The 72,089-nt window shown below is 41.7% G+C and overlaps 2 protein-coding genes and 1 long non-coding RNA gene across 6 annotated transcripts; 2 read left to right on the forward strand and 1 right to left on the reverse strand.

Annotated features, from left to right (window-relative positions):
* The first annotated feature begins 3,554 nt into the window (after positions 1-3,554).
* gpn3 (GPN-loop GTPase 3) lies at positions 3,555-13,994 on the forward strand. Of its 2 annotated transcripts, none has more exons than XM_079522301.1 (8): positions 3,555-3,794; positions 7,564-7,672; positions 8,776-8,943; positions 9,226-9,350; positions 9,579-9,694; positions 10,204-10,300; positions 12,076-12,204; positions 13,405-13,994. In XM_079522301.1, the coding sequence occupies exons 1-8, from the start codon at positions 3,747-3,749 to the stop codon at positions 13,465-13,467; spliced, it is 855 nt and encodes a 284-aa protein (XP_079378427.1). In that variant the 5' UTR covers positions 3,555-3,746; the 3' UTR covers positions 13,468-13,994. The 2 variants fall into 2 exon arrangements, with proteins under 2 accessions (XP_079378427.1, XP_079378428.1); XM_079522302.1 differs by lacking the exon at positions 3,555-3,794 and adding an exon at positions 3,888-3,933.
* A 536-nt stretch (positions 13,995-14,530) lies between these two features.
* Positions 14,531-45,209, forward strand: LOC306938986 (cell adhesion molecule CEACAM20). Of its 3 annotated transcripts, none has more exons than XM_079523409.1 (11): positions 14,531-14,641; positions 14,961-15,305; positions 19,998-20,165; positions 20,687-20,809; positions 23,140-23,418; positions 26,270-26,542; positions 28,579-28,833; positions 30,545-30,662; positions 35,747-35,783; positions 38,249-38,287; positions 43,242-45,209. In XM_079523409.1, the coding sequence occupies exons 1-9, from the start codon at positions 14,593-14,595 to the stop codon at positions 35,778-35,780; spliced, it is 1,644 nt and encodes a 547-aa protein (XP_079379535.1). In that variant the 5' UTR covers positions 14,531-14,592; the 3' UTR covers positions 35,781-35,783; positions 38,249-38,287; positions 43,242-45,209. The 3 variants fall into 3 exon arrangements, with proteins under 3 accessions (XP_079379535.1, XP_079379534.1, XP_079379536.1); XM_079523408.1 differs by having other exon boundaries at positions 19,998-20,161; positions 20,677-20,809; XM_079523410.1 differs by lacking the exon at positions 35,747-35,783 and having other exon boundaries at positions 19,998-20,161; positions 20,677-20,809.
* A 154-nt stretch (positions 45,210-45,363) lies between these two features.
* On the reverse strand, positions 45,364-46,743 carry LOC306938987. Its single transcript, XR_013791812.1, has 2 exons — positions 46,160-46,743; positions 45,364-45,667 (listed from the first exon to the last, which is right to left on the reverse strand). It is a non-coding gene; the product is annotated as an uncharacterized lncRNA (long non-coding RNA).
* Positions 46,744-72,089: the final 25,346 nt, after the last annotated feature.

Consider the following 72,089-nt stretch of genomic DNA (forward strand, 5'->3'; position numbering starts at 1 on the left):
TCTTAATGTAGCTGCTGTTGTCATGACAACGTAATGGGGCAGGAGTTATAACCTCCCTCTTGTTTGACCAACCAATCACTGAGCCAGGAAAATTTAATATTCAACAGTTCAGAGACCAGCTGTGTGCCAGCGGGGTACCCCAACCCCTCCCCTATACAGACTCATAAGACATTGTATTCACATTGTGTTCAACCGACGGTATTCAGAATTCATGACATTAAGTGCTAATATTGAATATCGATGAAACGTTGTAATTGCTTCACAGTGGCCCATGATGTCACGTGGGATGGGTCAGAATGTCCATTTAAACGTATTTCCAGCAACTCCACGTCCCTGTGAGAAAAACAAACAAAAAAAGAAACAATGTATATTTTGTTTAAAAGAATGACGGTTTTAGTTTTTGCACACACAAAGTGTCCCATATATTTGGAGAAGGGTGCGATGACAGATGCTGTTAATAGAGAGAGACATTAAAATTGTAATACACAGTTCTAGTTTATGGCAAGAATGTTGGTCTAAGTGTGAGCTGTGAGCTGTGAGCTGTGTGCGTGCGTGCGCAAGAGAAAGAGAATGTGTGTATTTGTGCGCGCTAGCATGTGCACATCATGTGAGCAGACTTGTTTGTGTGTGTGTTGTGTGTGTGTGTGTGTGTGTGTGTGTGTGTGTGTGTGTGTGTGTGTGTGTGTGTGTGTGTGTGTGTGTGTGTGTGTGTGTGTGTGTGTGTGTGTGTGTGTGTGCGCCTATACGTGTGTATGAGAGAATGCATTTGTGTTGTGTTTGCATGTGTGCACATGCATGCGCGTGTGTGCGCGCAGCAGGAGGGTAAAAAGAATGAATACTGTATCTCATTTTGTCATTATTTCCAGTCAATTTTTTTTCCCTCCTCACTCTTTCTTATTCTCTCTCAGACTTCAACGCCAATGCTCAGTGGATTACACACCACAACATGAGACATGGATAAATATTCTGAGGATTATTGTTATCATTCTTGCTATTGAAGTGTGGGGTACTGTAGGAGGGCCACAGCCCCTCTTCTGTTCAATATATAGACGCATTTGGAATAAAAAAAGAAATCATTGTACCAAACACCTTTTGTTGTTGTTTTCTTCTTGTAGCAGCTGTAACTTGTAGCAGTCGTGATAGCAGTTCAGTCAGAACTCACATAATATAATTGAACAAATATGTATTATGAGAATACAAGTGTGCATATAATATTTTATCTTAGCGTTCGGCTCCGCTAAATTTTTCTCCCTGCTCGGCACAATTAGACAACCATCATTAAACATTAAGAGCACTAGAGCAGGGAGATAGATATGCAATAACAACCCCGCCATGGGGAACAGAAATAGCAGAGCCCACCGGTGGTGCTGGGGTGGCGGTGGGAGCAAACAGCGCATAACAACAAGCAATCCATATGCATAAGGAAGAATGCAGTCTTAGGTAAGCTAAAATTGTGCAATACTGTGATAGTATACTAGCTGCACTAGTGAATAATTAGCATCAGGAGGGACATCCTTGGTCCTATGGTCACATCAAATTATTCCTTTCAAATTATAGGAGCCCTGCAACTCCAGGAGTGTCACACTCATTAAAATATCCAGGCTTTTGTTGAGAAATATTTCACCTGCATTTTCTTCCTACTTTCTCAAATGGAATATAAATCAACACTTTTTTTTAGGTTGATTGCATACATCTGATGTCTCGTGTCTAAATGAGTAGGCTACCTGATTAGAATGCTACAGTATAATGAAAGCAATATGTACCCTTGGGGCCTGGGCCCCTGGGAATGGAAACAATATGTACCCTTGGGGCCTGGGCCCCTGGGAATGGAAACAATATGTACCCTTGGGGCCTGGGCCCCTGGGAATGGAAATAGGAACCCCTAACCTTTAAACATTGATTAGAAATAGAATGGCCTGTAAAAATGCAAAAATTGTCATGTGGCGCCACTCAGTGGCCAATAGTACTATTGGCCACTCAGTGGCCAATAGTAGAAGATTTCAGTTGCACAAAATGACCTAGGCTAATCTGAGTTCCCAGAAGTTTTATTCCTGTACTGGGCAGCTCCCAGTGGCCACACATAAAAGACTGTGGTTTAGGGGCTGGAAAGTAAGTACTTTTAGTTAAGTACTGTACTTGAGTACAATTTTCAGGTAGTAATTGTACTTTACTTGAGTATTTACATTTTCTATAGCCTACTTCTATCCCACTATTTTTTATATTTTTGTACATTATATGCATATATCAACCCAAATGAATTAGGGTGTATTCAATTCTATTCAATCTTTATTTCAGACTCAAGGACCATCTTCTCACATAACAAGTACTAGTAGGCTACTATTATCTAGGACAAGATACAAACTATTGATGTGACGCCTTGGCAATGTTGGCATACATCAGCTATAGTTCTGCTCCATCCTGTATCCTTCACGTTCAGCTTTCAAGATTTTGAGACAAACGTTCTTTTGGCATGGTGTAAAAGCCTGTCCATACAGAGTCTGAGTCTGTACACTGTGTACAGAGTCTGTATTACAGACAGCTCGCCAAGATGTTACTGTAATAATAAAATTTGAATTTTGAAAAAGTTCCCTTCGAGATTCCAAGGACATTGTTGGAGATGAATATAGAAGAGCTGCAGTGGGAGGAGAGGCAGAGGTGAACATAATCGTTAGAGGAGAGCGAGAGCTGTGGCAGGCCAGAACAGGTGCTAGATGAAATGAGATTGAAGGATCGTTGCCAGGTCACTGGCTGACACAATAACACTCTTATCCTACCCCACTATTGCACTCGCTGCAAAGACTCGCCTAGCAGACTCTTTGACTTTCTGATCATTTCTAACCTATAGGCTACAGGCTGCAAACAGGTCCAGGAATATCATATCAAAAGGCAAAAAAAACCTATATGCTACAGTTTGTCACCAATGTGGGAAGAAATACCTGGACCCAGGAGTCAAAAGTCGCGTTGTTCATATGCTTTGCAAAAAAGTAAATAAAAATAATTGTAAAAAGTAATTGTATAACAAATACCTCGATGCCCTCAGAGTGCTTAATTATTTCTTCCCTTTATAGCTGGCTGCACCAGAGCCATATACCAGCGCTGCACCGTCCATAATTGGGGGCCAGCAGCAGGACAATGAGGACATAATATGTCCTCATTGTCCTGCTGAGGTTTTTTGCCTTTATAGTAGGGTACCTAGGCTGTTCCACTGTAGCTGAGGCAGAGCTTCCTCTCTTTGTTTTTGAACAACTCCTTTTGATCAAATTAAGTAGCCTATTGGAACGAAGACCTGCATAAATATTACTGGGGGAGCTATGCAGGAGCTATGCTGTAGTGTAAATTATTTCACACTCGCGACAGTGGATGGCGCTGTGGGCTGCGTAAGTAGTTTCTCAACTGAGGAAAAACAAAGGATGATGACGGCAACAACAAGCGACGAAGAAGAAGCAGAGACGTTGCCATGTCCGCTTATTATAAGCGCCTTCGGGCTTCTTTTTTTGTAAAGTTGCGCTTCTTTTTGGGCTTGTTTTCATAGACCTAGTTGCTTGTTTCACTCACGCAATTTGGCAACACTGGCAGATACGCAGATGTAGCGCGCGGGCGCATGTTGTCAACACAACAGCATGTGTGAATGTTGTAGAATAAGGTATACACACACCGTTTGACAACAGAAACATGCTTGAATGTGTAGAATATAAAGTCTGACCGGGGTACAAACTACAAACCTGAGCGAGGAGAGGAGAGTCAAAATGCCTCGCTACTGCCAACTAGTGATGGGACCAGCTGGCAGTGGAAAGGTAACATTCATTGTGTCACACCGACATTTGTTAAATTATGTTACTTAGGTTCTGTTTTGACTAATTTGCCAAATTCACGAGTTCTACACAACACAACTGCATAGATTTGAGAGCACGAGAAGTGAGGTGAGAAGCTCTGGTGAGTGTTTTATTGATGGAAAGATTCTTCTGGAAATTACAGTACAGGTAATTTAATATAAATGTTGGTTTGTTTTAGCCGCAATTTGCAACTCTAGATTTTTGTATAATGGGATGAATCTAGAGTTGCAATACCCTCCATTGACTCCCCACTCATCATTTTGCGTTTGCGATCTGCTTGTCTTAAACGACGTTAAACTCACCAACATTGCAGCTGTAGTCCAAGCTTGAATTATTCTCTTTCAATCTGCAAAGCTTGTTTTTTATAAAAATCCCCCGTAGACATGTTATGAGCTACTTTCTGTCAAGAAATTCTGTGCAAGTGATTCTTTTTCTAAGTGCTGGAGTTTGGAAGCGCTCGTCGTATGTCACTGAACGTCCCTGCATGCATCTGTTTCGCATTTGCACATAATGCAGGAGGCAGCAGCGCGACCCCTTAATAAAAACGAGCGCTTCCAAACTCCAACATTTCTTCTTCTTGACAGAAAGTAGCTCATAACATGTCTACGGGGGATTTTTATGAAAAACAAGCTTTGCAGATTGAAAGAGAATAATTCAAGCTTGGACTGCAGCTGCAATGTTGGTGAGTTTAACGTCGTTTAAGACAAGCAGATCGCAAACGCAAAATGATGAGTGGGGAGTCAATGGAGGGTATTGCAACTCTAGATTCATCCCATTATAAAACTAGAAAAAGTGCCCTTCCGGGCACAGGTCTCCACCAGGAGGATAGGAGTGTGTGTGATGTTTGGCAAAATGTTTAGGAGGATGTTTTTTTTTATTTGTTTTTGCAACAATTTTCTTCATTTTGTTGAGGAAATGCAGAGCCAGATCACTCATAGCATCTCTAAGGATAGAATTCTGGATGAGCAGGACATGTGCAGCATTTTGTACAAAACGGGCCACTCCTGAAAACTTTGGAAGGCAATCTTAGCCAATCAGTGTACAATCTGAGAAATCCAACAGACTCGTCTTGATCACATGACTACAGAGATCATGTGTACCGTTTGCCATTTCTTCATACGCCTTTGATGGCAATTGGATGATTTGAGGCATTTTGTTCCAAAAATGTGTTTTGCAAAAATCAACCTGTTGGTGGCGCTATAACAGGCCAATGTGAAAAGGGTGGGATATATTCCTCAGCCTAGTAAGAAAATGTGTGAAAGATTTCACGTAAATTGCATGCTGCGTTCATGATTTGAGGCTTTTGTTCAAAACGGGGCAATCTTGCAAACTGTGAAAGCCAATTATAACCAATTAGGATGGAATATGAAATATGGGACAGATCCAACTTGAGCACATGACCATAGAGATACTGTGTAACGATTTGTGAGATTTTTGAACAGAATCTGGAGGAGTAATATCAAAAAATGTGTTTTACAAAAGTCGGCCTCCTGGTGGCGCTATAAAAGGCAGATGCGGAAAATGCAGGTCAAAGGTTTGTCCTCGGCCTCTGGGGAGTGTGCATGCAACATTTCACGCAGATCGGTGCAGTTTTAGGTAAAAATGTGAAAAGCTGCCTCATGGTGGCGCTATAACAGGCCGTTCTGGAAAATGTGGGGCAGAGGTTCATCGTTGGCATCCAGGGAGTGTGTGTGCAAAGTTTGGCATCGACCGGGTTAACGGTGCCGGAGATTAGCTGTTCACAGACGGACGGAAGGACGGAAGGACGGAAGGAAGGACGGACACACACACGGACGGAGTGCAAAACATACTCTCTCCCCATGCCTTCGGCCTGGTGGAGACAAAAATCTAGAGTTGCAAATTGCGGCTAGGTTTGTTTGTGACGCTCACGCGTTAACGTTAACGGGAAGCTAATATTGTTTCTGTAGGCGGCACGTGGGGACCTGAGTGAGAAGAAGTCCGCACTTCAATGTTAAATTGGCTATTTTTTCTTAATATGTAAAAATAGAGAAAGAAAGAATAAATATATGCTTTGGACAATGGTCTGAAATAAGGTAAAGTTACATTTGAACATGTGACATAAGGCCTAGCCTTATGTTACAACAATTTCTAGAAATTGTGCCAAATTGTGGATACTAACCATTATGGGCTTAATTTTACATTGAAGGTTACATTTGGTCTGATAAGTACAGTGCATGTTCAAATCATGTAGGCCTACTTAACATTATTTCAGACCATTTAAAACAATAATAATAAAAATTAAATTAAATTTTGGGAAATTTGCCAATTTCACATAGTCTACAGTCTAGTCGCAATTTGCAACACTAGATTATTTTTAATGGGTTGATAATTTTGTGTGTTTGAGTTTGGAAGCACTTGTATATCACTCGACAGCCCTGCTAGCCCTAGAATGTCTCTGATGTTACATACATTGGCAAGTATTTCACTATAGAGGGTATGCGCGTGACATCATCATCAAACCAGGAAGTTATGCAGGAACGCCTACTGAGTGGCAAAACTACTTTCCTGGCCTTGACAGCCCATACATCCAAACAGAAAAGTCCTATCTGACTGCATTAAACAACATTAAACAATGTTAAACTCACTTTGCATGTTGCTTTGCCACTCGATGTGCCATTCACTTTAAGCATGCGCATACCCTCTATACAGAGCCGGTTTGTGGCAGCATAAATGTGGTCGGTGCTCCGTGTGTACTCGCTCAATAAATAATTCCAAAGACTTGGGAGTCCTCTACTTTCATATCCATGTGATAGTTCTGGCATAAAACGTACTTTGCCCCACACATTTGTGTTACCCTGGTCAATTGGTAATGATGATGTTTGTGATGAGCAGTGGAAGTTTTGGTAATTTCAGTCTAGCTGCCATTCCGAGCCCCTCAGCCCGGAGTGAATGTCTTCTTGTGAAAAAGTGGAGATATTTGACTAAACACATGTTTTATGCCAGAACTTCCACATGGATATGAAAGGACTATATCTGGCTCCAAGTCTTTGGAATTATTTAATGGGTGAGTACAAACGGAGCGCCGATCACATTTATGTCACGCCGCTAACTGGAAGCTGACACGGGTGTTCTATGGCTCTGTATTGTGATGTGAAATACTTGCCAAGTTGCCAATGTATGTAACATCAGAGACATTCTAGGGCCACAGCCCTGCTTACCACCTGAAATTGCACATAATGCAGAGGGCAGCAGGAGTTTGCGTTACTGAAAACGAGTACTTCCAAAAAATAACACTTGGAAGAATTATCACCTGCACAGAATGTCTTGACAGAAAGTAGCTCATAACATGTCTACGGTGGAATTTTATGAAACAAACACTTTGCAGATAGAAAGAGGATAATTCAAGCTTTTTGTACAGCTGCAATGTTGCCATTATGTTGGTGAGTTTAACGTTGTTTAATACAATCGGATAGGACTTTTCTGTTTGGATGTATGGGCTGTTTTCTGGCTGGTGTTACAACTCTGTGTGTCGCCAAGGGCGATCTTATCATCATACATCATCATACATCACATTCCGTGATCAGCCAATCAATTCATCACATTCCGTGCTACAAACACACAAAGCTGTGCATAGGCCCCTCAAAAAACTAGTGTACTTGCAAATTGTGACTAGGGTGCCCACTTTTCCTGTATCCGTTGAAACTCTCTGTAACTTATACCACACATGACTTGATGATATGCTAATTGTGTTTTTGCCTTGTCATTTCAGAGTACCTACTGTTCCACTATGATCCAACATGCAGAGGCAATCAACCGTTCTGTTCAGGTGGTGAATCTGGACCCTGCAGCAGAACACTTTGACTACCCAGTCATGGCAGGTCAGGACTGTCTGCCAGCTACATTGGCAGCCTTTCTTCCATTCCGACTTTATCCTGAAAATGGCAATAGGCTCTATGCACACAGAATAACTCTTCCTACTTCAGTGCCTCTTCCTACTTCCTTCTGGAGGGTGTCTGACTCATGGTGTCTGACTCATGGTGTGTCTGACTGTTGGTATGTCTAACTAAACACATGCACATGGGGGTCCTTGAAATTAAGAAGTTTGAGAACCACTGTACACTAAATGGAACAGAGCCTTCATTAGTATCATCGACACCCGTGAAGGACGTATGTAAGGGTGCCTGGAAGTAGGAAGAGTTAGGGCCGATTCATACTCCTATTTTACCGCTGTTTCGGCGCTGTAGTGCCGAAATGATTTCGGCTCGTCAGAAATTTTCAGTAGCACCGAAGAGCCGACTTTAGGGCGGTACCCGCCCCCCCGAACCTCAAATGACGTCACATTGTAGGCTCTACAGAGCCGAACCGACTTTTATTCGGCTCTAAAATAGGAGTATGAATCGGCCCTTATTCTGTGCATATACTCATACTGTACCGGTGTACCCTATTGGAGAAAGAGCATTACCATTTTCATCATCACCCATGTTCAGCAGAAGGATAGTTTCTAAGGATATTTAAGCTCCTGTTGTTTATTAGTTATTGTCAGAAGATAATTCAGGGGTGCTCAATATTTATTAAACCATGCGTCTCCAGGCTGTAAACACTAACCAAACTTTTCTCCTCACTTGCCCTTTCCGTGCTCTCACTTTAATGCAGTTTTAGAACTCAGGAATTTTATTCTGGGAGCAATCCTACAGCAAAGGTAGCAAATCTACAAGCTCACAATGTGTTGTTGTTGTGACACATTGTAAGCTTGTAGATTTTTGATGAATACATTTGGTGTGTAGAGAATAAATAGGAGGGGATCAGGTATTTGGTTTGGGGATCCTGGTCAACTAAGTATAGGGTTTAAGTGTTGTGAGGCATAATGTTGTAATCAATGAGGTGAGGTACTAGCCTGTCAAACCAGGGCCCTTGGAATGTTTCCTGTTCGGTGCCAATGACCACTGACGATTGTTCTGATGGATTTTCTGTCTTAATTAAGACATCCGTGAGCTGATCCAGGTGGACGACGTAATGGAGGACGACACCCTGAGGTTTGGTCCTAACGGAGGCTTGGTCTTCTGCATGGAATACTTTGCCCAAAACTTTGACTGGCTGGAGGAGAACCTTGGTCATGTGGAAGATGACTACATACTGTTTGACTGCCCTGGTAAGGTCCCAGCTGTGACAAACATACTTAACCGCCACCAGGGGGCGCCAAAAGTCCCAGACCGCCACCATTATATATATTTTTATTTAAAAAACACGAAAAACACATCCTTGGCAGTCCAGGACATGAAAAAGAAGTTAACTAAGTCCTTGGCAGCCATTGAGTTAACCAAAAAAGGTTCTGTTTAAAACATATAGAGCCCTCCGATTGCAACCTTTCAGTTAAATATTGTGATTGTGAAATTTGTCATATGTTTACAAAATGTCTGGGGTCATGTTGCAGGTCAGATAGAGCTGTACACCCACCTACCAGTGATGAGACAGCTAGTGGAACAGCTGCAGCAGTGGGAGTTCAGGGTGTGTGGTGTCTTTCTGGTCGACTCCCAGTTCATGGTGGAGACTTTTAAGGTAATCGTCCAGTCCCCAATCTGCTTGTGTTCATTGTGCTTTAAAAACATTTACGGTCTGACTTTTTTTTTTTTTTTTTTACATACACTTTATTTCATTGTAACTGCAGTATGTAAAGTGCATGTACGATGCACGATATAGAGTATAGATATTTATTGACTGATTTAAATACATTAATACCATTCTCAAAGTGATCATTTTATCTGAATCCTCTCTCCGGATCTGTAGTTTATCGCAGGAGTCATGGCTGCCCTCAGTGCCATGGTAATACTGGAGATTCCCCAAGTTAACATTATGACCAAGATGGACCTGCTCAGCCCCAAGTCCAAGAAGGAAATTGAAAAGTACATTTGGTTTATTTATTTTGCCGTCTTGTCTTGTGTTGTGATGCTTTAATACTTTGTATGCCTATAGCATAATACTTTATATGCATATTTAGACAAATCCAAGGAGGGCTGCCCTGGCCGCAATCATAGCCGTGGTGTCAAAGTAAGCACAGCTTGACACCGCAGCTATGATTTCATACAGTTGGCCTATGGAAATTATACAGAAACTTGATTTATAGCTCCCTCGTGCTGTTGATATTGAGTTCATTTCACAATTTCAAAACATTTTCATATAAATGCTTTTGTAATTCCTCACGACTATCGTGATAAACCTTAAATCATTGAATCTTTTCTCTGCCGTTCGTTCAAACGTTTGTTTTTGTTTTCTTACAGTGCTGTAAACTTTGTGATACATACATTTAGGGAACCCATTCTCAAATTAGAAATATACATACAGTACATATGTCCACAATAAAGCAATGTTTTTGCATTCAACATTTTGAATGTTGTGTTCTTTTTTTTACCAGATACCTGGATCCAGACATGTACTCCATGATGGAGGACAACTCTGATACACTAAGAAGTGAGAAGTTCAGGAAGCTAACTACAGCCATCTGTGGTCTAGTAGGTTTTACACTGCACCTCACCTTGTGGTACACTGTACCCCTCTCTCAATAGATCAGATTGATTTAAATGATGATGACGTGTGAATTTGCATTGGCCTCACAATTCGATTAGATTCACCCGATTGTAATTCTACAATGCATCTCAATTTTCTATTTTTTTCTACATTACTGCTCATGGCTACACTTTCATCAGTTATTACAAGGTGTTAAGTACATATTGTTAACTCCTTTTTATTTATAATTTGCTATAATGAGATGTGCATAAAATCTCTCCTTCAACATTAAATTACATTTTGTAAACCAAAATAAATGATATAGCCCCAGCCACTAGTGGTGTGCGGGCCGGCCCGCAGGTCCCGCGGGGCGGGCGGATGGGTCAAGATTTTCAGCGCAATTATCGCGCAGCGGGCGCGGCGGGTCACCCCCCCCCCCCCCCCTTTCCCCAAAAAAGGAGAAAATCAGCATTCCGGTAACTGCTCTCCTACTCCTCCTGCTGAAATCATCAGCTTGTTCTGTTGCTCATCTTGTGCTTATGAAAGGGGGCTTAGCCCCTTCCTTTTTGACCGTCGGAGAAAAGTGTCCTCTCCATCCTGAACTGCATGTTAAAACAATTCCCCTCTCGGCTCTCGCCCCTCTGAGGCTTTAAGTCTGAACCTGGCCGGCGTCATTAGCGCATCTGAATTAAATCTTTCTTAATTGAGCGTGTGACCGTGCAGGCGTGCACAGTGCGCACACACAGAATTATAGGATCAGTACAAGCTCCCAATGCGTCGCATGCTTGTAGGGCGGCTATTTTGGGTGTGCGGTACCACCGCCGTGCAACGAAGTTGAAGGATAGGCACAATCGAAACTAAAATGAGAACATGCAGAGATTAATTCATTTCGAGTGGAGAGCTACACTGAATGCTGAGTGAAGTGAACCGTTCCAAAACAGATAGGTGGCGGCCTATGTCATGTCACGTATGTGTAAGTGTTGGGCAACTTGGGCTTAAGTTTTATATGTTCATCCGAGGGACCGTCACCTCTCTCTCTCTGGCAATCAAGCAAATGCGATTATGCATGCGATGCGAAAACGGGCAGGTTATTGATTAATATATTGTTTTGCGGGGCAGGTTGGTGCGGGCTGGCTCCTGTGGCGGGACGGGACGGGCGCGTTATGCAAAAAAGCCGGCCCGTGCAACACTACCAGCCACCCTATTGTGAAAATCTTCAGTCCTCATAAGCAAGACAAATGACTCTGCAGTGTGCTGCACATAACTGCTTTAACTAAGACAAGGGCACTTCACAAACTAACGTTTAATACAATCAAATAGGACTTTTTACAGTTTATTAAAAGTTTAACTCATGCCCATACCCGAGTCTACGTGCACGTCCATGTCTGCCCTGGCAAATACATATTCCCCCAATATCTTTAAAATCGAGTAAAATAAAGTTCAACTGGCATTGTGACATAGAATCCACTACTATATATATTTTTTTGTTTTAAAGAAGACAAAAATATCAACATGCTCACTTTTTCTGAGACACTCTTGTGTTCGTAGTGATGTAACAATATTCCCACCGTCTGACACTAAGGAAACACTGAATAAACTGGTATGTTATCGAGCTAGACAGCGTTTTAAAGTTGCTTGCAAATATTCCAAATTATCCAGATAATGGGATCTCTCACCATGATAACATTTTCTTGAGTGTTGAGTCAAAGTCCAAACTCATAATACATCATGCAGGGAGTCCGTCCTCTTCATTGAAATTGTGTGCTTGCGTTGTGTCTAGATTGATGACTACAGCATGGTGAGATTCCTGCCATTTGATCGTACAGATGAGGAAGGAATCAATATAGTGCTGCAACACATTGATTTCTCTATACAGTATGGAGAAGATCTGGAGGTCAAAGAACCAAAGGTAAATATAATGCCTGACTTATACTTCGTCATACTTGGTGAACCATGCCAACGCCCCAAAATAGCCTATCTACAAACGAGCTCACAACGCATTCTGAGCTTGTAGATCAGCTGTTTTAGGGTATAAAGTATACCCTAAAGTATAAATTGAGCATAAGGGTACGGTTACATTTCCGCGTCCGAAGCATTGTAGCCAATGCAAGCCTGTTGCTTTGCAGGTTGTTGGCAGTGCCTGTGAGACTCAGAGCCAGCGCCCAGCTCTTGTGCTGATTTTCTTGTGTGTAGTTCATTTCACTTAAAGGGGCATTCCACTCATTTTCAACATCCAACGCCCAAAATAGCCTATCTACAAACAAGCTCACAACGCATTCTGAGCTTGTAGATCAACTGTTTTAGGGTATAAAGTATACCCTAAAGTATAAATTGAGCATAAGGGTACGGTTAAATTTCCGCGTCCGAAGCATTGTAGCCAATGCAAGCCTGTTGCTTTGCAGGTTGTTGGCAGTGCCTGTGAGACTCAGAGCCAGCGCCCAGCTCTTGTGCTGATTTTCTTGTGTGTAGTTCATTTCACTTAAAGGGGCATTCCACTCATTTTCAACATTTTACTATGTCATTAATATACCTTAGAGCTGTTGTGTGGAAATAATAAAAAAGTCCCCCCATTCTGTGTTTCCTAGAATTGGAGGTCTGAAAAAAATCATTAACATGGTGAATCACATCTTGATGATGTCATCAAGATGTGTTTCACCATGTTAATGATTTCTTTCATAATTACAGTTCTAGGAAACACAGAATGGGGGGGGCTTTTTTATTATTATCACACAACAGCTCTAAGGTATATTAATGACATAGTAAAATGTTGAAAATGGGTGGTTTTCCCCTTTAAGTTGTCATGGTTAGCTCACTAAAAGAAAAGTACAAGTGAAATGGCTGCTAAGTGGGGTGAGCCTTTCGAGCTTCTTTCATATTGGTCGATGCCTGATAAAGGTGAACTCCACACGTCGCTGACGTCAGGTGCAATGGACACACTTCAAAGCTGTCAATGCACCACAACTGTCCTTGCTCCCATCTGATGCATATGTGTGACATGACAGTGCTTGATAAGTGCAAACTTATCAACACTTATCAAATTATATTATGTATTTACTATTTAACCCTTATAGAGCACTAATTTGCTTTCATACCTTGTCTGTTCCTATAGGAGGTTGAGCCAGAGGAAGGTTACGAAAATTATGATGAATTATTTCAAGACAAGACAACATAAGAAAAGTGAACTGTTGATCATACCGACAACCATATGCAGAGTCATCCTAAGTGCGTCAAATGCAAATGGCTGTTTTTACCTGCAACAATCAAAGAGAAGAGACATTTAAGGTTGAGGTGGAACCTTATCACTGAACAAGTGATGTCAAGGGGGAAAATGCACATTCATAGCCGACTTCTGAATGCTGGGAATGACTTGTTTTAAGACGTTATTTTTGTTTGGTCTGTTAAGATATTTGTACTTTGGCTTATTAGCAGTTACCCAATATAACACATCTTTACGCATGTTTTCGCGTTGCCGATTATTTGTGTTGCATCTTTTGCGTGTAGAGTGTAGCTCAAAGTATTTTATGATATTGAGAGCAATAAACGATACGGAAACAATGGTGATCATCTCAAAGGAGAGAAATGTAGAAATGTTTGATAAATAGCAGCTCACCAAAAGTGCAAAGTGTGTTTGTTTATGTTTGCATTTGTGTGTTGTGAATGCTGAGTCCGGAGTGAATGTAATAAATTCTACTGACATTACATGAGTTGCTTGTTTGATTTTAGCTTCTAGTTTCACTAGAATTATTGTGGAATTCATAATGCAATGTATTTCTCAACCTTTTTGTTTTCTGTACATTTCCACCAGAGGTCAGTAGTGTCTTGTTGAACAATTACCAATCATTTCAATTTACACTTAGGCTGTACAAGATATCCCAACTTGGTTATTGTACTTACTGTAATAGTGAAGATCTTTTTTGTGTGAATCCCTGACAATTTTACAATGAAATGCGTGATTCTAACTATGGCTTACACTTACAGTTTGTGCCAAGGCAATAACTCTTCACTATGTAAGTTTTGTTATTATACAGATATATGCATGTTCCTTAAATTAACTTGGAGTTGTACATTTGTGAATGGCTGGGTAAGTATACGCAAAACAACCTTTAACCCACATGGAATGTGAGTAAATCCTTCTGAAATGACTCACACCCCATCGCACAGTTCTTTGTGAAGAAGAGGCGGTCTGATAAGCTCTCACCTTGACTGGGTGTGTACCAAGACTACTGCACTTTTTAAAAGCAACAGGTAGGAGTATTGTTCACTGTCGCCTTGCTGGATAGACTTGAATCGTTTCAGGATGGATGTGTTTAATTTGAAGTCATTTGTGTTATTCTTATCCGTATTTGGTAAGTTTTTATTTTATTTGAACACATAGGTTACATATACTACATACAGTATGGAGCAAATGTATTGCTATAAAGTTTTTGTGACGCAATTATATAATGGAAAATGTGTTTAATATTTACGCCATCTCTAGGCTATGCATTCCGTTTATATAATAACCTATTAAACCTATAATAAAAGTATTCGTAAAATAGCTTTGCTATTTTATTATTACCATAATCAACCGCATAATTGACCTGCACTTTTAGACTATTTGATTTGTGAAATCCAAAGCGTATAGCCAACAATAACTTAACAGGTGCTGGTGGCGGTGCTTTATAGGATGCTGTGCGGGGCAGGACCTTCTCCCACACGACGGGCCACTTGACGGTGTTGTTGGGAAGAATGTCACCATCAAGCCCGATTTGGAACCCGGGGAAACCTTCTTGACCATGGCCTGGACGTTTAACGGAGGGGACGAACTGGTTCCAATTGTTACCTTGGTGAGCGGCGGCGGTGGCGTGGAGAATATCGCTGAAGATTACAAGGGACGCGTGTTCATCAATAAGACCAACGGCATTCTGACGTTGGGCCCACTGAAAACCACAGACAATGGAGATTATGCAGTGCAAATGGTTAACAAGAAAGGAGAAACGCAGACAGGTGAAACCAAACTCCAAGTTCTGGGTGAGTTGCTGTGTTTTATTTTAAGTTGAATAACTTAAACAAAAATAATAATAATAAAACAAATTGCTAATTGTAGGAAGATAAAGTTAGTCCTAGAAAAAAAGGCTACATTTACAATAATACTACATGGTCATAGACAATGTAAAGAAAATGAAAAAATAATTGATTCTCAAAATGGACATAACCTATATCCTACAACATGAAGGCCATTTACAGTAGGTGTTTTCACTGTACCTCTTCAGGGTGTGGCCCTGGCTATAGCTACCCCTTGCCTGCCTGAATTGGAATGATGTCACCTGTAGGCCGCATAAGTTGCAGCTTTTGTGTGTGAATTTAGATAATTTATTAGAATGTAGAAGAGCCAAACGTGCTGGCAGATATTTCAGATTTCTGAGCTGTCTGTATCCAGTGCCAAGACATGAAGCAACCCACTTTCTGTATATCCATCCATGCTAATTGAACTGGAAAATGTGTGTGTGCATGCCTGTGTATACAGAGGTGTCAGGGTGTATACATCATTCCAATTCATAGAAAGTTATATTCTTAAAAATGATATAACTAATGGTTGTGTACAGTATATATAATCACCTCTTAGGACAATATGATTTAAAAACATCCATTCATGTCATCCACCCTGCACAATCCATTCATGTTCAGGTTTGTTGGTTTGAATGTGAACAAACCCCAACAAATCATATCAGGGGAGTGTTGCGATGTCAATTAGGAATGACCCTGGCTGCGTTACCTGTTTACTATAGACTGCTGACTACAACTAATGAGTCGAGACATTACAGTAGAATATGAGGTTGGGAACAAAAGTCACAAGACTAAAGAGGGGGGAAATGGATATTTGTCTCATCAGCAGCAATGGGGAATAAGAAGGAACTGCATGGTGAATCATTGGTGCGGTTTGGGCCATACTCTTTTCATGTGTCACATCAGTAACAAAGTTCTGCACAGTGATGGTAAAGAAACGGAACTTGCTTGGCAAGACACTTTCAGACAAACCTCAGACTGGCGGTTAACTGAGAAAAAGAAAGAAGGAACTGAAACTCATTCTGAACGTCAATCTGCATCATACTGTCCATACACAAACATCTGTAAGCTGTCATCATTGTAAAAGTCTTTGCATTGTTTTTCATGTCCACAGTGCCACACCTATTTCATAATTGATATTGCCTTTATTATTTATATATAACTATCATCTGGTACATCAAGCTGCCTCCCGCTACAGAAACAGGAGATAGGCTCCTGCCCTATGGGCCTCATGGCTCGGCAAGGCTACTTACTTATCATCTGGTGAATGTTTGTAGATCTTTGACACAGTCCTGAAATACATCTAAGTGCCCCAAAAGCTTGCCTGTGTTATACAGAAGGTCCAGTGACTGTGGGCAACCAGAGAGGACGGTAAATAAAGCCTTTTGTGAGCAGAGATGCTTGAGACTGATCATCTTGAATGAGCCTTCCAGGTTGCCTGTTTTTCCTGTTCATAAAATGTGCCACACTTTATGTGGTGTCTTTTTGGTTCAGCTTCTGAAATTCAGAGACAGGCTCTGGAACAGTGGGTCTCAATGTTTTGATCTTTGGGCATCTGGGCCTGGCAGGCCCATTCAGGGATCCATCGCTGTTTGTCACCCGCTTTGGGGTTCTGACCTATATGAGAACTATTGTGCGATGGGAGACATAAGCCTAAAGCCTATATAAAGGACATTAACTCGTACAGTACCATAAATTAAATAATACATTCACTCACATCTGAAGTGGCCCCTGTTACTCTTGTCAGTTAAGGACTGATCACATACAGTATACAGATTAGTCAAGTCTTGGATGGAAATCAGCTTATGACCTTATAGTTTCTTATTCTGTCCAACGTGACTAATAGGCCAGTCAATCTAAACAAAAAAAGGGCCTGACCAAAAATAAATTAGTAATAGTAATTGTTCAAGGTTTTTTATGATCCTTAGGGTCATCCAAATAACATATTCAAAATTGAGAATTATAGAAATTTTGGATCATGGTAAATTCAGGGGTTGAAAGTTGGAGTACCATTAAAAACCTATAGGCAAAACAAAATCTAATTTTAATGATGCTTTAAGAAGCATGTAATGTGTCAAACTAGGCGGTTTTCATGATGCTGAACCCAATGCCAATGCACATGTTCCCACATGTGCTGACCTCATCACATCATTTTCTTTTGGGTCAAATGTTAGATTGACTGGCCTATAATGTCCTTCAGTTATTATCATCACTATACCAAGAGGTTATTGATACCACGTCCTAATGTCTTCTAGATTAGATGTACTGTAAATTGACCGTGAGCTGTAGGGCCATTTCATGCAAAGGCTGCTGAAATTTCGTGACCGTTATTCAATCTGGGGGGAAAAAACGCTGGTCACGACACGTACATCAGGGTCAGACACACAGTCAGCCCTATAACCGCATCAGTACTGTACTACAGAACTCTGACTGTGTTAACCATTGTTAACCATTATGTATACAAGGAAGGTTTACTTTGCACGTATGCTCTGACTGTAGGTGTGACATGTTCATCTGAGAGTTTTCATTGAATTGCTTTATTTTCTACCTTATTACTGCTCTTTAACCTTCTTTTTTCCTTGTGTCTGTTTCCATTCTTCCTTTCTTTCTTGTGTGTTTTATTTTTGTTAACCTCCTGTCAGTCTTTATTACACCAGTAACCACTTAAACCCTATACTTCGTTGAAAAGGTTTTTTTATTTCCCTCTCTCTCTTTCCACCATGCGCATTGCGCATGCTCCATTCTTTTTACTGTTGTAAGCCACCTGCAGTTATGTCAACCACCTTTCACAACAGCTCCTCATAGTAGCCACTCCTTCACTCACTATTCATTTCTCTCTCTCGCTCTCTCTCTCTCTCTCTCTCTCTCTCTCTCTCTCTCTCTCTCTCTCTCTCTCGCACGCTCTCTCTCTCTCTCTTTCAGTCCCAGGGCTGAGTTGACAGACACTGCTCTGCTTGCATAGCAAATAACCTCACCCTCCCTCTCTTCACTCACCTCAGGGTTTATAAGAGCACTTAGAATAATTCACCCTGTTTGAATGTGTTAGGCCTACTTAAAACTAAAAAATGTGTTTGAATTTTGAGTAAGTGCTTCATTTAACTTTATAGGTGTGCACAACTCCTCTAATCTATGGTTCAACCAATGGTTTCATTATTTTAAGGCCAATAATTGAGAAATTCCTGTGCAAATAAATCAATTAAAATTATTAGGGGAATAAAAACATGAATAAATGGAATTCCAAATGGAATTGGAAAAGGAAAATAATACTGCCTAATTAGAACTGAGCCTGATGCCTACTTTTTGGAGGCTTTATTGAGCCTTTATTTGATAGTTACTGCAGAGAGAGACAGGAAATACTTCTCAGCTATCAGGTCGCCCCAGACGCCCCACCCTCATACAACTCTGGCTCTCTCTCAAAATGTTATTGTTAATACCTTACTACTGACACAAACATACACAGCCACAGTGTGTATGTGTAATATTGTCTACAACATAATTTCTTTCTTTCCCTTAAAACTTCTGTCAACAACAGACGTGTCGTGCATGTTCAATATTATAAACTGACCAGTACGTTTCTCTGTAAAGCTCTAGTCAGAACGGGTTACTACTCCTTTACTTTCCTACGATATGATTAGCACATTCCTACTAATGCCTCATCTCTAATGACATCACATTCCAGGATACAGATCTATTGGAACGAATCTGGTTCTAAAATAACCAGATTTGCGCAAACAAACACAAACCTGTTTTGAATAAAGGCGGGAGAAAACTGAATCACAGTATGCGTTCATAATGGCATGCTCTCACAAAGCACAAGTCAACGCTATAGCATTGTGCTGAACAGGTGTGGTTTGTGCGGTGCTAGGGACACCTCATTGAATTAGGGCTGGGCAAATTATATAGATTTTTATCGGTGTATCGTGTGTGTGTTTTTAACATTTCATTTTCACACAATTGTGTTGTCTAAATGAATGATAAAAAGCAAACAGTCTGTATCCTCACAAAAATTACCTCTGAAACAATTGATTATGCAGCTTCCATTTCCGTTAGGTCCAATATTTTGACCATCAATGATACCTTATTTAATAATGTGAAGGTGCCATTATGTTCTTGATTATCTTAAGAATCTAATGTTTTCCCCAGCCTTATATTGAAGGTGATTTTAATTATGCTGGACCTTTTACTTTGGAAAAGCTGTACCAACTCTGAAAATGCCTATTCTGACTATGGATTCATCAGAAAAGCTGTATGTATTCACAATATACCATGCTATAGCTTTTACTGGAGCCTCTAACCCTGGCAGAATAAGTGCTATGCTCTAACCACAGAGCTACAGTAGAAGGGCCCCCTGTACCCTGTGCAGTGTGCACACACAGGGTTTGCTTGATGTTTTGTGTAAAGCACATTGAATTGCATCATTGTTGAAATGTCACTGATATACAAAAACCTTGACGTATACATGACTATTTGACCATGTACTGTACATGACAACTTCTTTGCCTGACGCTGAAGAAGGCTTGACGGCAAAACATGTCCGTGTATGCCTATGTGTACCTTATGTGTCATTAAAACGTCCATTTATGTGCTAGCAGTTCTTTGTTTTAATTTTAAACCTACTTTGCCTCCCTTCTCTACTCTCTCCTCATTGAATCACAGTGCCGGTAAGTGACGTTGCCATTAAGTCCAGCGTGACGGAGGCAGTGGAGCTCAACAGTACCGTGGTTCTGACCTGTTCTGCCACGGGTTCCTTCATCACGTTCGCCTGGAACAACGGAACCACACCCATAGTGGCCGACGGCAAGAAACTCACTTTAACCACGGTGGGTTTGAGGCTTTCACCAAACGATTGTGACTGAGGTAGAAATGTAATTTACTGGATTAGGGATGTCAATTATCGATTCATTCATTATTGATAACCTTAAACATAAATATAAACACAAATATCTACATTTTGCTGATATACAGAAAGAATACAAAAGGGCCAAAGGCATATTATATTCCTTAATAAAATATTTATGGCATATTTGTATGAGGAATAAAATGAAATTCTGTGGCTACCAAGGTGAAGGTGGGGTAATTTTTTTAATGTTCCTCAGCCACGCTTGCGCAGACAGCATTACATTCACAGAAAACCGCCCAATGATAGAACCACATATGTTTTTTCTTGACAGAATTTTCTATTAATTAAAACTGTTAATTAACTGTTATGTTTGTTTGAATAATTTCTGAAGGATCGATTAATAATGAATGATTAATGATTAACTATTAACATCCCTAGTTTTATCTGTTTTATTCTGTGTCTATTGTCTAATTTGTCTGTTGAACTGTATTGCAGGTTCCTCTAGGCTCCTCTAGTACACTGACGGTGAAGGATCCTCTGAGGACAGACTTAGTGGGTCCCATCTATTGCTCCGCCACCAACAAACTGGGCTCAGAGAAGAGTGCACCCTTCAACCTCTCTGTCAGCTGTGAGTACACGCTACTGTAGTCTCGTTTCCTGTTTTTGTGGTAATGTTGATGCAGCCAGTGGCATCCAAACTAGCACCACAATGTTCCATCAGTATTTCGGTTTCACAAAATGTGCTTGATTGAAGACAAATGACAGGCATAATCTCTTCATGTGCATGGTCAGTGCATTGCTCCCCATCCTGTTCTCCACAGCCCCAGAAAGTACATTCAGACTGTTTTCCACATCATAACCGTTTAACCACTGTAAACACACAGCGCCCTGTGGTCACACACCTCTAATCGACAGGAAGTTCCTGAGACCTGTTGCTACAATGTATCATACTGTACCTCTGTTAATCATTAACTGAGAATCGGTGAACTTTGGGAGGAAGAATTCGATCAGTGGAAGTGAATCAGATGCTAGGATGAGGTGGATTGCAATGATTGCATTAGACCTGATTTGCATGGCCCGGGCTGCCGGCGTGGTGGTCCAGGCACCGCTGACAGCATGTTGCAGGTTCGAATCCCAATCCCGATGACCTCCTATCAATAAAGACATAACCCCCCCCCCCCCCCCCCTCCACAATTCTTTTGCATGATACTCTTATCAATAGTATTAACATTATCAGTGATTGAGACATTTGTTTTTTTTTCTTTATTTTGAGTAGCCAATTATGTTTTACACTTTTTGTCCACAATTTCGTTGTTATGCAAATTGATTACTGCCAGTGAGGAGCCCCCGATGGGAGGACGTACTGTTGTATTCCACTGACTCACCTGCCAGTGAGGAACCCCCAACGGGAGCACGTATGTAGACAGGAGTACATGCAATCACCCTCTCCGCCCGGCTTCCCTCCCCTGAACATGGGCCAATTGTGTTCACATACAGTACATGTAGATGCCCGATAAAGCCTGTTGCACCACGGTGGATTCAAACCGACAACGCCCATTGGTGTGTGGTGGGCGGTGGGCAGGGGACTTTACCAATTTGCCACCCGAGCACTTGACTTTTGCTTTATCGTCCTACTTCTGCATTTTGGAACGTTGTTCTGTATAATCAATCAATCAATCAATTTAATTGATTGACCTGTTAAATGTGTATAAAGAAGGGGGGGGGAAATAAAATCAATAATGGATTAATCAAGATGCGGACATGGAAGATTATAAATTAATTTACAGAAATCTTATTTTATTTACGATTTTTTTGGTATGTTTTACAGAATTCATTATTTTTGAGTGGTGCAACCACTCCAAGGAACAGCAATGTCCGTGGAGGGGGGGGGGGGGGGGGGGGGGGGAGTTGCACCACTCAGTTCACACGGGTGTGATTTCTTTTAAAGAAAGCTGCTTATTTTTATTTTTTTTGTAGTATAATAAATACAAATAAATAAATAAAAGAAAATGTATCTGTTTTTATTATGGATCATTGGAAAGTGCTTTGTTTATTAGGCACACAGTGAGTTGGAAATAAATCATGTATTGGAATCGTGATGCATTGGTAATCGATTTATAATCGAATGAATCGGAATCGAATCGTCAGGTACCTAGAGATGTCCGACCCAAGTATAAAGAGTATGCAATAAAGATTGTAAATGTGTTGCTCAGTCAGTGGCTGATTCCAGTCGGGACTAGTTGGATTGCAGCTGGCAGGATAAAGTTGCGATTAGATCTTCCCTTTGCGTACACCTGTATGACAGGAAAAGCTGGCTGTGGCTTAATAGGAGGACACAAACGAGCTGTTCTTTTCACCTGAGAAATGTACACTGATTAAGATGAACTGGAGTGCGGAAGCGGAATACATATCAGGATTCAGGACAGTTAGGGGGGGAACTGTGCCTGGGTTGATGAAGTAATGAAAACCCTGAATGAAACTTCTCACTTTCTCTCACATGCAGTATCATTCTTGAATCTAGATGAACTCGTCACAGTTTAGGGACTTAACTCACCTGCTCAGTGTTGAACAGTAGTAGGCCTACTAGTATCCAGTGTCTGTGCTGGTAGTTCCCGTTGTGATTGTGAACATACAAAATCATATCAGTAACTGTGAATATATATATATAGCAGCCGGGTCTTTCTCTAAAACAGCATGAATGCTTGGTGAGTGTTCCCTGGTTGGATCAAGTTTTTAAATGAACAAAAATTAAACAGCCGAAGGGCTGTTAGTATAATGTATTGTAAAACATATGTGAATTTCTTTTGTGGCAGCATGTCTGAGTGTGTGTGAACAAGAAATGTGGCGCTGGGTTGCAAGAATATCTCCGGGACACACACAGAACTAGACGGCTAAACTCCTGCAAGCCACATCGGCATGAATTAATCTTAACCCTCCGTATTGTTGCTTCCTTTATAGATGGTCCAGAAATGGTCGTATTGGCCGCCACGCCAGCGATTCCAGCCAGCATGGTCCTCAGAATGGACGGCAAGCTCGCGCTGTCCTGCACCACACAGTCCAGCCCCCCTGCTACTGTCGCATGGCACCACAACGGAGCAGCGCTGGCAAAGGAAACGGCCGCAAGTCTGGTTCTGGAGAAGCTGACTGAAGCACACAGTGGAAACTACTCCTGCGTGGCCAACAACGCCAAGACGCTACGCTCCGTGTCCTCCAAAGTGATCCAATTCACTGTGATGCGTGAGTGCTCTATCTAACTCATTATTTACCACTTAATTTAAGCCCTACATCTCTGCTGTCGGGAAGAAACCACCAATGTTACCAAAGAAGACACCAAAATGTTCATTTTTCAGGAAATGAAATAATATAATTAAGGTACATGTCTTAAAAATGACAATGTATTTGTTTATTTATTATTTTCTTTTATTTGCCAACACCCCTTTCACCACATTATACTTTGTTGACCGGCGTTCCCCTGGGGTCTATCCTGGGGTCTATCCTTGGCCCACCCCCCCCTCTATATACCAAATCTCCTAGTTCATAACACATCATGTTGTGATGCATTTGTGAGTTTGTAGATCTGCTATTTTTTTGCTGAATGTTAGCCTGTAATGGCATGCCCAGAATAGGAAAGCTACTGTTCAAGTAAAAAAAAAAAAAAGAAAGAAGTGATTGTGTTTATGTTAGCGCTAGCAATTATGACACTGAATGATGAGGGAGAGCTAAAACAATTTGCAGTGAGAGAGTGGTTTGCCAAAGACATCATTGTGACATAGCCAGAATGCTAGCACTTCCTACATTATGGGACTGTGTTCGTAGAAGGTATTCATTTAGCAAGCCTAAGCTTTTACAATGACTCGATGGAAGAAAAAAAGAAAACGATCAGAACCTGTTTTTTGGCTCTGTGGCCTCCAGGCATGAAACTGTTTTGTCGACACAAACATGCACGCCTGTGCGTGTCCGTGTATGCACACACACACACACACACACACACACACACACACACACACACACACACACACACACACACACACACACACACACGGTATATACTATATAAGACTATGGTGACTGACTCCCTTGCAGGTTGCACAAAACACACACACACACACACACACCTGAGAGCTGCTCTCAGGCGACCAAGCCGGTTTGTATCCTGTGAAGTGTGTAATTAGTACAGGGGGAATTTTGTACCCTTTTTTTTCTTGTGGGGGGGGGGGAGGGAGTGTCGTAGACAGTGAGGAGGTGTTGTTTTGCACTTGACGGCAGACAACCTGTGTGTGTGTGAGCGAGCGAGCGTGCGTGCATGCGTGTGTGTGTGTGTGTGGGGGGGGGGATTCCAAAAACCTGCTTTACTAGAACATGGTCTTTCCGAATGCCCTAAAGGTTTTGGCAGGGTTCTTTTCTTTTGAGAAAAAAGAGAAAAATAAAAAAGAGAAGTGGAAGAGGGAGGTTAAGACCTGGGAAAGAGATATTTCCATTTCATGCATAACATTTTTGGCGGTTAGCCCACAATCTTATCTAGAATTTGATTGCAACGTACTACAGTGAGGACAAATATGATGACTCAAGTTCCAGCATTGCCAACATTACAATTGGTTCTTGTGTTGATTCTAGAACAATAATTTAGACAGAAATAGGTGCTATGAGGTGAGAGAAATGTTTACAGGGGACGCAATGTGGGTCAGGGCAGAAAGAGAGGGAGGCAGACAAGAGATGGTAAACAACTCCCGAGTGACATTTATATTTTGCAAGTCATATTTTACTTGTAAGTAACATTTTGTTCTGTAACCAGGTTCAGTGACACAGAACAAACATAAATGACTGGTAAACTTTTTATTATTTAAATTTAGCAAGTATAATTTTATAACACATGATAGTAGTTGTTATGGGTAAAGGGTCCATACATAATGTCTAGTGTTGTCTGAAAACCCATTGAATTGTAATGGGACCAGACATCATACATAGTTTGGGTTAAGAAGACATACAGAGGCCATAGGTACATATGCCAGAGAGTGGATGTAATGACACTCAGCAATGGGATATGTCCCCCTCTGACGTGCGTGCGTGTGTCCGTGCGTGCACCTGTATGCTGGTGTGTATGGGTGTGAGTGTTTAGGGACACCATAAGGTACTACTCAGGGAGCATGAGATGAATGCTATAGGATAGGGTGTCACGGGAACAGCATTATGATATTCTATTCACATAAATAGCACAATAGGATTCAGAGTTTACTCAGTCAGGGAACACGCCGGGAACATCCATATGATATCCAACTAGCAGAAATAGTACAATAGGTTGATGGATAGATACATTTGCGGGAAAATCAAATGGGGGACAACAACCAGGGGTCTGGGGGGGAGGTGTGTGTGTGTGTGTGCGCGCGCGTGCGTGTGCGCGTGCTATTTCTTATGTTTTAGGGTGCATGGGTTATCCAGTAAATAACTTTAGAAAATGTCTTACAGTGATTTGCCAAGCATAGTTTTGCCAACCTACTGTAAACTCCTCAACTACCTCAAACAGGTTGTCCCCAATGAAATATTCTCATGCACTAATGCTAGAGTGCAGGTGAATTCACTCACATGCTGGAACAACAAACAGTGAGTGGCTGCCTGGCTGAGCATCATGCCCATTATTCCACCATAACACAAGACCACATTCCACTCCACTGCCTTCAGTACCATGCAACACCTGGCCCACTGGAAAAACACCCACTTCCACAAGAAAGGCTCTTCGGGCCCAGGGGACAACAGTTTGTTTTTTTGTGGTCTTGTTTACTTTTTTCTTGTAAGGGTTTTTTCACCATAACCTTTCTTTGTGTTTTATATATAATTATTTACTTGTAAATAATTTAACTAAAGCTAGCTTTATTAACAGAACATAAAATGACTAACTCATATTAATTCAATGTAATTGTTAAAGTTATTAAAATGCTAGCCTACTTAAATTTAATCCACAGCAACTGCTAGGGATATTCTTTCTGCGGTAGTAATCCTGAAAAGGTGCATCAAGACAGACATGTACCTAGTTTGAGGACCCTTTCTAACACCCTCCATCTCTTGTGATCTCTCTCTGTCATAATATTTACAGAGGCAGTGTCAGGTACAACCCTCACAGGCCCCACGGAGACGCTCCTCGCTGGCAAACAGACGGCCAATCTGAGTTGCCAGGCGACCGCGGGCAAGGCGACGACACAAGCTTGGTTCAAGGATGGCAAGCCACTGTCTCCTGGCGACCGCGTGTCTGTGTTGGCAGACAAGGTGTCAATCAAACCTGTGCAGAAGGGAGATAACGGGGAGTACCGTTGTGATCTCACCAACGCTGTCAACACTGACTCTGCCACCTACAAGATGGTGGTCAACTGTGAGTAGGAATGATGATCACTTGTACACATGATCTCTCTCTGTCATGCTCGCACAAACACACATGCATGCACACACTCACGGGTCTCACGCATTCATTTTCTTTTTTTATGATTTGTACTTTATTAATTTTCTTTTGTATATGAAACATTGACATAGACATAGACAAAACACAACCAAAGAAATGCATAACAAAACAAACACAAAACAAAACAATATAACAGAGATGCACAGAAATATCCCGCAGTCCACCCCAGCCCAATTCTAGATATATTCCTTCAGTGTATTTTTCTAAAGTTGCAGCCCGTTCAGAGCTCACTCAGAGCCAGAAACTAATCAGAGTCCTGATACGTGCATATGGTAAAAGCCCCATTTTAAGTCATAGTCGTCCATCCTATTGAGCAGCCTCAAATGACTCGTAAACGGCCAATAGTCCCATCGAGGCATCCCAGAGGGATGGAGCAGGTGCAGATGGAGCCTTCCAGTCCTTGACCAACAGCCTCCTACCTGACATAATGGCCGTTTGTATCCATTCAGCTAAAGGAGGAGCAACATGCCTCAATGTGGCAGGATCCCCCAGAATGAACAGACTGGGTGAAAAAGGAATGTGTATGCCTGTTATTTTCTCCAGTCTTTCATGTATAGCAGTCCAATATTCCTTAATTTTGGGACAGCCCCAAAGCATGTGTAAAAGTGTACCGTCTCTATCCTGACACCTCCAGCATTCAGGACCATCAGTCAAGCCGACCCTAAACAATCTTGATGGTGTCCAATATATTCTATTTATAATTTTGAATTGAATCAACCTTGTACGTAGTTCTCTTGACATTTTCCTTCCATTCCTAAGAATTCTAACCCAATCACCATCTGGTCTCACGCATTCATGATGCCAGTGATCCAGCATGCACCAGCATTATATTGGTAAAGCACTGAGAAAGTAATGGATAGTAAATAAATGGTAATTATACATGAAAGATTTAGATTTAGATTGTAATTGAAGGGATAGCCCCTTGATATGCAGCAGTTTTTATGGGGACCCATAAAAACATGAACAAGATACATAGAAACATACAGTATACAGATACATGCATGCATATATACACAGACAGCTTGCTCACCCTCTTCCGCCCACCCCAGCCACCACATCACCAGCTGGTAAACAACAGAGGAAAGAAGGGCACAGTGCAAATACATCAGTGTCTATGTTAATACTGGTACTTAGAACTTAAGCATAAACAAGTTGAATCAAGATGTGAATGTAGGGAAGTCCTGAAGCCAATCAGATGGGGCTTTGTAGCAGAAAGACCTCCGTCCAACGGCATTAAGGATTTTTGGTATTTTAAAGTAAGCGTATTGTTGAGGTCTGGATGTGGATGTGACAAAGTAGACTGGGCCAAATACTGCTTCAAGTAAGAAGGGCACCTCAAATATATACATTTATAAATTAAAAGAAACCTATGTCACATGGGAGCGGGCCACGCTCATATATTCTGGACTTGTCCTAAAATTCAGAAATACTGGCAGGATATCCACTCCACCTTGGAGACCATTCTGTGTTTTGAGATACCTCTGACTTGTTCCTTCTTACTGCTGGGAAATATCCCTGAAGAGTTTCTAATACATGATAAATATTTAATCAAGATCCTCTTAGCGACAAGTAAGAAAGCGATCACACGACGCTGGTACCAACAGGACCCACCAACGAAAGAACATTGGATGGACATTACTGAGGAACTGTATGTTATGGAAAAACTAACATTCATACTTAGACTACAAAAGGATAAGTTCTATAAAATGTGGGAAAAGTGGGATCTCTTCTCTCAGCCTAGTGATAATGCAATAGGATTTCAATGAATGTATCTTGTAATATGAAAAATGCAGCTTTGTCTTTTTTGTCTTCCTCTTTTTGTTCTTTTTTTTCCCGTCTTGTCTTTTGGTTTTTGGTTTTTTGTCTGTCTTTTCTTCAATAAAAATGAAGTAAAAAAAAAAAGAAAAAAAAGAAACCTATGTCATCTCTCTCTTCCTCTTTGTTTTCAGACGGTCCCGAGGCAGCGGCGGTTGAGGCCGAGGAAGCCGTGGAGATCAATGATGTGGTGAAACTGACGTGCGCGGCCATGTCCATGCCCGCCGCCACCTACACCTGGAAGTTCAACGGGACGAAAACCGCCGTCACCACAGCCGAGTACCTCATCGAAAAGGCCGTCTACAAGAACACAGGGATGTACACCTGCGAGGCACACAATGCCGTCACCGGGCTGAGTGTCTCAGCCATGCATAAGCTGTCTGTCAAAGGTCAGAATAACATATGATACTAATACAAAATATGCAAGGGGGTAATGAATGGCTAGGTGGTCATTGTTGATAAAAAAACAAATCACAGACAGGGTGATTAGCCACCGACGAGGAGCGGAGGTGGCTTATTACACGGCTACTTAATGAATAGATTAATACATTTACCCAAAAGTAACAACAAAACAAAGTGCTGGCCGTCCGTCCAGTGCAGCACAAGTCACCTCGGAAAACAAGGTAGTGAGTTGATCAAATGGAATCAATTTTCCGTTACTGCAATGACTGCATCATCTATTTATTGCGTCAAATGTTTTCAAAAACATTCTTGAGAGCAATGTTTAGTTGTAAATTATATTTTGTGTTTACATGGCTGTCATGTTGGATACCGCATAAAATCCAAGCAGCGCAGTAGGTGCTCTTAGCCTTTGATTAGGCAGCGGTCTGTTATAGAGCAGAGTGGACATTATGTAAGGGATAATATCTGGCTAGGTGGTCATTGTCGGGAGATAATTCACCGACAGGGAGTTTAACCACCGAGGCGAAGCCGAGGTGGTTACACTCCCTGAAGGTGAATTATATCCCGACTAGTGACACATAATTGTGTGTCACTAGTGTGTCACTGTGTGTGTGTGTTTACATGGCTGTCATGTTGGAAACAGCAGTAAATCAAGCGGGGCGCAGCCGCGCAGCTGGTGCTCAGAGGGTTTGATTAGGCAGTGGTCTGTTATACAGCGGAGAGGTCATTATCGACACATAATTCACCGCTGAATTAAGCGATTGACCAATCAGAATCAAGCATTCAACCAAGCCATGTAATAACAAGAAATAACACACAGCTGAATTCAGCGACTGACCAATCAGAATCAAGCATTCAACCTAGCCGTGTAATAAACAGTAGTATTATTGAGAAGAATTGTCTCAACATTATATTTGCATCTGTCCTTGTGCTGCTTATGAAGCACTTTGACCCGCATTACACATTCCATAAATTCTCTCTACATTAAGATGTTGTTCACCTTCTTGTTTGATACATGACATCTAGCTAGTGGCAGAACCAGTATATAACCAATATTACAAGTAACCAATAGTAAGAAGTACAAGGGTCAAAACCATAGTGGTCTGTAGATGTAATAAAATATGAAATTGCATTGTGTGTCATTTATCTGCACACTAACTCAACTGGTTTGTGACCCATCCCTTGTAAGTTGTCATACTTTATTACAGGTGTGGTTCCGTTATAAACAATACATGTTCCAATAATGATAATAGTTCACGGTAATGATTTATTTCAATTCAATTCAAAGGAGCTTTATTGGCATGAGAAAGCATACATTTACATTGCAAAGCAAGTGTCAAAATATTATAAAAACTGTTGAAAATGGGGAACAGCATTGTGTAAACAGACATATGTCACATTGCATCGTTATGTATGTTATACAGGGTATAAAGCTTTTTTTTAAACAAATAGCAGTAATCTTTCAATAAATCTCTTATAATTATAATATTATATATTTCATTAAAATGACATGTGCAGAATATCCCACATGAGCATCTTAAAAGCCATGCTATTTACAAGCTCTACTTAGTACACTCTTAATACCTTATACCTTTTAGAATGGAATCAAACCAACCATCCCCCCATTGCTGATGACTGAACACATAACTAAACCACAAAACGACACTTTTGAAACCGTATACCATGTCTTTTCCACAGAGGAAGGAGCGCTGGATGAGGGTCTTTCGGATGGCGCCATCGCTGGGATCGTCATCGCGGTCTTGATTGTCCTGGCTGCTGCCATCGCCGGGGCTGTGTACTTCCAACGGCAACGAACGTAAGTTCTCATAAACCCATTTTTTTTTAGGTTTCTAAAAAGATGCTGCAAACTAAAGAGCTATGACTCCTTCAGTGGTGGCATCAGAGGGTAGTTACCAGTTATAAAAGGACACTGTGTTTATCTATCACATTCATACCATATCTCCTCACAGTCGTTCTACTTTAGCCTTCCAGGCTATATTGTTAGTGGGTCACTGACTCCGTTTTAGACCTTGTTGTAAAAAATGCGCATGGGTGTTTCTGTATGATGATGTGTCTGTCATTTTGTCTGTGTTGGCCTGTCATTGTATCTGTGTAGGAGCCATTATGACAGTTTCTTCTTGGATATCTAAGAAATTCTGCTCATTCCTGTTATTTGTTGCTGTCTAGCGACATGCCATACAAACATGTATGATCCTGTCCGTGCACTGACACCATACTCTAGAAATTACAACATTTTTTGTGCTACACTCTGGTGTTTGTTAACCAGATTAATTCTGGTTCTAGTTTCCCATATATATATTGAAATTGTATTTCTTTAGAGGATAGCCCCTTGAGTTGTATCAACTCGTTATTGTAGGCCTATCTAAATTATTTGGGTCTGCATCATAAGGGTTGAGAACCACTGGTCTGTGTTTCAGATACTCAAGGCTATATGTTTACAAGTTGTTCTGCCCAACAAAGAAGGCCACAGCAAGAATTTATTCAACCCATAAAGAATTACAACCACAAATAGTGTAGGTGAAATGGAATGGAAGATTCTCTCCTAGTTTCGTTTTTATTTTCTGGTGATGCAATCCTGACACATCCTGAAATCTTAGTCCATACCTGGACTTCCTGAATTCCACACATACAGTCCCTCCCTCGCAAGTCGTCACCGCGAAAGAAAGAGCAAACCGTTTACTCACTGGCTGACACACCTTTTTTGGGCCAAATGATAAACAGAGTGTCCTACAGCAGTGGGTTCTCAAAACATTTTAAAGTTAAGGACACCCAAATTAATATGTATTTGTCTGCAGAGCCCCATTTGAAAAGATTATGTGCCAGGGACCGCCTTTTCACGTCCACTTCCCTTACTTCTCCCTCCTTCCAGCCAAACAGACTTCTGGGCTTCACATATAGCCACTTAACTCCCTCCACCTCACCCTCGCTCACTCCCTCCCATTCTCCTACCCCTCGCTGCTCCCTCGGCTCTCTCTCTTTGGCAATCGTCCATCCGTTACCCTAATAGAGTGCTGACAGGTGCAGTCATGTGACCCGACAGACGTTGCCAGGGGTCAAGCGATGCTAGTAGCTAGTTAGCGAGCGGGGCAACGGAGATGATCAGTCGGTCTCGCCTCATCGGTTGACCGCCTCATCCGTCCATTCCTCATTTGTCTTCACCAACCACATCGTCATTGCACGACAAGGTTTTTGTTGTGTGGAGGAAATCCCACTGTCTGGTATCTAAAAGACTGGCATGGGGCTTAGATCTTATGACTGATATACCTGCTCTCTCTTTCATCTACCATCGGAGGGAGCTTTCCATGTACAGTTGGGTGCCACCGATATTGTCCTTTATCATTTGACCCATTTAGGCCTGACCTCAAAATTTAAAAAAAATCCTTCTAAATCCTCCAGTTTTCTGAAATAAATATTTTCACGATTTTTCAAAAATAGCAGACCTACAAGCTCGTAGCGTGCCACTCGGTGGCGCGCTATGAGCTTGTAGATCTGCTATTTTTCAATAGCTAAATTATAACAATGTTTAAAACACCAAAAGGGGTTCCCGCCCAAAATGGGTTAACTGTCCTTTTGCGCAGATCACGCAAACCTCAGCAAAAAGAAAAGGACAATATCGATGGCCTCCAACTGTAGGTTGTTTGCTGTAGTTCTTTAACACACAAGCAACTGTACACTGTACAGTGCACTGTAACCATTTTAGAGGCTCACCGATGTGCCCCAAATCTCATATTACCGGTACTAACGTATAGCCAATTATTTTTGTATTTGCATTCATGAAAGATAACTTTGTATTTGTGTCCTGTCAGACTACCGGAATGTATTCTCTGGTGCACTCATCCTGTGTAATTTACAATGAGTGGACAGGGAGGGGCTCTGTGTCTTGTTGAAAAACACGTTGATGGGACACGGGGGACAACCTGTGACCTTTCTGTTACCTGCCCAGATTAGATGTTTTGTTTGTTCACCGGTTTGAGATTACCTGAAACCAACCACATTCAGTAGGTTGCATTGTTTTTTGTCCAGGTGTCATTCTGTCAGATTATAAAATACAATGCACAATTTTTCCTCTCACAGTTTTACAGGAGGGTGGAGACACTCATGCAAATCTAATACTCGACTGTCTTCAGTGCAGACAGAGATGTCTGTGTATGATAGTTTACCGCGCAACACATACACACACTCACTCACACACACACACACACACACACACACACACACACACACACACACACACACACACACACACACACACACACACACTGTACACACAGACCTGTTTGCATGGGGGAGTCATAGAACCGCATGTGATGTTTGTTGATAAGAGAGACAGAGCCCATATCCTCTGTTGAAAAAAATTACTTGGTTAGCTCAGCAGCTGGACACAGGTGTAGACCAAAGACCTTAAACTATTCCCTGTATTTTAGTGTATTTTGTTTTCTTGGTGAGGTCAAAAAGATTCATATTGTCCAAGTGCCGTTCTTAGACAATATCTCACTGCCCTAGATACAGTATTATAACTAGTGAGTGAATATAAAAAGATAAAGGGGAATATGCCAGGCATTAATCCATAAGCTTAAGTAAACATTGTTCTGCTCCATTGTTCTTCGGTCGGTCTCAACTCACACATGCACACTCCGTGCGTCCGTGCCTGTACACCTTAGCCTTGACACCTAGTATTACGCCTTGTGTGGGTTTCGGGTGTTTTGAAAACACCGTCGGACCACATTCCAATGCTCTCCACTCTCAGCACTGACATGTCGGTCACCTCAGACGATTCCATCAGAGCAACGGCAATAGGGGGATGGGCTGAATACATGGATGTAAAGTAGGCCAGCTGTGTGTGTGTGTATATGTGCTTTCATTCTAACAAAACTCTAATCTAATCAATGACTGCTTAATGAGAATCTGCATATATCCAAACCCAGCACTCCACATGCAGGGTGCCCTAGTCCTGTGGGTCTCAAAGTGTGGTCTAGGGACCCCCAGGGGTCCTTGAGCGGGTTACATGGGGTCCCCAGCTAAATGAGTTTCAACACCCTATTTTATACTTTAGAAATAGCCAAACTACAATCTCATAACGCACTGTGACTCGTGAGCTTGTAGATCTGCTATGTTGTTCAGAAAAACATCATGGAATCTTGCAAAAAATCTGGAATAATTTTGAAATATTCAAAAAAACACAAATCTCCTCATGACACAACTTTTCAGATGGCGGTCTGCAGCCAAATGCTTAAATGTTTGAGAACCACTACCCTAGTCCAGTGGATTTCATCTCTGGCTCTTGTTTGTCTATTCAGACAGCCAGGTTGCAATTACCTGACATAAATTTGTCTTGACTCTTGATTATAAGGCGAGAACCAAAACTGGGTCCCCATGTCAAGATTAAGGAACCATTATCCTTGTTGTTCGGGAAGGACAGTCCTTTAATAGCAAGATCATACATTTGATCCCAGCAGCAGCTGATATGTACAAAAGGCGTGGTAGAAGCCAATGTTCACTATGATAGTTTATTACCAAGCAGAGTAGGCCTAACCCCCTACATATCTTCCTATATACCCATAAAACTCTACCCAGGGAATCACCTGGAATAACTGTCCTAGGTGTGGTCGCCCTGGGGGGGGGTGGGGGGGGTTATACGCTGTCGTATGACAGTGTCACGCAAAAGTAGCAAAACCTTTCATTGTAAATGGGCTTGCCAGGTTCAAAGTGCTCCTATGCACAGCTTTGTGTTTGTGTGTCTGTCCGTTTGAGCACCAGTGGCGTGCACAGATAGACACTAGGGGGTGCTAGAGCACCCCCTGCCCTTTTGGCAATGTGCCCTTTAAAAAATAGCAGACCTACAAGCTCGTAGCGCGCCACTCGGTGGCGCGCTATGAGCTTGTAGATCTGCTATTTTTCAATAGCTAAAGCATAACATAATGCTAACACCAAAAGGGGTTCCCGCCCAAAATGGATTAAGGCAACCGGCCGGTTCCACGCGCTGCACAAGGTGCCTTTTTTTAACTTGAGCACCTGCCCCTCTAAATGTCTGTGCACGCCACTGTTGAGCACGGAATGTGATGTATGAGGATGATGTATGATTATAAGAGTGCCGCTCTGTTAAATATTTATAAAATATTCAACACGTTTAAAATGATGCAAAGCTCTAGTTCAGGCAGACAACTCAAAGGAGGGCCAATTCCTGATAAGTTGATCAGTCACATGCTCATTCCACCTGATTGGGGGCCGGGGCAGGCTATTTAAACCTCCATGCTGCTCACAGCTTTATTGTTCTTGCTGCTCCGCTATGCTGCTGCTCTGATGTGATGGTGCTTTGTGCTCTGCTCTATGAAGCGTTCTGTGCTGCCACCACCACCACCACCACTCCAGCATTCACCTGTGGGCTCTCTTTCTATTGGTCCAATCCATTCCCTATCAAATCTAGTTGGCAAATAATTTATTATAATTCATGCTTACAACATATATTTATAGAGTTGTCTGACTGAAATGAGTTTATTTGTGTAATACAATGCCAATACAAAGTCAAGTGAGATATAGTAATATAATATTATCAGTTGGTATTGCTTCTGCTTCTGACTTCTGTTTTTTATGGCAACTTCTACGTCATAATGTTCCCTTATCTATGTGTAAATGCAGACGAGCCTTTTCATTAGAGAACTACTATTGACTAAAAGTACAACTCTCACGTAATACGAAATTATCTTAATAGATTAAGAAAGATTAGATTAGAAAATAATAATACACATATTTACACGTATTTTATTCTTTATAATTTTTTGATATACCAGTCAAATATTTATCATGAATGCACCAAATGCAAAATGGAACTAAATGTAAACTCAGAATGTTTCACTAACTGAACTGAATTTCTGTCAACAGACGGCCCTACGAAGCTGCAAGTCAGGCGCCCTGAAAAGTAACCGTTTTTCAATTTCATATCATATATTTAAAATATAACCGGACATACAAGTTTTCCGCCTGACAGTGACAATATTAGTGTGTGCGCAACTAATAATTAGTCTGACCTCAGTGATAAATGGCTTGGTGAACAGATAACTGTGGAGACACAATGTAGAACGAATGCTTGGAATGTTACTGTCATGTCTGCACATGTCTGTTTTACTACAACTTACTGTCCGCATGGGTTTTACCTCTGTATTACTGTCGCTCTGTTTATTTGTCTGTCCTTTTCTCTCTTTCTCTGTCTTCAGCTCTGTTCAGCATTTGCTCCATCTCTGTTTTCAGCCTCACTGTTTCATTATGTTGGTCTCCTGTCCTAATCTGTCGCTTCCTTTTCAATCCGCCACTTTCTGTCTTGTCCGTTTGTCACCTGACCTCATATTTCTTTCCTAAAATGCAAAACCTGTGGTAAATAATTCCAGAAAGTTCTGAGACAGCAATCCCCAGAGGCAGTCATTGTACAGTTGCTTTTTGCAATATTTACACATCCTGCTCCAAAAAACTAAAAACCCACAATATCTGCATAAAGTGAACTTTTCAGCAATAAAGCAAATAATGTTGGAGATAGTATTTTTCCAACTGCACAATTTTGAAATTTTGCAATGGCATTTTTCCACGATATGGACTTAGCCCCACGGTAGTCAACAGTACTTATTGTAAGAAAATGTTGTCATTGTAATGGACAACTGAGATAATGAGACAATATTTACATTACATATTCACATTTCAAATGTTATATACCTGTTCTTAATGGGTGGTCCCAGAATCCTCCAGGCTACTAATGCTAACCTGTCCTTTGTCAACCACTCTCTCTTTCTCCTTTCATAGTAAATCAGTCAAACTTGTTCATGTTTCACTAAAACATAAACAATCTGAAAAATAAAACTTAATAGGACATGCATCTGAATAGGATTTGTTTTAACATAGTCAAATAAAACGGCTTGAAACACAGTTGGGCATCAATAATATTGTTCCCAGGTAAAAGTACGTTGTTTACAGTCGACAAACTACTTTTGAGATGCTCTCTGCGAGGGGAATCAGTTTGGAAGAGCATGTTTGGTGGTTTCCGCCCACTTGATTACGCAAAGTTATATGTAATGATCCCGGACCTCATGTTTAGTCCCACTCCCACTGGATTTCTGACCATTCCCTCCCACATGGTTTCATTTCTGACTGCCGTTTCCGCAACACATAATCCCGTAAAATTACTGTCAAATGCTGCATAATCCTGTAATATTTCCAATGAGACCCAAAAACATTACAAACAGAAACACAGAATGAAAGAGAGTGGAAGAGAGAGAAATACGGCCATTACAGCACCATGGACAGCAACACCATTGAATTGCTTGGACAGCAGGTCATTAACTAGATGCATTATGCACATACTTGTCAGGAACAATGTTTCAAAACCATAAATAGACCAAGCTATAATAAAGCACGGCCACACATCCTTCAACCAGCTCAGTGGCCTTGTGGTGATAGTGTCCACCCTGGGACTGGGAGGTCAGGGTTCAATCGCCGGCCAAAGACTCTGAAAAAAAAGAATGGGAGCTAGTGCCTCCCTGCTTGGCACTCAGGATCAAGGGTTGGATTGGGAGTAAGTCCCTGTGACATACTAGCGTCCAGGGGGTGTACGTGTACATGAAGCTGCCTCGCACTACAGAAACAGGAGATAGGCTCCTGCCCTATGGGCCTCATGGCTCGGCACGATATCTGGTTAATTGCAGGACAGTGTGGAGGACCCACAGTTTGTTTTTGGTTTTCTTTATTACCTAAGCAAGGTATTTAAAAAACACCTGCTCCCACAAGATCTGCTTTGTCTCCTGCAGGATCCAATGGATCCTGCTCTTAACGCAGGGCTCTACCACATACCTCCACATGTCTGTCTCCCCTCCACTGTCTAACTCTTGCTTAAATTAAAGAGATGTATCACTTTCAAATACAATAAACATTCAAAAATATATAAGACATAAATTAAACGAGTAATGTCAAAATCACGGCCCCCTTGCGCAGAACCAAGGACTGGTGTTTTCAATGAATCTATCATAGTTAAAATGGAGTTTTAAGTTACATGTTTGAAAGTAAAATATCCCTTTTAGAAAGAAAAAAAAAGGAAACTGGTTTATGTTGTCGCTGTCTGGGAAGTTTATGTTGTTTTGTCTGCTGCTGTTCAGTAGTATAATCAATAACTAATTTGAGACCGTAATGTGTAAATAACATAACTCTCTAACATGTACTGTAACTAATAAAATGTGTCTTGTGTAAATTCTAAATTGGGTCTAACACAGTGACACTGTTAGCGTCTGACTGTTTGTAGAAAGTAGAAACATTACCACCAATGATGAATCTGACAGCACACTGACGCAAGGCCATTCCTGGTTAATTAATCTAATACTGTTTTTGTTTTTGTTTTGTTTCCAGGGTTGAGTCGCCCTACTAAAGAAGTCACTGTACATGCTGGTAAGCCTCTTTTGATAAGTGTAATCTGTGTATCTCTGAGCTACGTACTTTTGCTCAGGCATGTGTTATTCAGGGTCAACTGCATGCAGGGTTTTATTCTGAAATGAAAACGGGGGTGGTCAAACCACCTCTTTTTTTTGTCTACAATGTGATCAGATTGAGCTATTGATTTGATCATGAATTGAACAACCATTATTATTCGATGTGCATTGTGCACACAAGATCTTTTCTCCCCAGATAGTCAGAACTTATCTTACCTTTATTCACATACAAATGTGACTGATTCGTTCTTAGGTTTTATGATTCAATTAGTGCTAATTCTGTGCTTCTGTGCTTTATATTTGGCAGCCTATAATAACACGCACAAGCAATGGTTGTTACTTGTGATCACAGCAAAAAGAATGGCTAAATGATCATGTGCTCGAAAAGTATATACCAGTAAGACGCCTTAAGGGCGAGAAGCGACCGCAGGAACTAAAGCATGGAAACGTACTAGCAAAGGCTCTTGAAAGCACATGAGGAGGAAACGGGCAGAGGAGATGTGCACACGTAGAGACAGTCTACCAAACTGATCAAAGTTTCAGGTGTGCTTGTGTGTGTGTGTGTGTGTGTGCGCGTGTGCGTGCGCATGCATGTGTGTGAGAGCAAGAGAGTAACGGGTAACGGGAAGCGCTAACAGGAAAGCGTGTTCGCAGGAATTGCATGACAGCTTCCTGCTGGTTTTCATAGTAACTGTGACTTGCGGTCGCAATGAAAGGTTATATGAATACACCATCAACTAGAGACCAATGAAAGGTTATATGAATACACCATCAACTAGAGACCAATGAAAGGTTATATGAATACACCATCAACTAGAGATCAATGAAAGGTTATATGAATACACCATCAACTAGAGACCAATGAAAGGTTATATGAATACACCATCAACTAGAGATCAATGAAAGGTTATATGAATACACCATCAACTAGAGATCAATGAAAGGTTATATGAATACACCATCAACTAGAGATCAATGAAAGGTTATATGAATACACCATCAACTAGAGATCAATGAAAGGTTATATGAATACACCATCAACTAGAGATCAATGAAAGGTTATATGAATACACCATCAACTAGAGATCAATGAAAGGTTATATGAATACACCATCAACTAGAGATCAATGAAAGGTTATATGAATACACCATCAACTAGAGATCAATGAAAGGTTATATGAATACACCATCAACTAGAGATCAAGTCGCTAAGTTGTGAAACCACCCAATGGAGTTTTTGTAATTGTCTGCCATGAAAACGTGTGTGACCCTCTGTAGCATCTGGCTGCACATCAATACCTTAGCATTGACCCTCTGTAGCATCTGGCTGCACATCAATACCTTAGCATTGACCCTCTGTAGCATCTGGCTGCACATCAATACCTTAGCATTGACCCTCTGTAGCATCTGGCTGCACATCAATACCTTAGCATTGACCCTCTGTAGCATCTGGCTGCACATCAATACCTTAGCATTGACCCTCTGTAGCATCTGGCTGCACATCAATACCTTAGCATTGACCCTCTGTAGCATCTGGCTGCACATCAATACCTTAGCATTGACCCTCTGTAGCATCTGGCTGCACATCAATACCTTAGCATTGACCCTCTGTAGCATCTGGCTGCACATCAATACCTTAGCATTGACCCTCTGTAGCATCTGGCTGCACATCAATACCTTAGCATTGACCCTCTGTAGCATCTGGCTGCACATCAATACCTTAGCATTGACCCTCTGTAGCATCTGGCTGCACATCAATACCTTAGCATTGACCCTCTGTAGCATCTGGCTGCACATCAATACCTTAGCATTGACCCTCTGTAGCATCTGGCTGCACATCAATACCTTAGCATTGACCCTCTGTAGCATCTGGCTGCACATCAATACCTTAGCATTGACCCTCTGTAGCATCTGGCTGCACATCAATACCTTAGCATTGACCCTCTGTAGCATCTGGCTGCACATCAATACCTTAGCATTGACCCTCTGTAGCATCTGGCTGCACATCAATACCTTAGCATTGACCCTCTGTAGCATCTGGCTGCACATCAATACCTTAGCATTGACCCTCTGTAGCATCTGGCTGCACATCAATACCTTAGCATTGACCCTCTGTAGCATCTGGCTGCACATCAATACCTTAGCATTGACCCTCTGTAGCATCTGGCTGCACATCAATACCTTAGCATTGACCCTCTGTAGCATCTGGCTGCACATCAATACCTTAGCATTGACCCTCTGTAGCATCTGGCTGCACATCAATACCTTAGCATTGACCCTCTGTAGCATCTGGCTGCACATCAATACCTTAGCATTGACCCTCTGTAGCATCTGGCTGCACATCAATACCTTAGCATTGACCCTCTGTAGCATCTGGCTGCACATCAATACCTTAGCATTGACCCTCTGTAGCATCTGGCTGCACATCAATACCTTAGCATTGACCCTCTGTAGCATCTGGCTGCACATCAATACCTTAGCATTGTGTTTGTACTTGACCCTCTGTAGCATCTGGCTGCACATCAATACCTTAGCATTGACCCTCTGTAGCATCTGGCTGCACATCAATACCTTAGCATTGTGTTTGTTCGTTGAGCGTGAAAATGCCCTCAAAAAATGCAATCAAAACCGGTCAGATATAACAAATTACTTAAATATACCAAGAAATGACTGACATATCTAATAATTGTATACATTAAAAAGGACAAATAGTAGCATGGTGCGTTATTAGCTTGTATATCTGCTATTTTTGGAAATTGTTTGAAATGTTCAACATGGATTACAGGATTAAGCAAAAATCACTGCGATTATGGCAAATTATTACGATTAGACGATTATGTAATAATTTTGACAGGCTTTAATAACACTTGCACCGGGTAACATAATGTGATCAGTCGGATCAAACACATGAGGACCAGACAGCAAGCTGCTGGTACTGACAGACAGGTGATGCCTAGCGGTGAAATGCGGAGACGTTCGAATCCGTCCAAGCATATATTCGGTGAATAATTAATAATGACATCATCATCATGTCCCTGGAGGTGTTATCTTGTTCCCAGCGCTGTGCCTTTTGATATCTGTGTTTTCGCTGTCAGCCGGGGCGACAGGCCGGGTCTTATCCCCACTGTTCAGAACTATCTCTTGTGTTTTCACTGTCAGCTGCAGGGCGTCAGGCCGGGTCTTATCCCCACTGTTCAGAACTATCTCTCACAAGGCTGTCTCCACTCCGTTCCCCGTGGCCTTGCTGCTGTTTGTGTGTGTATAATACATGTGTGTAATTGAGTGAGTGAGCTCATCATGTCTCGCCATGCAAATGTGTGCACCAGTTTTTGTGTAATGTGCTACAGTAGGTTACATACCACCCTATCACATAACACTGTAAGATAAGATTGTCTGTATGGCAGGCTGTCTGTCATCATACTCGTCAGCCAGTCTGTCTGTGCTGAGCAGTAGCTTATCCAATGATGTATAAAACACATGGAGTTGTATGCAGTAGAGAGCTTTATAATCACGTCTATGTTACAGATTCAAATAGGTTTTATGTGTCACTCACTCATACTGTACAACTTAAGTATGTACAGTCAGTGGAATGTTGGTGTGACATGCTCTGCAGACTGCTTCCACTGACAGTCTGTGTGGTATTATACAAGTTAAGAAAAGGTTAAAGGTAAAGAATTTGTTTTTTTTAGCAGCATACAGAAAATGTACCGAATATGATGGGAATAATAATAATTTTGCAGCCTTCATATATAGAATGGACAGTATAACCGTAGTGCAAGGTGCTGTATGTTTGACAGAGACGTAGAGAGCTGTGACATAACATAAGTCATAAGAATCGTGATTTTAAGTAGACAAGTAGACATGTACAGTATTCCCTATTTAGAATGCTCACTTGCTTTAGGATGGAGCCCTGCCTAAAACATCACCTGTCCTAGTACACATCATCAATCATCAGTGTCATTTTAACTCTCTTAAGGGGGTAAACGTATAACCATTTGTACCATTTAACACTAACACTGAAGATGTTACCGCCCCCCTCGTAGCTTTCCTACTGTCTGCTGAAATAAAGGGGGGAATGCGAAATTTCCTACTGTCCTTAATATAAAAAGAAAAAATTAAGAATTTAAGGCACCAGGACATATTTGCATATTACAAACTGGTTGGAGTCTGAATCAGCTCGCACACATACAGGGGTGATGAGTCATATGACAAGTATGACAAGGACTTTGTGTTCAATATACCTGTTTCCACTTGAAAAAGAGTAGTCTTCCTGGCACTATAGTTTTTAGCCATGAGCATGAGTTTACTCAAGGCAAGTCAATCTGAATAAGAACTTTACATAATGTCAGGTAACAGTGACACTCTTATATATTATTATGACTTACTGTGACTGACTGGTGGTATTTAGTGTTTTGCTCAAAGACACTGATAGGACATGTGTGCTGCTGGCAGTGGTGGAAAAAGTACTCAAATGATTTACTTAAAGTATCAATAAATAGCAGATCTACAATCTCACAATTTTGTGAGCTTGTAGATTGACTATTTTCAAATGGCCGAAATGTATCTAGGGCTGAAGTGGGTAATGTATGTTTTCTAATTATAATCAATCTTGAAATAAATGTAGTGGAGCAAAAGTATAATATTTGGATCCGAGATGTAGTGGAAAAGAAGTCAAAATAAATCTGAGTTGATCAGACAGCATACCTGTATTATGTACTGGTACCACAAGATTACACATTTTATTGCTCTTGGATGGAACTTGATTTGTTCTAGCAGATAGTAAAAGGAAACATTTAAGACAGAACTAGTATATAAGGAAGAAGCATACAAAGCTCAGCAAATGTTGGCAAAGAACTGCAGGTGATCATTTAATGTTTAACATGTCTCTCTCTCTCTCTCTCCTCTTCCTTCAGGAGGTATCAACCCAAAGTTCCACCCATTTTGATTACCATGATCTATGTTTGTTGGGAGCACCAGTCAGAATCAGAGCCTGAGACCACTGCCAAAGGGACGTGGGGGTCCGAAGAGCCCACCCCCTCCTCCCTGTCCTCGTTGGTGTCTGCACCCCGGGGACGATCTGTCCCGTTACAATGAGAACCACTGGCTTTGTTTTTGAGGGACTCACAATGACTGATTTGATGGGACTTAGCCGGGCTCAGATTTTGAAATGAACTTGAGACTCCAGTTAGTCCAGTACTGTTATATGTTTTGTCTGTCTGAACGCAACCCCTCCCAACCACCTCCAACCAACCACCTACCCAACAACACACTTCTGGAGAAAATTACCATCTACTATTGCCTATATACCTCCCTCTATTATTGAGGGGCGCTTCCCCTCCAACCTCTGGCTTTCAGACATGACGTCATGTGGCAGCCAAGTCTATGGACTTTTAATGTTTGTTTTATCCATGCGGCCCCAACAATCAGCTATCCCCCCCACCCCTCCGAAAAAAACAGTCCCCCACTCGTGATGTCATGTGGCAGCCAAGTCTATGAACTTTTAATGTTTGCTTTAAGCAGTGTCGTCATGTGGCAGCCACAGTGGGCGCCCCTCACTTCACACGAGTGTGATTGTTTTTCTATACACTCCCTTCCTTCTCACCTTTTCTTTCTCCCACTCTCCTTCCACCCCTGACCTCCTCATCTTCCTCCTTCCCAAGTATCACCTATTCAAGCTTTTGTCATCCACCAACCCCTTGAAGAAATGGCAGAAGCAGCCCTGGACTTTTGTGTGTAGGAGACGTACCTTGACGGGCTGTTGCCCCCAACCCCCCCCCACCCCCCCAAATAGATACCTGAGGAGGAATTTTGTAGTCCAGCGATATGCATGGACCCCACCCCTACCCCAGAGAATGTAGTAGTAGAAAGTCACAAGTCTGTGATCACTGGCAGAGAGACCACACACACACACACACACACACACACACACACACACACACACACACACACACACACACCCACACCTAAAGGTTGACACACCTAAACGTGTCTACATACCAGACCTGGTTCAGATAGTATTGGCAAATTCTTAGGGTTTGTTGTTTGTTTTATTCTACTTATGGTGCCATAAGTGGAGTTTGGTCATTATGAGTGTGTGCGCGCGTACTGAAGAGACTCAAGAATATGGGGAACATACTTGAAAGTCTATTTTCTACGTATGTTATATTAATGCGATTGATACTATTATTAACATTGCCTTGTTGTGATAGGCCCTACCCAACTAGTTAAGAGAATTTAACAAGCACCCAACACTTCTTAGCAGAATTCCTTGTTTGAACAACAGAAACATAGACCCATGCATCTATTACCACTGGAGAACAATCATGGTGAAAACATTTTCTCTATTACATTCTTAACTTCCCCAGCGCAGTCTTTCCATTATGTCTCACACTAGAGAATGGCATTAAACCAGAGAGAAATCCTACTACTAAAACTACACTAACAAGTGTCAACATGCAGGGAAGGGAAGGGCTTGAAAGGGGAGGGAGGATGAGAGATGAACAGAAGGCGGGAAGGTTTTATTTCCGTTGGCAGCAACATTCTTTTGCTTTTGGAGGGAAAGTGTGTGTGAGCTACAGGCTGGTGTCTGTGTACATGTTTAACGTATTGCCCCACCTTCACCCGATTGGATAATCAGTTTTTGAGCTCATAACTGTCGACACAAATCCCGGGCTCGGGTGTGTGGAGTCAGTCGTCCAAAGCCTTTTTATTAATTAAAACTGAAACTGCTGTATGTTTTTAAATGTTTTGTTTTACCTGCATCCTTTTTATTTGAAGTTTTACGATTGTGGAATTACAGCTTGTTCATTTGTTTGATTCAAAAGTATTTTTGCTGAGACCTCAGATGATTTTAGCATTGTATTGTGCATTGAACTTTCTGGTAAGCTTTTGTGTGTGTGGTGTGATGTTATTGTACATTTTGCCATGCACTGATCTTCATGGAGTATTTATTTAGTTTAAACTGGACCTAAGCGTCATTACTTTACAAAACCCACTCATCCATACCCAAGCAAATACACTCCAAAGCCCACCGTCTGTTTTTTGTTCATACACACTCTTTGTTAGTGTGTGGCATTTTCTTCCCAATCCTGATGGAGATGCTCAGAGAGCATCAAAGAAAAGTCACAAATGTGTAATTTTCTTCTGTTTCAACATTGATGACATGGTGTGATAGATATCATAGATTATGCTGCAAGTAGGCAAACAATTAATTATTGTGTGTATTATTTTATGGGTTCGTTTGTTGTTTTCATATTACACAAGGTTAAATGTTGAAGAATCCACTCAGCCAATATAACCTCAGTTTAAGGATCCTTACTTTAATATCTCTTTCTTAAAACTCTTAGCCTGCCGCCATTAATTAATCCCTCGATTGCGTATTGCCATGGTTTAATCACGCGTGACACTTACTTTGAAGAGCCAAATATCCGTATCGCATTTTACTATGAAACCATTCCGTGTGTGTTGACGAAGCTGGTGCTCGTTCTCTCGGTCGGTGGTGGAAAAAGTGGACCGCGAGTATCACAGCGCCTGCTACAGGCCGTTGAAAACGCTTGTCTGGGACAAAGCGTCCTCTGCAATGTCGCTTCTGTGAGATAAAGCCGTCTGAAAACAGAGCCGGCAATGTTAGTGGATGCGCGCGCATTTTCAAAATGGCCGCGCCCATTGTGTCAGAAGCATAACAAAGCTAACGGACGGTAGATTTCGATACGATCGTATTAAAACATGCATTAATGAATACATCGCTGTTAAAACGGCTTTTCCGTTTGTGGCAGGCTACAAGATTCTACGTGTTAATATTCCTATGTTCCTGGCGGGTAAACGATTAAACTAGTAACTGCTGAGAGAGGTGTGAGATAAAACAAATCTCTGACAGGCTATTTCTGATCGAGCCTCTTGATTTGAGGTTTAACATTCAAATAAGTATAATCTTTTTTTCAGATTTCAAGGTATGACACATCATTTAAAAGCTTACAATCTGCACTACTTGTAAAACACAATATGTAAAAACTGAAAAAAGTACTGCCTTACTTGCAGTACATTCTGTCAGACGCTGTCTACGTGATGTCGAGTGTGGTGTAGCTCAAATCTAGTCTTGCGGTACAGGTACGACCATAGAGTATATAAAAGGATAGAGACTGAACTGGCGCGAAGCTCCGCCCCCCCAGCTATTCATGTCAGTGGAAGTTGCTCAGTGGCGTTTTGAAGCACCCGGAAGACTGCCGGAAGTACCGTCTCAGAACGTCTACTTCCGCATTTGACCACCAAATTTTGGTGGTCAAATGCGGAAGTGCAACCGAGCGCTCAATGTTAAAGCCCAGCTGCACGGGGTTTCCCGGTCATGAATCCACGGGTCCGCCTGTAGTCCCTCCTCCTACCACTAGGGCCCAGAGCTTCAACGTTGAATAGCCTCACTGGCCCCTTGGGTACGACTGTAGTTATTCTACTAGGTAGATAATTACATTCAGCTAATGTCCCAGGTCTAAATTAGCCGCTGAATTCATGGCTAGAATCACTAGTGTGGCACGCAAATCCTGTTATGAATGATGAATGCTTTATAATGGTGTAAGCCCTGCTGATAACTTTACCTTGTTGTAAATAATACATGCTAGATGTTTTTCTGTCTACTTTACAAAATGTTAGTTACTTTTGTATTTTATGTGGGGTTTCTTGCTTATTGTGATTAAAACATTTCTAAAGACCTTTTGTTTCCCCTGTTCATCTTAAGGATGTTTACAGAACGACCATAACACAATCAATTCAGTTTTATATTAAACTGTGTGGTGGACACTGTGGTGTCAGACTTGTTCACACGTGGGCATAGTTGTCCAGACACACTGGCTCACAGACCTACAGTACAACTTGAACTTCATAGAATCAATAATTTGGTAGATTTATTTTAGAGTGAAACGCTGTAATGTTATTCTATCAGCTCATCTGTGCCACTGGAAATGTTTATTCTGTCATGTAATGTTTTTATTTATTCTGCATCTGCCTTACATGCCTTTATTCTGCATCTGCCTTTTTAAAACCAACTCTTTTTCTTTCTTTGACAGCGCTCTCTCCCTCACTGTTTCCCCCCTTTCCGGCTGTTTTAATTTCTCACTGTATTATTCTGTTGCTGCATGGCGTAGCGAGTGACAGGATCTGAAGTCAGGTAAGTCGGGTCAACAGTTTAATCACACACAGCTTGCATCTTTTGAAATTCCACATCGTGTGCGTGCGTGTGTGCGTGCGCATGTGTGTGTGTGTGTTTCCAGTGAGCTAACAGCCAATGGGTTTTCTTACCAGCCACACCTCAAATCTTCTTGACTCTTTGTCTACTGTACATACACGTACAAAATACACATACGCTCACATCAGGTTTGTTGTATGTCTTTGTGTGTGTACACACATGTGGTGGAAAAAGTGTTCAAATGTTTTCCTTATAAGTAAAAGTATCAATACTGCAATGTAAAGGTACTCTAGTACAAGTAAAAGTCCGGAATTCAAGATTTAATTGAGTAGAAGTACAAAAGTATTGGTATCAAGATGTACTTAAAGTAGCAAAAGTAGAAGTACTCATTGTGCAGAATGTCTCATTTCTAGTTGTCAAATGTACAAAAGTATTTTGAAAATATTATTGGTGCTGAAGTGGTTAATCTATGCTTTGTAATATTAACGTAAATAATAAATGTACTTTACACCACTGGTACACACACACACATGCACGCACGCACGCACGCACAATCACATTCTATCACTTTCTTTCACACACACACTGAAATGTGTGATGGTACAGGTTGTTCCTATGGGTCACGCTAACCTCCTGATAGCTCTCCCCTCTCCTTGGGAACACCCTGAGTAAACACTCATACTTACTGTATACAGGATAGTTTGATGTCAATGAAACCAACCCTGATATTCATCATATCTGAGGATTAAAAGTGAGGTTAAATATATCTACAGCGTAACCAACTGTTTCCCAAACAGTGGTTCACGGACCATGAGTGGTCCATTGCATAATTAGATGATGGGTGGTCCATTATATTAGTATCTTTGTTAAACATGTAAAAAATAGGTTTAAGTATTATTTACTACATCTATAAAATGTAAGGAAATCTAGGTGTTTTGTGGGGGGAAAAGCTTTAAATTAGATATTGGTTGTATGGGCTTGATGTACTTGTTGCATGTGGGTGTTGCACACAGAAAAGTCCAACAACAAGCTCATCTCATAAGATTGTCTAGTTTCGGTGTATATAAATCCAGTTTTAAGATGAATTGTTAATGTTAAACTAGACGGTACCAGCCTACTATGGGATAAATGCAAATCATGAAAGAATGATGCAAGTTGGAAATGCATGCCCCACCTGGTTATATAATACCTGTTCTACTTGTCAGAGTACTCGCTGTACCCCGTTAGAATATCCAGTCATGGTGCCCAGGTCTCGTGACATCATGTGACATCATCATGGATGGAGATGTGGAGACCCTGATGTCATAGTAAATGCGACCTGCTGTCGCAGTTAAGCCCACATATGGAGATCCCTGATGTCATCAATATTGGGCCAGAAACTCTACATCTGACCTCAAACCCTTAGATCTCCATATATGGATATGTCATAAACGTTGTATCGTTGAATCGTAATAGAATTGAATTGTGAGCTGATCTCCCAAAAATATCAGAAAAATACTACTAAAAAGCCTACTTGTGGTTAACGCTTCAAATGGTACTTAGGAGGATGATAGTTCTTTTAAGCATACCCACTGGGTTGGCTGTCTAAGTGTTGTGGCCAGATCATGGTCAGCAACATTGACACAAATGGCTCACTTCTTCGTTTGTTGCTTCCTCCTCCTTTCTCAATTTCAAATACATTGGAATAAAACGCATGGCCTTTTTGTTGGAGCCTTTCTTTGCTTTACGGACTGCCGAGTGGTGTGTCCAGCTCTCCATCTTGTACAGCACCGGTTTTTGTTGTACACAGGCAACACGGTAGATGTCATAGTTGTCCTTGTTGTCAATGGCACATTTGAGTTGTGCTGGCTTTAGATAGAATTCCTCATTCCAGTCTTTTTTGGTTGATTTAACCTCTATGTAGCGAGTTGTTTCTCCAGGTAATTGTAATGTGATGTCATATGGCTTGTGCCTCTCTCTCTCTGCATTTTCCCATGTGGCTACCGTGCCATGCTGTGATTTCAAATATAGCCAGGTAAATTGTTCTCCCCTTCTCCCTTTGATGTTGGATTTGTCCTCAGTCAGCAATGTCTGTAAAATGGAAAAAAGTTAATGATTGTTAGTAGGGATGTCCCGATCATGTTTTTCTGCTCCCGATCCGATTCCGTTCATTTGATTTTGAGCATCTGCCGATACCGATTTTTCCCGATCCGATATTAATATTTTATAGAACACGTTTATGCCATATCATAATAGTACAATATCCCAAATCACAGACAATTTACAGTATAATATCATGATATGGATATAATATTATACTAGGGATGTCCCGATCACATTTTTTGGCTCCCGATCCGATTCCGATCATTGAAAAATAACGTGATCGGCCCTGATTTCCGATCACTCGATCCGATCGGGACAACCCTAATTGTTGGTCATAGACAACCTTGTTGGGGAAATTCAGTTATAGGCAGTATAGCACTAACAGCAGTGAACACAGAAAACTGTTATATGTGCTTCACTGCTAGGATAATAAACAGTGGTTTTCAAACATTATCATGTAAAGACCCCCACATTAATACATATTAAGCTGCAGACCCCCTCATTTAAAAATGTTTTTTTTTTGGTGCCAGAGACCAAAAGTTCTTTTAAATATAAGTGCTTAAACTGTTCTTTTGCTGGGGACCTACCTGGAACCCCCTCAATGACCCTGGGGACCTACCTGGAACCCCCTCAATGACCCTGGGGACCCTGGGGACCTACCTGGAACCCCCTCAATGACCCTGGGGACCTACCTGGAACCCCCTTAATGACCCTGCAAGTCAGTCCCCAGACCCCACTTTGAGAACCACTGGAATAGAGCAGGGGTTCTCAACCCGTGGGTCTGCGACCCCTCGGGGGGTCGCCAAATTATTTTAGGGGGTCCCCAAAAATGTTTTGAATCAAGATTTTTCAAAAATAGCAGACCTACAAGCTCGTAGCGCGCCACTCGGTGGCGCGCTATGAGCTTGTAGATCTGCTATTTTTAAATAGCTAAATTATAACAATGCTTAAAACACCAAAAGGGGTTCCTGCCCAAAATGGTTTAAGGTTATTGTAGCAGTCAATTTATATTGGGGGTCGGGAGGGGGCGGGGCGGGGGTCCCGAGACGTTGCCAAAGCATTTTCGGGGGTCCCCGGCCAAAAACGTTGAGAACCCCTGCAATAAAGTCATGAATACTCACCATATCAATATATTCTGTATTCATCTCCTGCAAGTAGAAGAAACGACCTTCTTCGCTGCAGTTATGGTTTATCATGTGCTCTTCCACAGCAGCCTCCTCCATGTCTTCAACAACACGGTACACTTTAGTAGCATCTTCAGGTGATGAACTGAATAGATGTGAAAGACCTGTCGCTGACCGCACTACTTTAACCTGAGGATTCACTTGCCTTTTATATCATTGGCTGTGGTGCTTGTGTCATTACGGCGATGGCATTCATATTCTATATGGAGCCCCCGATGTCAGTCATGCCCAAAGATAGGGTCTATGATGTCAGGCTTGGATGTTTCGGTTATCTCCTTTCAGGAGTCTATGATGTCATGTCAGACATCTAAGAAATGAATAATCTGCACACCAATTCAGGCTCCCAAATATCTCTACTTTATTCAGGTAACGTTTCGGGCCGCAGCCCTTCCTCAGACTTTTAAGGTTGAAGGTCTGAGGAAGGACTGCGGCCTGAAACGTTACCTGATTAAAGTAAAGATATTTGGGAGCCTGAATTGGTGTGTGGATTTTTCATTTCTTATATGACTTTATTTTTGATCCAGCACCCAGCCTAAAGGTATAGATGTGCGTGTCCTTTTTGAGTGGTGTAAACCACTCCTACAACTGGCTTTGTTAGTTTGTCTGTCTGTCTGTTCGTACCAAAAAATGAGCATGGTTGCTATGGTCACCCAGTTCACACGGGTGTGATTTCATTACGTCAGACATTACGTCGGACCACAGCTGATCAGTCTATATAAGACCTTACACCACTCAGTTCACACGGGTGTGATTTTTGATTGTTTGTTCAGCCTCCTCTACTACGTCATGTCAGACATCGACATCGATTCAGCAATGCATCACGATTCTGCCATCAGCAATGTGACATAATCGATAGTCTATTAGATCATGAAAATACTGTATATAATACCAGAACGATGCCCTGAGGGTGAGACGCGTGCTGAAACAACAGGTCTGGGAATGCCCATATATGGAGCCTTTTTTTCCTTCTTCTTTCCCGTTTTCGGGCCGGGTAGGGCGTAAAATGTGTGCTAATTAATGAGGCCAGGCGGGGCCTCGGGCCAGCCCAGTTAGGGCCCAGGTAGGGCCGGGACTTAATTTTCGGGCCTGTTGAGAACTCGTTTTCGCCGGCTGCCGGGCACGGCTGCGCTAATAACTTTGGGGCAGGCCCATCTAGAGTTTGAATGGACAGGCATCAGTCAAAAGAGAGACATTGGAAGAGGAAGGACGGCTGGGGAAGGATCAACATGTAGAATGCCAGAACAAGTTAGTATAAGTTAGTCCAGTATACAGTCCATTATGTGGGGATGTCTGGATGAATAGCTCGGTTGTCCCCGTGTATGGGGGTCCTATGGGGGTTTATGAATTATGACTAAAGCTGGCAAGTATGCTCTGAAATGTTCTTAAAAAAACACAATATCCTCGAGGCGGCAGGCCCACCAGTGGAGCCCCAGCCCACAGGTTGAGAACCACTGCTCTACATGATATTCTGCATTACGATCAAACCATGGGTCTGCACGTCTTTTAAAAGCCAGGGGAGCATGTTCTAATCTACAGCATTGGTTCTCAGAGTGGGGGTTCCAGGGGGTCCCCAGCAAAATCAGTTTTTTTGTGTCCATATCACTACGCCCAAAAAATAGTTCCATGTGATAGAGGGGTCAAAGTTGAACGAAAGTTGCGCTAATATTTTAGAAATAGGTCAACAATACAAATGATGTTAGTTTTGTGAATTAATTTACTTTTACTGCGTGGCCCCAGTGCCCCCCACAAAATGGCCGGAACTACTTAATATTGACCAAAACCAGAGCAGAACTCCCACCACGGGACTCAGGCAATCAATTAATACAGTTGCAACCACTATAACGGCAAGTATTTCATACAGCTTAAGTTCAAAAAATCTGAACTAACCCTTTAACCCATTAAGACCTGAGGTCGATTCTGCAAATGTCTTCTAAATCCTAACAGTTTCTATGTCAGTGGTGCTCAAACCTTTATGTCAAGGACCCCCAAATATTTTGTATTTCTGAAAATATGTTGTTCCAGGGACTCCCAGAAGCAAAGATGATGTTTGATGTGAAAGAATATTCAAATATTTGCACACATGTTCACGATTTTTCAAAAATAGCTTGCTTGTACATGTGCTATTTTTCAATAGCTAAAGTTTAAAATAATTGTTAAAGTGGTTGTCTGTTTTTTAACTTCTCTGTTCTGAGGTGATACAGTAACATTACAATGCTGGCGGTTATAATGTGAATTTCCACATTTGTTATAAAAAACAGATTTAAACAATGTAATCAAATAAGCAGAACAAGGGTTGTTGTTATTCAGAATAACAACCACCTATACTATACCCATCAATTTGGGTAGGTGGATTAGCCTGAGTTAATGTTGCATGCCAGACAGTGTGACACCAACCAATCTACAGGCGTTGTGAGCTGGCTACAGGCTCACAACGATTCACATATGAATACAATTGTGATACTTTTAACGGATGTTCAAGCCTTTATTTCCTCCAATAATTAAACAAATGGTACTTTTCAGTTACTCTTTCGAAAACTCTGAGGCTTGCAAACAACACTTGAACAAAAGACACAAATATGGTAAAATTAAATAATTTCTCAAAAGAAACTAAGAAATGTGCAAACTATACATGGGAGCAATTCAGCAAAATAAACCCCCCACGGAAATACAAATCTATAAACTATATTAGACTTAGTAAACTGGACCTGAGTTGTCTCTGTGCTCCCCCCCCCCCCCCCCCCCCACACACAAAATATCTTCACCAAAAATAGCTGATCTACAAACTCACAATGTGTTGCATTACGACGCATTGTGAGCTTGTAGATCGTCTATTTTTGGCTAATGTTCCCAGCAGAATATGAACGCTGGGGTTCAAGTGGTTAAAACTTAAAAGAAACATATGCAAACTTTACAATGGAGCAAATCCAAACAAAAAGTGCAAATTATAGTATTATATACAAATGAAAAGATGCAAATCCTCAGTCCAATTGTGGGGATGCTGGGACACTGTCTCTGCAGGACTTGGCCAAGTTCTCCAAAGATGTCCAAAGAAATGCTCCATCTTCTTCTTGGGCAGCTGATCTGGGCCCTTAACTCTGCTTAATACGGGTTCTTTCCTGCTCCTCCCAGGAGTACTCATCAGACTGGTCCCTCTTCCTCTTCCCTGGAAAGGATGTCACACAGGGATGGGTATCGTTAGGATTATTATAAGTCCGGTACCGATTCCGGTTCTGCTTATCGATTCCGGTTCCTAACGGTCCCGGCCGGTACCCGGTACACAAGCATGTTCCCACCCCTAGTGGCCTATAGTCACACATTTAATAAAACATTAAAACAGACCAGCATAATAACAAGTCCAATTGCTTGATTTACACAGCCTTTTGCTTGCTATTTTGTTTAAAAGTTGCCTACGTTACGATGACAGGTCATGTCTAGCAGGCAAACAATCAAAATGCTAAACACACTGTAAACATTAAATTCCAAATTCACAAAAGCAGTCAACTAACTGATTGTGTATCCTCCTAGCTCCCACAGTAAGTACACAGTAAAACAGTGTTAATGTATTAATTTGTAATTCAGAGTCACTGCACAAATGCAACAAGATAATTGTTACATAACCTATGCACAGAGTTAAACTGACAGTCAGGAATCAGGATTGTGTATAACATTGGTTCTCAAAGTGGGGTCCGGGGACCCCAGGGGTCCTTGGGGAGTTCCAGGGGGTCCCCATAGAATAGATGGATGGTTACGAACCAATGGACCCTTATGGGTCTGTAACTCATAGAGTCTACAGATGGAACCAAATGGACCCTTGGTTCCATCTGTAGACACTCAGAGTTAAAGTAACATTGATTTTATAAATTGGGGTCCCAGTCCCAGAGATAGAAATGCCATTAAATGGGGGTCTGTAGCCTATGTCAAAACTGCATGGGGATCCTTGAAATTAAAATGGTTGAGAATCACTGCTAGAGCCATGGTGGGGTACATCCCTGGCATATCTTTTCAAATGGGGGTTCGCAGGCTAAGCCTAAATGTCAATTTGGGGGTCCTTGACATGAAGAGGTTTGAGAACCACTTTTGTATAACATGTCATTATGGTGGTATACTGTACCTGCAGCAGCTGGGCCAGGGGGTTGATTGGGAGTTTGGGTGTCAGCACCATCATCATCAGGGAGGGGAATGGGCCAATTCGAAGGTCCATGGTTAGCACCTTGCTGCTTACAAGGTGTGTGACCACTGGACTGTGATCTGGTGAAGTATCTGGTCGCTGGAGACAGCGTTGACTTTCCTTCGCTGGTTACGTCAATTTGGGAAAAGTCCAGACGCCTTCTACTATATGCCATGATCAATCTAGGCTAGCAACAAAAAACACTAAATGTTTCACACACAATCGTCTCGCGACTTTGTAAATTATACACACAACACAATGTTTTTGGTTGTATTCTCCTCCTTACGCCATGTGCCCATGCAGCTAAGCATGCCCACCAAAAGAAGAAATGAGTTGACATCTGGGAGTAGACCACTAGGTAGAACGGAAACGACGTTGTCTATACAGCGGACACGGAAACGGTGCGTACATAAACTGTGTGTGTGCGCGCAAATTACCGGATACAGTAGCCGAGCTCTAGACCGGATTAGATGACCCGATCACTATAAATCAATTCCAACCACCCGGCTTTCCACGGACAGGTGGGCGTGCCGCCGCCGCCGTGGGCCTACTGTGGATTGTGGATCGAGGTTACTGAGCCAGCTGAGGTTTGAGCCTGAGGATGCTCTCTGTGAGGAGGATCAGAATACAGAGCTGTTTACGAAGCTCTACAGTCTCGAGTCGACAGCAGGGAGGGAAGAAGAAAGTGCTGCTGGGAATAGCACATGTTGCGTTATAGACACAGTAATAATAATAATAGAGTTCAGCTGCGTCAGCACTAATCAGCTACAGAAAACACGTATAAGTCTACTCTATACAACATGGTTCAGTCGGATGTAGCCCTGAAACTATAGCTCTGAGTCCATAGCTCTAAGTAATGCGTTGCATTGGACCAGAGCTATGGACCAGATCGCTACCCTGAAACATGACTGTCATAACGCGAGCGTCATGTGAACCATATCGGATGATAAATGTTAGAGATCTGAAACGGTAAGAGTGGGCACCTGAACATTGTGAGCACCTCGAGGTTGAATTGGCTATTCTTTTCCAAAATGTAAAACCAAATTAAGAATTGAATGTAATAGGCTGCTAAAATGATTTGAACATAAGCTTGCACATTTCACATTTGAGGCCTATTGCTGCAAAACATGTGGTCATCCAGTAAATTGAAGGGTAAATACATCTGTTAATGTTGCATGTTCAAATCAATAAATCATGTAGAGGTTTACTTCTGACCATTTTCCAAATCCTTCATTCATTCATTGATCATTCACATTTTGGGAAGGGAATATTAAGCCAATTTAACATTGAGGTACCCTGCAATGTTTGGGTGCCCTGGCGCCCACTATTGCTGCCTGTATGCTGTGTGTCTAACTGTTAAGTCATAAGATAAAGGTCCAAATAATGTCAGTAAAATGTAAGGCATGTAATGTAATGTATAATATATGTAAGGCTGGCCTTGACAAATAATCATATGTAAACTTCCACAGAGCAGGCTAAACTATAAGTGGCTTTGGTTGGATGTGTACTGCTATTTGTCATTATTACACTGTGTAATAATGACTAATGTAATTGACACAGTATTACTTTAGACTAGAATGTTCACTTCACTGCAGCCTTTCATGTAGGTGTGTCGCCTGGCTACACTTATCTAAGAAATGTCCAAATGCGGTGGCCTATAAACAGCCGCCGGATGTAGGGCTATTGTATTATTAGGAGAATGAAAAGTACTTCATTCTCTCTCTACAGAGAATTTGTGTAGAGCCAACCTTTTCAAAATGTATCACAAGTAGCAACGCTAACATTTGGACTATCGTTTCCTGTTTGTTTGTGTACCCATTTACTGGTATGTGCCTGTGCGCGTGTGTATCTTCATCACCTGGACAGGTTTGGTGTGTACTGTCTGTCTCCCTCCTGCCCAGCTGTCACGTGTTAAAGTCAGTATCTAGGACTCCTCAAGGTACTTCATCTCTTGAACTCACTCACGCACGCACACACGCATGCTCACACACACACATGCACGTGCGCGCGCGTACACACACACACACACACACACACACACACACACACACACACACACACACCACCCATATATTTTACATGGAGGGATCTACAGACCTATACTGACAAGAGTCAATTTGACAAAGTCAATTTGAGTTATGCGAGTTACGTCTGTGTGTAACCATGTGAGGTACGTGTGCACATACGCACTCCTGCGTTTCTGTATGTACACATGCTTATGTGTGTGTGTTTTATTCTTACTGAAAAGCAGTTCAAGCCAACTTGACAGGGCATGCCTAAAGCATTTAGTCAGGAATGTACCTTCTACTTTGCTATACACAGTCAAATCCTCAGTGTTTATTTTTAATCCTTTTGTAACTCTTGAGAGTGTACAAATGGAACCAAATGGACACCCCATTTGTACACCCTCAGAGTTAAATGAACACTGAGGACTGTCTGACTATTGCATATTACTAGTCCAGAGGATGCAGACTGTAAGTGGGAGTGTACAGCACCACAACGTCAGGAGAAAATTACATGGGGAAGCAGGCAAAAATGATGATGACACATTTTCAGGGCTAAGAGAACACAAGAAAAAAACAAGACTATAAAAAACAATGACACAGAGTTCTAAACCGTGGTAGCATGGTAACCATGAAGCACTGAGAAAACTGGTGCGCCTTTCTTCGTCCTTTTTTTCAAACTTAACTACAGGAGCGGTGGTCTCAGAAACATAGAGGAAAACTTGACCGAACACGACTCGCTCACTGTATAACAAAATGAAGTAAAAACTTCTATAGACTATTTTCCTTTTATTTTATCATGCCCATAAAGTGCTCTGTGCTCAAAGTGCAATTAAAAAGCAAACGTTTCGGTCCTAAGACCTTCGTCAGTGCTATCATAGCACTGACCCAGCTGACCCAAATTCACTGGTGTAATTTTGCTTATTCAGATCTTGTACTCGATCTGGATAAGAGAGAATGGCTAAATTGTAAATGGTCCTTTTTGACCCAAAAGGCAATCATCTCTTCAAGGCACGACAGACCATCCCCACCTAAATAAAAAGGAGGTTGCACATCAGCAATGGGTTTTCTCAGTGGCGTACTAGACCCAAAATCGAGTATGCATAAAAAAGGTAGCATATAACAAAATTTCAAATAAATGTAGGACAAAGTACTCACATTTCCACACAATAAACATTTATTGGTGTGTACCAATAAAAAAGTGGAAATGTCCTCCATGTGACATGTCCTCCATGTGAAAATTGAAATTTTGGTGATGCTACCTTTTTGGGATATTTTTCAATTCCTACTAGTTGAGATCATAATCCCTACCATTCCTACCCCATGGGTCTGCGGACCCTACGTTGAGAACCACTGTATGTGCTACCGGGGAGCAGGTTATTTCCCAGGGTCAAGGTTCAGACTAAAGGTCAGGTTTGTGTTTATACAGCCAGTAGCAGAGTTACGCCAGGTTGTGAGAATTCAGTTTGAGTGAGACTTTGTCAGTATTTGCAGGTGTGTATCACAGTTTGTGCATGTCTTTTAAGGGTAAATCCACTTGTTTTGTGTGCATGCACAAAAACAAACAGAAGTGAGAATCCATCAGAAGTATATTCTCTATTCAATTAACTTTCAATAAATATACCTGGGGAGAAAGAGCACCAAAGCTGCCTCTGTCTGTCTGTCTGTCTGTCTGTCTGTCTGTCTGTCTGTCTGTCTGTCTGTCTGTCTGTCTGTCTGTCTGTCTGTCTGTCTGTCTGTCTGTCTGTCTGTCTGTCTGCCTGCCTGCCTGCCTGCCTGCCTGCCTGCCTGTCTCTCTATATCTATCTCTCTGTTTCTCTCTCTGTCTGTTTCTCTCTCTATCTCAAGGCAAAGTTAAGACAGTGTTTTTACAGAACAGTATGTTCTGACCTGACACACTGGGGCTGATGGGAGCAAACGTCAACAACAACAACAACAGCAGCGTCATTAAAGGAGCAAATTCATCTCCATACCATAGCTAATGTTTTCCCCACCACTAAATATCCCATTTCTGTAAGCAAAGACCATAAGGGAGACATGGGCACAGCACAAAACATACTCTTTTAACCTGGCAGATGAGAGCCAAGAGAACAGAGCCATGATTTGGTGCTGTTGCATGGAAATAGGTTACAGTAGGTATGTGTGCATGATTCTGAAATATAAGTCAGTTGACAGTGCTTGTTGCCAAGCACTTCTGCTTTCTAACAGTCTGAAGAACAAATAATATGAAACAAAGTGGACTGCGCCCGTGTTGTTTATATACTTTGTGGTATGACAAATTCAAAAAAGATAGCCCATCCTGTCACATTCCACTGTCTCTGTGTCACTACAATGCTGATGTAGTGCTCAAGGTCATTCGTGAGACCTGGAACAAGTTGCTGAACGAGTCTGTCTGACCAAATAACCACATTTCAATGTTCAAATGATGCTCTTTACAACCTAGAGTCTAGGACAGTAAGCGAGGGTATATTAATTCTGATCCAATTCTGATACAGAGAAATAGGAACTTTAAGTATACTACGTTGCGGTTCCATTTATCTGAGCCGGAACACAATCAATTGACCATTAAAATGCTCTGAAAATGGTGTTGGGGATAGGCCCTTGGCTGTGATGTTTTGGTGTCCCACGCACCAGGTTCCAATCCAGGTTATCTTTAAGATGCTCTCTCTCCACCCTCCAAATTGATGCATGCTTTTGGACTTCGTTCAAGAATCCACAACTCCTTGCAACTCTAAATTGATACCAAGTGTCGTTATTTGTTGCCAGTCTGGAGAGATTGACAGTCACAAGTTGTGTTTTTTGTGAGAGTGCATTTAATCTAGTCTACTGTTATTAAGAAACAATCATTTAAATCCAAATCCAAAACAAATAAAACAGACTGTAGCATTTGAAGATTGTGCTTGATATACTAGTGAGGAAACATAGGTGTAATAGAGGGCTAATGCACCATGTTGGCATCTTTCTGTCTGAGATGTTGAATGCAGACGGAGAACCTCAGGCTGTAGTCTATTATTCTGGCCCAGAACAAGTGGTTAAGATCTGTACCTGGGCGGCATTGGCGTGCACAGACATTTAGAGGAGCACGTGCCCAAGGCCCTAACTGGGCCCTAACTGATCAGCCCGGCCTGGCCCGACTAATTAGCATAGATTTTAGGCCCGACCCGGCCCTAAAATGTCGGGCCGCGTTGGGTTTGGGCAGAATTTGAGTAAAAGTGAAACGCCAGTCAGCACCATCTTCATAATAGATAAATATACACAAACAGACAGAACAGAACTATTATTTTTATTATTATAAAAAAATGCAATATATATTTATTTTTTCCGTGGAGCCCGAGCCCCGACCCGGCCCTACTGATTAGCATTTCAGGTCCGGCCCGGCCCTAAAACGTCGGATTGGGCCTGGTCGGGTTCGGGCAGAGTTTGAGACCTTTAATACAAACCCAACAGACAGACAGAAGCAAGACATTGACATTGATATTGTTGTTCATTTAACAGAATATTCACCTCTATCTTATTTGTTTAATAAGCAAATAAGTTAAGAATTAAGAAGTTTTGATCTCCAACGTTATAACTTAAGCAATTAAAGTGTCACAGCCTGAAGAGAAAGTATTATATAAGCACCAGGAGTTACAAAGACTTAACTTAAATATATAATTATTTTTGTATAACATTTATATAATATATAAATGTTAACTTATCATATGCCTTTTGTAAGCATTTTAGACCCGGTCCCAAAATATATAAACTTTATTTCAGACTCATGGCCCACATGGTAAGACAATACATCGCATATATAAAATATATAAACTTTATTTCAGACTCATGGCCCACATGGTAAGACAATACATCGCATATATAACATATATAAACTTTATTTCAGACTCATGGCCCACATGGTAAGACAATACATCGCATATATAAAATATATAAACTTTATTTCAGACTCATGGCCCACATGGTAAGACAATACATCGCATATATAAAATATATAAAATAAAATTAAGGATACAGTACATTTACCCAGCCCCACAGGTTACTAATCTAAGAGAGGCACTCATGCCAGTGTCCTCGAATCGTAGACAAATACTTTGACTACATTAAAGGGAGTGGATAGTGTTTGATTTGATTTGATTTGGAGATGATTACTACTTGAAAGTAATCTTCCCAGCTAGGGATGAAAGTTGTACGAGCTGATCTCTCTCAGTCTATGGCCGTCTCTCCTGACCTCTAACTATTTACGAGGGACCTTGAGGCAGACTATAGTAGTAAGGAACTGTCGATGCTTTGTTTAACCAAAACATGTAGGATATATAGACTTGGCCCTGCCCTGACCCTACTGGTCTCCCATTGGACCACTGCCATTCCAGCACTTATGTAGCACATTTTAAACTTGGCCTTGAATTCGTTTGATTTGCTTGTTGTGGGCTTTTTTCATTTTTGTACATTTTTATATTGGTGCTGCACTATTGATGCTGGACACTAGGCCTCACACGAACCACCTTGTTAAATCAAGGTTATATTTAACTTTATTTGCCATATGAAAAAAGCAAACAAATCATTCCTTGACGTCACAGCCCTATTTGACCGAAATAAAATCAGCACAAATCAAAGTCCATCTAGACAGACTAGAAAACTTATATTATGTTTTAGTCACAACCAGCTGAAAGCGACTTTACCTTACAGCTTACACTGTCTCCTAATATAGGAGATGTACAAGCTCACAACACGCCACAGCCGCAGGGATTGTCTAAACATATGTAAATCTTGGAAACACATTTGTAAATCATGGAATATTTGTGAATACTTTTGAGACATATTTCTCCCCATATAAACAAGGCAAGTATAACAGACGTCACGTTACTGAATCCACTTGATTTATGAGTGGAACATTGATGGAGATATAGAACCTTGGAAGAAGATGATATTAGGCAGTGGTGAAAAAAGTACTCTAATGTTTTACTTAAGTAATAGTATAAATACTGCAATATATAAATACTCTGTATAAGTACAAAAGTATTGGCATCAAAATGTACTTAATGTACCAAAAGTAAAAGTACTCATATAGAATGTCCCATTTAAAATTTTCAAATGTATACAAAATCTTGAGAAAATAGCAGATCTACAAGCTCACAATGCGTCACATTGTACTTACATAAGTACTTATGTAAATGTACTTAGTTACTTTCCACCAGTGGTATTAGGATGGTGGTCATTGCTGTGTACTCTCTCAGTTGATTTTATGAATAGATAGAGAGAGTGTATCTGTCTCTGCAGTTGTTTAGTTCCATTCCATATGCCAATAGCGCTCTCTGGTGGCTAAACAGGTGTGTAAGAAAAGCAGGTCAGCACATTAGTCATACTTTGTGCATTTACTGTAACAATATGCAATTAATTTGTTCTCTTAGCACTTATATAATAAGAACTATAAGGGAAAAGGAAGTTGAAGATCACAAATAAAGTATTATGAATGAATTGAATTATCCTCTTTCTCAATATATCTTTTATCCCATTTTTCACCCCTGTGTCAATTATCTAATGTGATCCTGGGCTCTACACACCCTCCGCCAAACTAGTCCCCATATATGGGGGACATGGGGAGAGCAACAGACTTGAACTCATGCTTCCTTCATGCCTGAGTGTCCAAGTTGCTCCTTTACACCTGACAGTTGAGTTTCCCTGGTTGGACGTAGCGTGTGGAAGGAACACGTTATTCCAACCAGTTCCTTTCCCCTCCATCAGGCGCCCCGGCTGGCCAGGGGGAGGCAGTTTAGAGACCAGGATTACTGCATGTTTTTTGTGAGGGTACCTACCCTAGGGGACACGGGGAGAACATGCAAACTCCACACAGAAAGGCCCTTTCGCCAACCCCGCCTCGGGTATGGGCACCGATGACGCGGAGGAGGAGACACGCCGCCAGCGCCCACAGCGTCCCGAGCGGGAATCGAACCCAGGACCTTCTAGCTGTGAGGCGACAGCACTACCAACTGTGCCACCGTGCCCCCCTCTTTCTATCGCTGTTATCGTCATCAAATCATCACAAAAGTAATTCCGGCCAATCACTTTTGGCGTCTTCACTTTTCTGCCCTCACTTTTATCTTCTCAAAATATGAGCAAAATATGAGCTACTTTCTGTCAAGACATTCCTTGCATGTGATTATTTTTCCAAGTGTCAGAGTTTGGAAGCGCTCGCTTTCAGCAAAGCGGCCTCACTCCTGCTGCCTCCTGCATTATGTTCATTCAATTCTAAACAGTTGGTACGCAGGGCCGTTGAGTGATATCCAACGAGCACATCCAAACTCCAACACTTATAGAAAAAGAATCACCTGAAAGGAATTTCTTGACAGAAAGTAGCTCATAACATTAGATTTTTATGAAACAAACACTTTGTAGATAGAAAGAGGACAATTCAAGCTTTTCGTACATCTGCAATGTTGGTGACTTTGACGTTGTTTAATACAATCAGATAGGACTTTTCTGTTTGGATGTTTGGGCTGTCAATGGCAAATTGTGGCTAGCTGCCATTAACTTAATGGCAAGATGGTTTGTTTAGATGGTCTGCATAAGGTCTATATCGACTCAATGGAGAGAAAACAAAATGGCATTAAACATGGAGGACAGACCCAGTGCTGCAGCGAGTCGGACAGTGTTCGAGGTAGTCAAGGACATCGGTACCTGGACTTCCTCATTGGAATAGGATCTGAAGGTCCGGAGGGCACTTGCCTGGAATGCCTTGTACGGGATGAAGACAGTGGAAAACTGAGATGTGAGATCTCATCTTATCCCCAAACTTAATTCACAGACTGACAGGAGGGAAGATTACGTGCAACTCCATTACTTTTTCCCATGGGCGCCATAGGCAATTGTCCATACAATGCCAAATGCAAGACGAGTCTGTGAAAATCGATGTTGTGCTGGTGCCGGTTTGTGTTGGGTGTGACGTCAGACCTGGGATCGGTCTGTCTATATAATGTTGTGACAGTCGGGGCAAGCTGGGAGCAATCATGGCAATGTTTCTTAGGTCCAACTCATGGTCCAACTCCAGAAGCTTTATCAGCATGCAGTTAAGAATGTCATCCAGTCAGATGGGTGACATGGGTCAAGGTGCAGGAAAAGGTGGAGGGGGTGGTGGGTCTGTCAGAGCAGCAGGCGGATCCCTGGGAAAGAAGCAGGCTGCTGAGGAGGAGATGTACTTCAGGCGAAAGGAGCTGGAGAAGCTTACCGCGCTGAAGAAGAGCCACCAGGAGGTACAAGAGCAAATCGAATCATTAGAGCTGATGGTGAACCAAGATGGGAATAACCGCCATGCACCACCACCTCCACAGTCCTCTGGCAAACTTCTGTCAGCTGTCCTCTTGTTATTAGTTGGTTTCATTTCAGGGTACAGTGTTGGTTTCATGTTGGTTTCATTCATTCAGAGAGACAGCACACAGGGAAAAGAGTGATTGAGAGAATCACATGGTGTTGAAAGAAACAAGTGACGGTGTGACGCTGTATGAATTGCTGAACTTGGAAAGATAATAATGCTATGGCTTCCCTTTGTAAACTGTCATTATGGATACTTGGAGGCGAGTCTCGACCTGCGTGGAACTATACATCTGGGCAAATATTTGATGATCCATGAAACTCAATATTGGGTTAATGTTTGAGGGGACACAGATAGATGATGTCACAATGATGATGTCAGTCATCTCCTAATTTGGGCAAGGCTTCAGACCTGAACCAGTGCCTGCTGAGGAAGGCTTGACGCCGAAACGCATCCGTGTTTTGTCTGTCTGTCCGTGCTGCACAATGCAATAATTGTACCTTGAATGGACTTCGGAGTGCCGGCTATCTCTTTTACAGTGATTATTCGTGAGCCATGCACCCGGTAATCTGCATTTTTGGACTGAGAGTGCTCGTTTTTCTCTTCTTCTATGTTCAGACCTGAACCGACTGATTGACTTTCATGAAGAAGTGTATTTCAAAAACAATATTTGTAGTGAAACATCAAATGCAAAGCTATATAATGACACATAATCAGCAATGTTACCTGAAATTGTCGGATGTCTTGGGTCTTCCACCCGGGTGACCCAGCTGAGGTCAATCAAGCCTCAGCTTGTGCGCTAGCAGCAGTTTCCTTGGATCTGATTTTTGAGGGGCGCTAGCCTGGCTTTCAGACATGATGTCACATGACGCCAAATCTCAGCCAAATGTTTGCTTTAAGTAGTGTTGTCATGTGGCAGCCACAGTGGGTGCCCCTTTTTTTTTTTTTTAATATCCAGAGCCACCTGGGGGCATTCTCTGCTAGCCTTGACAGGCTCCCGACAGGCTCAACCATACCAGACTGATCTCAGGTGAGAGTCCAAACAATCAACTCTACATGTTGTCAGTGGAGTTGCCATATACTAGCCAGAGACAGAGTATATTGTGATGTCACTCCCCTCATATTGGGATCAATATACAGAAGATAAAATGGATTGTTTGACAAATACAAGAGGTGGAAATGAACTAGAAAGGTGAAATTCTGGGAAAATTGCAAGTGTGGTTGCACCGACCACACTTAGCTCGCTAAGCTCATGATGATGATGTATTGACCCACATGACACATATAGAGAGACAGGCACATGCCTGCCTGTCTCTCTATATCTATCTCTCTGTTTCTCTCTCTGTCTGTTTCTCTCTCTATCTCAAGGCAAAGTTAAGACAGTGTTTTTACAGAACAGTATGTTCTGACCTGACACACTGGGGCTGATGGGAGCAAACGTCAACAACAACAACAACAGCAGCGTCATTAAAGGAGCAAATTCATCTCCATACCATAGCTAATGTTTTCCCCACCACTAAATATCCCATTTCTGTAAGCAAAGACCATAAGGGAGACATGGGCACAGCACAAAACATACTCTTTTAACCTGGCAGATGAGAGCCAAGAGAACAGAGCCATGATTTGGTGCTGTTGCATGGAAATAGGTTACAGTAGGTATGTGTGCATGATTCTGAAATATAAGTCAGTTGACAGTGCTTGTTGCCAAGCACTTCTGCTTTCTAACAGTCTGAAGAACAAATAATATGAAACAAAGTGGACTGCGCCCGTGTTGTTTATATACTTTGTGGTATGACAAATTCAAAAAAGATAGCCCATCCTGTCACATTCCACTGTCTCTGTGTCACTACAATGCTGATGTAGTGCTCAAGGTCATTCGTGAGACCTGGAACAAGTTGCTGAACGAGTCTGTCTGACCAAATAACCACATTTCAATGTTCAAATGATGCTCTTTACAACCTAGAGTCTAGGACAGTAAGCGAGGGTATATTAATTCTGATCCAATTCTGATACAGAGAAATAGGAACTTTAAGTATACTACGTTGCGGTTCCATTTATCTGAGCCGGAACACAATCAATTGACCATTAAAATGCTCTGAAAATGGTGTTGGGGATAGGCCCTTGGCTGTGATGTTTTGGTGTCCCACGCACCAGGTTCCAATCCAGGTTATCTTTAAGATGCTCTCTCTCCACCCTCCAAATTGATGCATGCTTTTGGACTTCGTTCAAGAATCCACAACTCCTTGCAACTCTAAATTGATACCAAGTGTCGTTATTTGTTGCCAGTCTGGAGAGATTGACAGTCACAAGTTGTGTTTTTTGTGAGAGTGCATTTAATCTAGTCTACTGTTATTAAGAAACAATCATTTAAATCCAAATCCAAAACAAATAAAACAGACTGTAGCATTTGAAGATTGTGCTTGATATACTAGTGAGGAAACATAGGTGTAATAGAGGGCTAATGCACCATGTTGGCATCTTTCTGTCTGAGATGTTGAATGCAGACGGAGAACCTCAGGCTGTAGTCTATTATTCTGGCCCAGAACAAGTGGTTAAGATCTGTACCTGGGCGGCATTGGCGTGCACAGACATTTAGAGGAGCACGTGCCCAAGGCCCTAACTGGGCCCTAACTGATCAGCCCGGCCTGGCCCGACTAATTAGCATAGATTTTAGGCCCGACCCGGCCCTAAAATGTCGGGCCGCGTTGGGTTTGGGCAGAATTTGAGTAAAAGTGAAACGCCAGTCAGCACCATCTTCATAATAGATAAATATACACAAACAGACAGAACAGAACTATTATTTTTATTATTATAAAAAAATGCAATATATATTTATTTTTTCCGTGGAGCCCGAGCCCCGACCCGGCCCTACTGATTAGCATTTCAGGTCCGGCCCGGCCCTAAAACGTCGGATTGGGCCTGGTCGGGTTCGGGCAGAGTTTGAGACCTTTAATACAAACCCAACAGACAGACAGAAGCAAGACATTGACATTGATATTGTTGTTCATTTAACAGAATATTCACCTCTATCTTATTTGTTTAATAAGCAAATAAGTTAAGAATTAAGAAGTTTTGATCTCCAACGTTATAACTTAAGCAATTAAAGTGTCACAGCCTGAAGAGAAAGTATTATATAAGCACCAGGAGTTACAAAGACTTAACTTAAATATATAATTATTTTTGTATAACATTTATATAATATATAAATGTTAACTTATCATATGCCTTTTGTAAGCATTTTAGACCCGGTCCCAAAATATATAAACTTTATTTCAGACTCATGGCCCACATGGTAAGACAATACATCGCATATATAAAATATATAAACTTTATTTCAGACTCATGGCCCACATGGTAAGACAATACATCGCATATATAACATATATAAACTTTATTTCAGACTCATGGCCCACATGGTAAGACAATACATCGCATATATAAAATATATAAACTTTATTTCAGACTCATGGCCCACATGGTAAGACAATACATCGCATATATAAAATATATAAAATAAAATTAAGGATACAGTACATTTACCCAGCCCCACAGGTTACTAATCTAAGAGAGGCACTCATGCCAGTGTCCTCGAATCGTAGACAAATACTTTGACTACATTAAAGGGAGTGGATAGTGTTTGATTTGATTTGATTTGGAGATGATTACTACTTGAAAGTAATCTTCCCAGCTAGGGATGAAAGTTGTACGAGCTGATCTCTCTCAGTCTATGGCCGTCTCTCCTGACCTCTAACTATTTACGAGGGACCTTGAGGCAGACTATAGTAGTAAGGAACTGTCGATGCTTTGTTTAACCAAAACATGTAGGATATATAGACTTGGCCCTGCCCTGACCCTACTGGTCTCCCATTGGACCACTGCCATTCCAGCACTTATGTAGCACATTTTAAACTTGGCCTTGAATTCGTTTGATTTGCTTGTTGTGGGCTTTTTTCATTTTTGTACATTTTTATATTGGTGCTGCACTATTGATGCTGGACACTAGGCCTCACACGAACCACCTTGTTAAATCAAGGTTATATTTAACTTTATTTGCCATATGAAAAAAGCAAACAAATCATTCCTTGACGTCACAGCCCTATTTGACCGAAATAAAATCAGCACAAATCAAAGTCCATCTAGACAGACTAGAAAACTTATATTATGTTTTAGTCACAACCAGCTGAAAGCGACTTTACCTTACAGCTTACACTGTCTCCTAATATAGGAGATGTACAAGCTCACAACACGCCACAGCCGCAGGGATTGTCTAAACATATGTAAATCTTGGAAACACATTTGTAAATCATGGAATATTTGTGAATACTTTTGAGACATATTTCTCCCCATATAAACAAGGCAAGTATAACAGACGTCACGTTACTGAATCCACTTGATTTATGAGTGGAACATTGATGGAGATATAGAACCTTGGAAGAAGATGATATTAGGCAGTGGTGAAAAAAGTACTCTAATGTTTTACTTAAGTAATAGTATAAATACTGCAATATATAAATACTCTGTATAAGTACAAAAGTATTGGCATCAAAATGTACTTAATGTACCAAAAGTAAAAGTACTCATATAGAATGTCCCATTTAAAATTTTCAAATGTATACAAAATCTTGAGAAAATAGCAGATCTACAAGCTCACAATGCGTCACATTGTACTTACATAAGTACTTATGTAAATGTACTTAGTTACTTTCCACCAGTGGTATTAGGATGGTGGTCATTGCTGTGTACTCTCTCAGTTGATTTTATGAATAGATAGAGAGAGTGTATCTGTCTCTGCAGTTGTTTAGTTCCATTCCATATGCCAATAGCGCTCTCTGGTGGCTAAACAGGTGTGTAAGAAAAGCAGGTCAGCACATTAGTCATACTTTGTGCATTTACTGTAACAATATGCAATTAATTTGTTCTCTTAGCACTTATATAATAAGAACTATAAGGGAAAAGGAAGTTGAAGATCACAAATAAAGTATTATGAATGAATTGAATTATCCTCTTTCTCAATATATCTTTTATCCCATTTTTCACCCCTGTGTCAATTATCTAATGTGATCCTGGGCTCTACACACCCTCCGCCAAACTAGTCCCCATATATGGGGGACATGGGGAGAGCAACAGACTTGAACTCATGCTTCCTTCATGCCTGAGTGTCCAAGTTGCTCCTTTACACCTGACAGTTGAGTTTCCCTGGTTGGACGTAGCGTGTGGAAGGAACACGTTATTCCAACCAGTTCCTTTCCCCTCCATCAGGCGCCCCGGCTGGCCAGGGGGAGGCAGTTTAGAGACCAGGATTACTGCATGTTTTTTGTGAGGGTACCTACCCTAGGGGACACGGGGAGAACATGCAAACTCCACACAGAAAGGCCCTTTCGCCAACCCCGCCTCGGGTATGGGCACCGATGACGCGGAGGAGGAGACACGCCGCCAGCGCCCACAGCGTCCCGAGCGGGAATCGAACCCAGGACCTTCTAGCTGTGAGGCGACAGCACTACCAACTGTGCCACCGTGCCCCCCTCTTTCTATCGCTGTTATCGTCATCAAATCATCACAAAAGTAATTCCGGCCAATCACTTTTGGCGTCTTCACTTTTCTGCCCTCACTTTTATCTTCTCAAAATATGAGCAAAATATGAGCTACTTTCTGTCAAGACATTCCTTGCATGTGATTATTTTTCCAAGTGTCAGAGTTTGGAAGCGCTCGCTTTCAGCAAAGCGGCCTCACTCCTGCTGCCTCCTGCATTATGTTCATTCAATTCTAAACAGTTGGTACGCAGGGCCGTTGAGTGATATCCAACGAGCACATCCAAACTCCAACACTTATAGAAAAAGAATCACCTGAAAGGAATTTCTTGACAGAAAGTAGCTCATAACATGTCTACATTAGATTTTTATGAAACAAACACTTTGTAGATAGAAAGAGGACAATTCAAGCTTTTCGTACATCTGCAATGTTGGTGACTTTGACGTTGTTTAATACAATCAGATAGGACTTTTCTGTTTGGATGTTTGGGCTGTCAATGGCAAATTGTGGCTAGCTGCCATTAACTTAATGGCAAGATGGTTTGTTTAGATGGTCTGCATAAGGTCTATATCGACTCAATGGAGAGAAAACAAAATGGCATTAAACATGGAGGACAGACCCAGTGCTGCAGCGAGTCGGACAGTGTTCGAGGTAGTCAAGGACATCGGTACCTGGACTTCCTCATTGGAATAGGATCTGAAGGTCCGGAGGGCACTTGCCTGGAATGCCTTGTACGGGATGAAGACAGTGGAAAACTGAGATGTGAGATCTCATCTTATCCCCAAACTTAATTCACAGACTGACAGGAGGGAAGATTACGTGCAACTCCATTACTTTTTCCCATGGGCGCCATAGGCAATTGTCCATACAATGCCAAATGCAAGACGAGTCTGTGAAAATCGATGTTGTGCTGGTGCCGGTTTGTGTTGGGTGTGACGTCAGACCTGGGATCGGTCTGTCTATATAATGTTGTGACAGTCGGGGCAAGCTGGGAGCAATCATGGCAATGTTTCTTAGGTCCAACTCATGGTCCAACTCCAGAAGCTTTATCAGCATGCAGTTAAGAATGTCATCCAGTCAGATGGGTGACATGGGTCAAGGTGCAGGAAAAGGTGGAGGGGGTGGTGGGTCTGTCAGAGCAGCAGGCGGATCCCTGGGAAAGAAGCAGGCTGCTGAGGAGGAGATGTACTTCAGGCGAAAGGAGCTGGAGAAGCTTACCGCGCTGAAGAAGAGCCACCAGGAGGTACAAGAGCAAATCGAATCATTAGAGCTGATGGTGAACCAAGATGGGAATAACCGCCATGCACCACCACCTCCACAGTCCTCTGGCAAACTTCTGTCAGCTGTCCTCTTGTTATTAGTTGGTTTCATTTCAGGGTACAGTGTTGGTTTCATGTTGGTTTCATTCATTCAGAGAGACAGCACACAGGGAAAAGAGTGATTGAGAGAATCACATGGTGTTGAAAGAAACAAGTGACGGTGTGACGCTGTATGAATTGCTGAACTTGGAAAGATAATAATGCTATGGCTTCCCTTTGTAAACTGTCATTATGGATACTTGGAGGCGAGTCTCGACCTGCGTGGAACTATACATCTGGGCAAATATTTGATGATCCATGAAACTCAATATTGGGTTAATGTTTGAGGGGACACAGATAGATGATGTCACAATGATGATGTCAGTCATCTCCTAATTTGGGCAAGGCTTCAGACCTGAACCAGTGCCTGCTGAGGAAGGCTTGACGCCGAAACGCATCCGTGTTTTGTCTGTCTGTCCGTGCTGCACAATGCAATAATTGTACCTTGAATGGACTTCGGAGTGCCGGCTATCTCTTTTACAGTGATTATTCGTGAGCCATGCACCCGGTAATCTGCATTTTTGGACTGAGAGTGCTCGTTTTTCTCTTCTTCTATGTTCAGACCTGAACCGACTGATTGACTTTCATGAAGAAGTGTATTTCAAAAACAATATTTGTAGTGAAACATCAAATGCAAAGCTATATAATGACACATAATCAGCAATGTTACCTGAAATTGTCGGATGTCTTGGGTCTTCCACCCGGGTGACCCAGCTGAGGTCAATCAAGCCTCAGCTTGTGCGCTAGCAGCAGTTTCCTTGGGTCTGATTTTTGAGGGGCGCTAGCCTGGCTTTCAGACATGATGTCACATGACGCCAAATCTCAGCCAAATGTTTGCTTTAAGTAGTGTTGTCATGTGGCAGCCACAGTGGGTGCCCCCTTTTTTTTTTTTTAATATCCAGAGCCACCTGGGGGCATTCTCTGCTAGCCTTGACAGGCTCCCGACAGGCTCAACCATA

This window comes from Electrona antarctica (genome assembly GCF_951216825.1).
Source record: "Electrona antarctica genome assembly, chromosome: 15".
Taxonomy (NCBI): domain Eukaryota; kingdom Metazoa; phylum Chordata; class Actinopteri; order Myctophiformes; family Myctophidae; genus Electrona; species Electrona antarctica.

What these genes read in the sequence shown, in the direction of transcription:
- gpn3 (XM_079522301.1), top strand. Translation starts at nt 3,747, where the DNA reads ATGCCTCGCTACTGCCAACTAGTGATGGGACCAGCTGGCAGTGGAAAG. An exon ending in GACCAGCTGGCAGTGGAAAG is followed by an intron (nt 3,795 to 7,563) that starts GTAACATTCATT and finishes TTGTCATTTCAG; the next exon opens with AGTACCTACTGTTCCACTAT. An exon ending in CTACAGCCATCTGTGGTCTA is followed by an intron (nt 10,301 to 12,075) that starts GTAGGTTTTACA and finishes CGTTGTGTCTAG; the next exon opens with ATTGATGACTACAGCATGGT.
- LOC306938986 (XM_079523408.1), top strand. Translation starts at nt 14,593, where the DNA reads ATGGATGTGTTTAATTTGAAGTCATTTGTGTTATTCTTATCCGTATTT. An exon ending in GTTATTCTTATCCGTATTTG is followed by an intron (nt 14,642 to 14,960) that starts GTAAGTTTTTAT and finishes GGTGCTTTATAG; the next exon opens with GATGCTGTGCGGGGCAGGAC. An exon ending in GATCCAATTCACTGTGATGC is followed by an intron (nt 23,419 to 26,269) that starts GTGAGTGCTCTA and finishes TAATATTTACAG; the next exon opens with AGGCAGTGTCAGGTACAACC.